At 36.7% G+C, this 72,089-nt stretch overlaps 1 protein-coding gene and 3 long non-coding RNA genes across 7 annotated transcripts; 2 read left to right on the top strand and 2 right to left on the bottom strand.

The window, feature by feature from the left end:
- Nucleotides 1–21,137: 21,137 nt before the first annotated feature.
- On the top strand, nt 21,138–23,851 carry LOC145117543 (Mitochondrial ATP synthase subunit G protein). Of its 2 annotated transcripts, none has more exons than XM_079053835.1 (3): nt 21,138–21,294; nt 23,133–23,332; nt 23,443–23,851. In XM_079053835.1, the coding sequence occupies exons 2-3, from the start codon at nt 23,151–23,153 to the stop codon at nt 23,627–23,629; spliced, it is 369 nt and encodes a 122-aa protein (XP_078909961.1). In that variant the 5' UTR covers nt 21,138–21,294; nt 23,133–23,150; the 3' UTR covers nt 23,630–23,851. The 2 variants fall into 2 exon arrangements, with proteins under 2 accessions (XP_078909961.1, XP_078909962.1); XM_079053836.1 differs by having other exon boundaries at nt 21,140–21,294; nt 23,146–23,332.
- A 15,973-nt stretch (nt 23,852–39,824) lies between these two features.
- On the bottom strand, nt 39,825–40,831 carry LOC145111138 (uncharacterized). The gene is made up of 3 exons (XR_013710182.1): nt 40,596–40,831; nt 40,207–40,305; nt 39,825–40,094 (listed from the first exon to the last, which is right to left on the bottom strand). It is a non-coding gene; the product is annotated as an uncharacterized LOC145111138 (long non-coding RNA).
- A 939-nt stretch (nt 40,832–41,770) lies between these two features.
- LOC145110874 (uncharacterized) lies at nt 41,771–42,350 on the bottom strand. The gene is made up of 2 exons (XR_013710082.1): nt 42,236–42,350; nt 41,771–42,133 (listed from the first exon to the last, which is right to left on the bottom strand). It is a non-coding gene; the product is annotated as an uncharacterized LOC145110874 (long non-coding RNA).
- Nucleotides 42,351–42,527: 177 nt separating this feature from the next.
- On the top strand, nt 42,528–44,828 carry LOC145110873 (uncharacterized). 3 transcript variants are annotated; one of them, XR_013710080.1, is made up of 4 exons: nt 42,528–42,831; nt 42,995–43,082; nt 43,209–43,303; nt 44,468–44,828. It is a non-coding gene; the product is annotated as an uncharacterized LOC145110873 (long non-coding RNA). The 3 variants fall into 3 exon arrangements; XR_013710081.1 differs by having other exon boundaries at nt 42,720–42,831; nt 43,209–44,556; nt 44,624–44,828; XR_013710079.1 differs by having other exon boundaries at nt 42,534–42,831; nt 43,209–44,828.
- Nucleotides 44,829–72,089: the final 27,261 nt, after the last annotated feature.

A 72,089-nucleotide genomic window follows, 5' to 3' on the forward strand; every position in this document is an offset into this window, starting at 1 on the left:
AAGGTTCAATTGGACCGAAACTTGGAATCATGCAAGTTGTATAGTATGATGAATGAGAACTTTCAGCTTGGAAAATTAAGACTAATTCCTTATGTGAATAAAGAAAGGACTAAGGGATCGAGTACACATTCTTGTGCACTGGTCAAGTCCACCACAAAAGATCAAGAAGACTATTCGTCATGATTTACTTAAGTTCAGTAAATATGATTATACTTATAAGTTTAAGTATAAGTCTGTAGCATTGGAGAAGTTTCAATGTGAGACAGAACGAATAAGAAGAATCAAAGTATGGCAGAAAGATAAAAGTTTCTCAAATCTGAAAAGATGGGAGAGTACTTTAGTATCATGTTTATGATCATCTTAATGATTAAGATACCATATCACAATTGGTCCTCTAAAGTCATCTTAGTGCATTCTTATGACTAAGAAGAGGAGTCATGAATTGTTGAAATGGTTAAATCAAAAAGATGAGTCATACTTCGTTCCAAAACAATTCTTAGAGTCATACTCCAAGATTGTAACTTGAGTGACATATCTTAAAGAGGGTTTGTTAACACTAGTCAAATGTAAGAGTAAAAGGTTATCTACTCTTGTACATTTGAAATTGGTTAGTTGTGATGTTTTGGATAAAACAGAGACCAACTTAGGCCAATTGTGTAAAGTGTTAGTCTTGATAAAGAATCCGCACTATCTCTTGAATATTTGACAAGGGAGTCTTATATGTCAAGAGGACAGTAGGAGTCTTAAAGCTCTTGAAAGTTTCAAGACTTAATCAAGGATAAAACCTAAAGTCCTTCACTAGCACACGACTTGAGGTTTATAACCTATCGTGTTGAAATTTTTGTGCCTATTCAAGTTGGCTTTGCATAGGAGTTCTGAGAGTTCTCAATTGGTTGCACAACTACTTGGAAGCAATGGCAGGCACCTGAGCTGCCAAATGGCAAGAATTTAAGATTGCACAAGTTTAATCAATATGAGTTTGGATTTGTCACTAACCTTGTCTTGTGATTATGGCTTTGACAAATTCACATGGATAAGAACACATACACTATTAAATCTAAGTGTCATAAGGTTTCTCTCCGATTCATGAAAATGATGGTGAGGAAACACTTTCACTAAGTAGATTTTAGCTAGATAGCAATTGTGATATTTGCATTCTCAAAGTCGTTAGTGGAGCGTGTGTGGTTTACCGGCACACTAACATGGACTTGTGAGAAGTGGCAAAGGTCTAAACAATTGAGACTATGATTACGACATCCCTTTTCATAGTTCTAAAATTGTTTAGACACACATGTGAGCTATCTAAGAGAGGTGTATGATTTTGATAAAGTTTTATCAAAACAATCTAGTATCAGAAATCTGAACTTTGGTAAGAACGTCAGCTGATTTCTGAGTACATGTCAAAGCTAGTGGGAGCATAAGTGTTATGCTAATAATCATCATGTTAGTGGGAGCATGATAATTATGACAAAGGTTGCAAGTTAGCAATGTTAATTATAGAAAACAAAAGTTTCAATTCGTGAGGTTGCAGGGGTTGAAAAAGTTGTTTTGCTATAATTAAGGGAGAGGAAATTATACTTCATTTCAATTCTAAAAGCTTAGATTGAGATTTTAATCGTATTTAATCAAGGATATATATATGAATTTCATGTTGGAATGGCTCAACATAAGGAAATTCTATATATGGGTCCATTATTTGCGTTCTAAAATTCGATTATGATTACGGCATCCCTTTTCATAATCTGAATTTTGAGAACTTGGCAAATTGAAATGGAAATATTATAGCAAAAGACTGGTTTAGTCTTTATGTGAGACATCATGAATCGTGTCCCATATGCTTCGGATATAGGATCGATTACATGTGCTATATTCATCCTTTTTAAAATTTTCCAAATGCCTGGGGCATTATGAAAGGAAAGGTCTAGAATTGGATATGACTAAAATGATTAAGCAATTGTCGAGGACAATCTAAGGTTTACCAAAGATTGGTTGCTCAAGGACAGTTGGAAGTATAATGTTAATTCTGGAAGGACCATATTGACATAATCTGTAAGGAGGCAACTCTTGTTCAGAAGTGATAGTCAAAATGGAATATGGAAATGTTTTAAAGTTAGAAATTATTCAATCTGTGTAAGATTAGGAAACTTAATGAAAGAAGGATGTTTCCAAGGAGCTGATCTCCTTTGGAATGCTCTGTAATGATTGTTGTCAAGTCTTTCTGACTTCGTGCATAATCATTAAGAGGATCAATGCATATAAGTTTAGAATCTAACAGATTTCAGTAAATGGCATGAATTTGGAATTCTTGCATTTGCAGTAAGGATTTTGGACTGTGAAAAGAGGATCATTGGAGTGATGTTCAATTGATCTATTTTACAAAGTAAAGATCATAGACAAACATAGTATGCATACTTGGTGTATGGCATGACTAGTGTTTAGAAAACATAGTGTAGATGCTTGGAGCATGGGACAACTATTGTTTTAAATTCAAGTATAAAGTTGATAAAACCGAAACAATGAATAATGAGTAATCAGTATGGTGATAAATAAAAGTGTTTATTTATATTCATAGGGTTTGATACCATATTTGATTCATTTATTCTTGTGTTTCACTTTGCATGTTTTGACTTCCAAAATAACTAAGTCGCTCTTCCTGAATGATTAAGTTATTCAAACCATCCACAGTCGGTCATATGTTGGAAGTAGATATGAATCAAGACTGTCATGGGTTGGTTTGTAGAGGTCCAAGTTGGTGGACAAAGTGGTGCTACAACACTCATGAGTGCTCATAAGTTCTGAGTATTGGATTCAACCCGCGTTCATTTGAATCACTTCATGGATTTTATCACGAGTGATCATGAGACGATAATATCTTATATTCTTCAAACCTAGAGATATGAGTTGTTACTATGAGTTGGTTATACATTGATTGCACGAAAACGCATTGGTAACTCGATGTTATAAAACGTGCCTTTGTGTATGATTCAACAAGTAGTAGAACAAGCCATATGAGTCGAAGTTTATCCATTCCTTTTACCTTCGGGATAAAAGCGATATTTGTGGGCCCCTCGATGATTTAAAGATGATACATGTGAGTGCTTGGCCAAGCCAGGACTGATTTGATTTGTTCAATCAGTCAGTCATCATGAATCGGAAATCGGGAAACAACAAATGGACAGAGAGAATGATTGATAATCCATGTCTCAGTCCATATGATATCTAGAATGGAGGAATATATGATCCCTTATCTAATGGACAAGTCATTGACAAAGGTCAGAGTTCATCGACAAGGTCAGAGTTCGACAGAAACTTTTGAGAGCTACGATTGCTGATCGGTTCCTGAAGTCATACGCAATAATAGTTTTAGACTTATCCAAGTGGGAGACTGTTGGATTAATGTCTAAGTCCATAACTATAATTGGTAAGACTTGACCCGACCCGGCATGGTCCATTTGGGTTGCATGGCATCATGCATTTGGATAGACTATAATGAGAGAAATAACACTTAAGGTTGGTTAATATATTATAAGTTCTAATATATTAATAAGGTTATTTAATTAGTATTGATCAAGAATTAATTTGGAATTAATTAAGTGATCAAAAGGAGACTAATTAAATATATGGGTTGATTGTGTAAATCATTCATTCTTATATATGTGGGCTTGTGATCCAAGATTCCTTATGTTGGACTAAGTCCATGGGGTGACCCATGGATACTCCATGGAGGTTAAAATCCATGGAGCATAAGGAATGGGTAAAGTTATGAGTTACATGGTGTAACCCTAATAGCCACCATATAAAAGAATCCCATGGCTCAAGAAATCGTGCACTAATGTGTGAGTGTGAGGGCTAGACGATTTCAAGGAGTGTTCAAGTTTCTCTCAAGTTATTCCAAGTGTATTTGGTGTTGTGTGAACCATTTGAGGTGTCACACTTGGGGCACTAGGCACTCAAGCTTCATGAAGACATTCTACATCAAAGAGGTATGTATTCTATCTTGTTATATTTATTATTTTGTATGCTAGATTAGGATAATACCTTGGATGTTCATAATTGTATGTATAATAGAGAAAACATAGATCCATGGTATTTAGGGTTGCATGTACACTTAGGAGTGTTAGAATGCTCATAACCCAACAGGTCAAACTTCTAGTTTTGGAAGAAAAGCTAAGGGCTTATCTGGTATAGCTATATAGGTGGTGCGTAGCTCAGTATTCTGGCAGTAAGAGCAATAGCAGTTGGGCATTGACTGAGAGGTGAGCCTTCCCACCATACTTATGGGTCGAAGGCACCAATGTTGGCCCACTGATTTGTATATGTAGGATGTATGTGTCTATATGACTATTGCTGGTATGAGTGCATGTTGTATGGATGGAGCAAATCTGGGAGTCATTATAGAATAGGGGTTGATACGGACCCGACAAAACTATGTTCTATTACATGGATTCATTATGGACTATGGGTTCATACGGACCCGACACAGCCATGTGTTGTTATATATATATATATATATATATATATATATATATATATATATATATATATATATATATATATTGTATGTGGTATTTTGAGGAAACTCACTAAGCTATGTGCTTACATTTTATGTTTAGGGTTTTAGGTACTTTCGGTACGAAAGGGAAGGGCCCAACATGATGGCATAGCATCTCCCTCATGTTTCTACACTTATGATATTTTGTACTCTGATGATTTTGAAATTTTGTAACATGGTTGACTTTGAGATATCTGATGTATGAAATTAATGATTTTTAACGAAAAATTTGATCACTATTTTTGAGTCGTTACACCTACATTTCATCTTACCTAAAAATGACTTAAATATGATTAAGCTTTAAGATTAATTTACCTAGGTAAGATCATATAATTATACGATCATACGATTAAAATTGTGATTTTAATAACTTTAATCTGATTGGAAATAACATGCAATGCTAAGTGAATCGGTGAAATTTTGAGGGGTCATTTATGCCAAAAGATCATTATTTTGTAGCAATAGATGTTAACGATTGTAAGCTTATAAGAAATGGTAAAATGAATGTTAGAAATATTTGTTCACTCACTTTTATTAAATATTTTAACCTAAAAAGTATATGTGCTTTCTAGAGTGAAGTTTAAAATTAGGAACTAATGTTTGAATTACAAAATAAAGTTGTAGAGCTCAGTTGCTAAAACACCTTTCATGAGTATCTCTTTGTTTCTATCCATTATATGTATGGTATTTAAGATATGTAGGACATGTTTGGCAAAACTAGCTGGTAGCAGATAGCTTGTAGCGGTTAGCGGGTAGCTTGTTGCTGGTATCATTTTGTTAAACGTTACGTGAAGTAGCATCTGGATTTGGAACATTTTGTTTAAACTAAATGCTAGAAGCTTTTCATGTCAAACTAGGCGTTTTGTCCAAAATTCAACGTTTTGTCAAACACTAGAAGCTCTCAAACGCTCTGTGTCGAACACGTCTGTAGTCATTTTACACATTTTGTAGTAAGCCTAACAACATTCCAGAATCTTTATCTTAATTTTTATTTTATTTTTGTCAAAACATAAAAAACTTGCTTTTATATTTATATACTCTATTAACGAGCATGGTTCTTATGAACAGTACCAAGTATTCAATAGGGTGGTTTTGGGTTTTAAATTCTGCCTATTATCCCTCCGATCGAACTTCATGCACTTTGTACATTAGCCACCAATCTTTTTTAGTTTGTAACATTTAGTCCTTTCACTATTTTGACTTCCCTTTTATCCTAGATTGTTGTTTTCGTTGCATGTCCCCTATTGACCCCACATAACGTCGGCAAATTGATTGGCTTCAGCTACAAATCATTGGCTCACCGTCTTCTTTAAGCAATCACAAGGCCAACGCCTACTCACCTGTGTGCCCTTCTTCAGCAAAACCCATGTTGTAACATTTAAAGCCTTGAAATCTTCTATATCTTCGGCCTACCCCTCGATCTACCATGACTGCGACGGAGTTGGTAACGTCGTCGGTCACCATCTTCAAAGGTCCATCGTCATGCCCATGGAAGGAAAACCTAAAGGAACAACTGTTGTAGCTTTTGGAGTAGGTGGTGAGGCCGTTGACATCCATAACCGGTGAATTATGTAACAATCCAAATCAGGTAAGCCGTTCTAACCCCTTGAAATGAATTAATTTGGAAAAAATGGTCCCTTTTGTACGCTAGGCGTACCTAAGTGTACGCTTAGCGTACTACGGAGGAAGGATCGCGGAGGAATATTGAGTACGCGGGGCGTACATGTAGGTACATTGGGCGTACGCGACAGAGGGCCAAAACCCTAAAACCCAGACCTGAGACCTATTTATTCATCCTTAAGCCACTTAGACCAAACCCTAACCAGCCTCTAGAGTCTCATTTCATCCCTTTACCTTAGTTTTCCTTTGAGAGTGTGATTTTGGAGCATAAAAGTGTGTTGGTGGCCATTTTGGAGCTTATTCAAGAAGAAGAAGTTAGTGAGCAATCTTGGTGTGGCAGTGGGCTTCAATAACCTACATCTAGTCCACCTTGAGGAGCTTTTGTAGGTATAAAGTCTTAATCTTGCCATATTATTCATTAGATTGAGCTAGGATTTGCTATATTGTCCCCTTTTGTGCTCATGAATCACCTCTTGGGAGTTTGAGCAACTCTAGAGCTTAGGAAGAGTAGATCTAAGGTCCCTTAGTTCATTCATACCATAAAAATGCAGTCTTGATGGGTGTTTTGACCTCATGCATGAGTTAAGACCCTTGGAAAGGTCTTAATGGGTTGTAAAGGGTTGTTGGGAGCATATGGAGCATGCAAAGGCATAAAGTTGCCAACTTTATGCCTTAGGACATCTTAATGGACTCATATCTAAAGTTGGACGCTAATTTCCCAAGCATTAAGAGCTTAATGGTCGTTTGTGCATGCCTAACTTGTACGTCGCGCGTAGTAGCATGACACAACGGGTACGGCTTAAAGAGCTAGTACGTTGAGCGTACTGGAGTGGTACGCAAGGCATACGCACTCATATGGGTTTGGACTTGTTTTGGGCTTGAAAGCCTATTGGTCCTTATTCAACGTTGGGCTTGGTTCCCTTTTAGAGTTTTGGGCCGATATTGTCTTTTGGGGCCATAGTTATTTTATTTGGGCCTTATTGGGCCATGTGGCCCATTAATGGATTTGGACATGGATTTTAGGCCCATTAGCAAAGGAAAGACTCTTGGTCCTATAAGAAAGGACTTGGGCTTAGGTAATTGGGTCCTTCAATCAAATTGTGTTTAATCCTAATTTTGGGTTAATGGTATTATTGCTCAGCGCTGGTGGTTTCAGACTCTTAGGCGAGCAGTTTTTGTGTTCAGCAGACTAAGGTGAGTCTCCTCACCATACCAATGGGTCGAAGGCACCAAGGCCGACCCATTATGTGTTATGTGGAGTGCTAGTTGATTACGTGATCTGTGGTATGCTAGTTGTCCTTGTGATACTAGCATGGAAGACCACGGGGTTCCCGTGGCAGTAGACTAAGACCATGTGGGGGTTCCCATGGCATTCGGTGTAAGACCTTAGAGGGTTTCCATGGTATCCTAGTATGTTTGCATGTTTAGCTTATATGACATTTTTGTGGTTAGCTAAGACCATGTGGGGGTTCCCATGGTAGTTAGGGAAGACCATGTGAGGGTTCCCATGGCAGGTAGTTAAGACCTTGTGGGGGTTCCCATGACAGTTGTCGCACCCCCAAACCAGAACGGCGGAAACTGTAGCACCTGGTTCTTGGTATGTATTTTTATTTAAGTATTTTTGCATTTTTGGCCTTGGACTCGGCGAGTTGAAGGACCAACTCGCCGAGTAAAAGCGGGATGAGGCGCGGGATTTAAGTGATGGACTCATCGAGTCGGGTCCCGGACTCGACGAGTAGACTCTGACTGGACAAAAACCCTAATCCGAGGGTTTGCACCCTATTTAAACAATGTTATGTCGGCCACAACGTCCCTTATGCTCCCAGAACACCTCTCATTGAAACCCTAGCCGTTATTGAAGCAATCTAAGCCTTGTTGGTGGATTTTGGTGCTTGTGGTCTTAAGAAGGAAGGAGAAAGGCTTGAGGAAGCAAGTAAAGACCAAGGGAACTCGAGTTTGTGCACCATCTACAGTTCATTGAAGGTAAAAAGTTGTAACCTTGCTCTTTCATTTGTTAGATCCCTTTTTGGGGAGATTTAGGGCTTTTATAAGCCACTTTTGATGGCCAACCATGATTGCAAACATGGTTGGGGGTTAGAGCTTCAGAATCACGTCATTAAAGGAGTCACAAGGCAGTTGGGGACTGCTTTTGCACCCATGAAAGGCCCCATGCATCTTAAGAGCTTGTTTTATGTCTTTTTGAGCTCAAAGTCCCATGCAAGCACCTAAAGTTTGTAACTTTACGTGCTAGATCGATTATAGAAGCTTGGATCTATCTTTTGATCAAAGGTTGTACATCAGAATTCAAGGATTTAGAGTGTGGACATGACTGACTCGGCGGGTCCGTTCTTGGACTCGACGAATCCGAGGCTTTGAGCCTCATATCTGTTGAGAGTCAAAGGAACCCAGTTGAGTGTTAGAAGGGTTGTAATCGGACAGGAAGAGTTACCCAATGTATTGGACGTGATTTTAGACCTGGAGTTCATGGGACTCGACGAGTGCTAGAACAGACTCGGCGAGTCCAAGGCAATCTTCTTAAGGATGAAGATGAACTCGACGAGTTGTTCATCAACTCGGCGAGTCGAGGACAGAACTTGTTCATCAGATGAAGGTGAACTCGACGAGTTGTTCATCAACTCGGCGAGTCGGATGAGTTTCATGCGATGTTCATGTGAGGGAGGAACTCGTCGAGTTGACGGCCCAACTCGACGAGTCGGGTCGTGGATAAGGACGAGTAAAGGGTGAGGGACTCGGCGAGTTGACGGCCCAACTCGGCGAGTCGGGTCAACTTGAAGTTGACTTTGACTAGACTTGGACTGACCCTGTTTAGGGTTGTACTGGTTGTGTGTTGACTTGAAGGTCGTCGTGTAGGGATCGAGGAGTCAAGGGGAGTCGACTTGTGCGCTGAGGATAATTCAAACACTGCACGACATCGAGGTGAGTTGCCTTCCAGTAGGGGTGGGTCTAAGGCCACAATGCCGGCCCACCAAAGAGGAGTATTTGTAAGATGATTGTCTGTGTGATAATTATCTTGGTTTGGTTATGTGCTTTGGTCACGAGTATTATCTGCATGATATGTTACGTGTATAGTAGGGATTAGGATCCCTGGCAGTGGCCCTTAGGGCCGTGGGGTAGGTCAGTACCCGGATATGTCTGACTGTATGATTGTACCTTGCTGTTGTATGCTAGTGGTAGGGGGTGGAATAGTCCCCAGTTACCGGTTGAAAGATACCGATGACAGTTACCGGTTGAAAGATACCGATGATGGTTACTGGTTGAAAGATACCGATGATGGTTACCGGTTGAAAGATACCGATGACGATTACCGGTTGAAAGATACCGATGTTGGTTACCGGTTGAAAGATACCGATGATGATTACCGGTTGAGAGATACCGATGATATTGTATGGTATGTGGTATGATGGGGGAACTCACTAAGCTTTGTGCTTACGGTTTCGGTTTTGGTTTCAGGTACCTCTTCGTCTAAGGGGAAGGAGTCGGCGGCGTAGCATCGCATCACACACACACATATGGTTTCCGCATGGAGTTTTCTGGGATTGTACTCTGATATGTTATTATTCTATGGCTTGGGTTTTCAGACATGATACATTGTTTTATGAGATGATGTATTTTCGCAGTATTTTCTTATGAATGCTTTTATGTGTTGGTTAATTAAAAAGAAATTTTTGGACCTGAAAATTGGGATGTTACAGAAACGTTCGGGGGCGGAGGACTTTAGGTAAGTATCACAACACATGCAATATAGTAATCAAAGTACAAACAACCATTGCATTAATAAGTATAAGTTTTACATAAGTGTTCAAACATTACATATTCAAACACTAAAGTAGGTACAGTAGAAGACAAGAGTCGCGGTACGGTACTAGGTGGTCTTCTCAAAAGCTTCGGGAGTGTACCTGTCTACTGGATTCCTGAGAATACAAGTTATTTGGAAAGAGTAGATCAGCATTTAAGCTGGTGAGTTCATAAGTATTTTAGTTCTGTTAAGTATACCCTATGTTCTTTGGATAAGTTCACTGGTTTCTCCAGGAAATCCTATATTTCCTGAGGTGATTAACTGATAACCTCAATAGTTTCCCTCTGTAATTACTTAGTTTATACTGATTATATATAACCCAATATCGAATGGACAGTCAAATGGGTGTATCTGCCCTAAGCCCACAACCAAACAAGGAACAGGAAGTAAGGCGGAAGTCACACATTTCACTGTCAGTCGGATATTACTTATGTATAACTATGGCGTAGCAACTAAGGAATTATAGAATTAACCACTAAAGGTCCTTTATGTTATACTAGTTTACTGAAAGTAACTGACTAGATTCCCATTTGTAAAAGTGGTTTAATCCCATAAACCGTTCTCTTTGTATTCATGTTTTGTATTTGTATTCTTTTATGAAAACTTGTAACTGAGAGTGTGCCTCGCTCCACCAGCTGTTATTGAAAACTGTATTGAACCATTGTATTTTGTATTCCTTAAACTGGTACTTTGAAGGTGTACTTTCGTTTAGTTGTTTATACACTAACGTATTGTTAATATCTTTTTAATGAGTTATTATAACCATACTATGATGGATGGCCTGAAACAAACGCTTTGTGGGCGTTTAAACTGGTGATAACAATTGTCACTCATAGGCTTATAAACCTGACTGTAGCTAGCAGCCTGAGTGCGGGGTTGTCAATCCCGATATAGATCTACACACACTTGTTTCAATCCCCGGCTGGAGATTCTGGTTATAATGTCAGGACTTTTCCTATGTTGTCTAAAATGAATTAAACAACCTGAACTTAGTGTCTCATAAAAAGCATATAAACGTTACATGTGTATTATTTATGAAAAGCCCAATCATTCTGAAATAATGATTGGCAGTATGTTCTTGAATTAGAATTTCTAACATGTATTTGATAAGTGTAAACCCTAGATTTGTTCTGTATCAAAACCCTGGTTTCTTGTAAAACAGTGTATTCTAGTATACTTGAATCATGAATTATTGTTCTATGTATAAATTATACCTATTATAATTTATATGTACTTTCTAAATGTGTATTTAACCATGTTTGCAAGTAATCCCTTGCTCAGCATGTTACAAAGGTAGTTAAACTGATGAAATAACTATTATATTTATATACATATACAATTTTATATATAAGTAAAATTTAAACGACACTCGGACAAATAACCGGTACTATAAGTCCATATCCAAACAAGGAAAAGGACCCGGAATGAGTTATCAGTCCTAAGCCTTTTAAATCTTAGTTATATATATATATATATATATATATATATATATATATATATATATATACAAACATGAATTTTGGGGAAAAATATAAGATGATAAAAGAGTTTAATGTTTTGAGTATTTTTAATGATTTAATGTTGTTTTATCATGATTTAAAATCATGATTTTATAACACAAAGCTCTTGTGTTATGCTTGTATTCCCCCCCTTAAAATAGTAGAAATTATGAAAATACGGGGGTATGAACTCACTTCGATAAGTGGTGATTCGGGCAGCGTTTCGTTTCTATTGATGATCTTTCTCGAAGAAACCACGAGTTTTTGAGTAAAAATCGGCCTTATGCGGGCAGCACTTCGACTGGAGAGAGGATAACTTCTCGAGAATTCCGGGGCTCTGGGGCTTGCTTCGGGCTTTAGACACGATACCGGGGCCTTGGGGGTTGTTAATATGCTTGAGAGGGTAGAAAGTGTGAAGAAAGGTGAATTTTTGGGTGAAATAAGGGTGGAATCCGAGAGGTCTCGCATGGCTTTTATAGGCCGAGGCCTCGGTCTGAAGGTGAGTCAGCTTAGGCGCGTTTCATCAGCAGCGAGGTCCACGGGGCGAAGTTTCAGACAGCAGGCTCGCAGTGGCAGGCTCGGATTGGACCAAACTTCGGTCCAGTAAGAGAAGAGCACGTGCGAAGGGGGCATCCGAGGGGCGTGCGAGGTGATGTCCGGTGTGTCTCATGCGAGGCTGTCCGAGTGGGATTGGACCGCGGAGTTGGTCGAATCAGGAGGTGCCACGCAAGGCTTCGGTCCAATCAGCAGCTGCCACGTGCGAGGGTGACGTGGCATGCGAAATTGCCCGGTTTTTTCCTATTTTTCTTTATTTTTGTGTCAAAACTTGCGAAAATCATAACTTTCGCATACGAGCTCCGTTTTTGGCGTTCTTTATATGTACGCGTAGGTAAAATCATACTCTACGAATTTTGTTTAGACTTCGTCGGCAAATTTTGAATTTATTTTTAATATTATTATTTTAAACAGACCGGGACGGGAATCCGTTAAAAATTCATAACTTCTTCATCCGACGTCCGTTTTCGTCTGTCTTTTTACCGTTGTGCTACTTTTGACGAGACCTTCGATTCTCGTTTAAGTTGCGTCGGCTAAATATCGATCGATTTATATTTCGAATTTTTAGTTGTCTACTGCTAAACCGAAACTTCGAAAAATCATAACTTCCTCATACGAAGTCAGATTTTGACGTTCTTTTTATGAACATTCTCGGTTTAACATATTCTACAACTTTCATTTAGATTGTTAAGGCTAAAAAGCCTTTTATTGAAAATTCAGTTTTTACACTGAACAGTATTTTGCCGGTTTTGTCGCGGATTTTCGATTGGTCATAACTTCATTGTTATAACTCGGATTTTAGTGTTCTTTATGTTTTTGGAAATCTTGTTACAATCTCTACCACTTGATTCATCCCAATTACGATTATTGATCAATTTATTTTTGACCAAACTTTGACTGGTGTCACAACAGTGGGTTAAGACCACGTGGGGGTTCCAGTGGCACCCGGTGTAAGACCTTGGAGGGTTTCCATGGCATCCTTATATGTTTATATTCATGGCTTATGTAGCCTTATGTCTGATATGGTTTATGTGATTATGTGGATTGTGTGGGGTATGTTATGGGGAACTCACTAAGCGTTAGCTTATAGTTGTTGGTTGTTTCAGGTACTTCAGGATCTAAGGGCAAGAGCCCGACGTGATGGCGCGGCATGCACTCTCTGACGTTTTTGTTGGGGACATTATGATATTATGAATAAAATGTTTGATGTTATGGATTTTGAAAAAAAAATGTGATTGGAATTTTATATTTTATGGAAATGATTTCGATATTTAAAAATGAAAAAAAATATTAGAAATTTGGGCTGTTACAAATTGATTAGGTTATGTTTACGAAGAGGTATCAATTTTTTCCAGTTTTCTTAGTTAGTGAGAATTGGAGTTTTTGCTCACTCCGTTGTGAATTGAGTGAGTTGAGGACAAATCTATCATCTATAGAGAAAATGTATGCTTTAAATTTGTTGTGTAACAACTTTATTGTAGCTGTTGAATTTCGTTCTGTAACAATTTTATCATGTATGCGATCTTTGTAGATTACATTTGTGTAACAACTTAAATTTGTCATGTAATTTTAGTTAGTTGAAAAGAATATGGACAAAAGACTTGCAGATCTTGGGGGAATGACAACTTTTGAAAGATTTTTGGGAGATGATTAACATCCTTCGTGATATCTAATTATCCCATGTCATTTCCAACATGTATACACTTTATTGCATAATATTTATGTATTATATATAAAAGCTAAATAAAGTTGCTATGATTTTCTTATGTAGATATGAAGCAGGCTTAGATTTATGGATGTCATCTGTATGGACTATGCTATATAATAAAAATTAAAAATTATTCCCAACAGGTTTAAATATTTATATCTGATATAAAGATGCTTGGTTAACTAAAAGTGGAAATCACATAACTTTACTAGAATGCAGTGCATTCACAACCTCCATCAAAAATTGGTAAAAACCAGTTTATTTTCAAAGTTCACTATTTTCCAACCTTCAAATTTTATATACTATAGTTGAATTTCTTTCGACGAATTTGAACTCACTTGAGAAGCATATAGTGTGGTGTCAGTGAATGTTGTACGCAAAAAAGTTAATCAATAGTAAACCTGATTCATTTTTGAAAGTGGTAGTGATGAAATTTCTTGGTATTTTTATATTTTTTTGTTAATTTATAATTTATACCATTATTTACTGATTTAGGTTAAAAATCAGCCGATAACTACAAATCAAGAACCACTCTCATCTGTAAGTAATAGCAACCTTATGTATTACTTGTTTTTTTTTATTAATATATAACCGTTTATATAAAAAGAAACCCTATAATAATTTTTTTACTAAGTTACTTTATTTAAACTATCGAGTATAAAGTTGGAAATGTTCTTGAGATTCTTCCTTCATGAAGCTTTGAAGTAATCACTATATTCATGACTCACTGTAATTTAAACCATGAATCCTATATTATTTTGAGTAGTTGTAACACCCAGCCAAATCAGGTATTTCCTTTCTTAAATCAAGTATTAAATTTATTTAAAAAGTAGTCCTTACGTCGGGCGTACGTTGAGCGTAAGTCATTAAAGAATGACGCGAGTGCCTTGAAGTACTCTCAGCATACATGAGGAGTATGCAGGGCGTACTTGGATGATGTGCAAAACCTAAATCTAGGGTTTTGAGACCTATTTAAACACCTTAACCTCCACAAACCCTTTCCATTCTCAACCTCCATCTCTCCAAATAACTCCCTTGAAACCCTAACCCCATATTTATGCCTTGTGAGCCAAAAGTGTGTTTTTGGGTGCTTTTGAAGGAAGAAGAAGTTAATAGTGTTGCTTGGAAGGCTTCAAGAATTGTAGATATGTGATTTGCACCTTTCAAGCATTCTCCAGAAGGTATAAAGTTCTAAACTTGGTGAATGATTTGTTAGATCTTGTTAGTCCTTAGTTTTATGTTCTTTTTGTCCCATATTCTTGACCTAGTCGAGTATGAGTTACTCCAGGCCTAATGAGTAGCATTTTCACGCATTTTTGTATGCCTAGGATCATAAAAATTCAATCTTGATTCTTTCCTTTCACCCCATGCAAGAGAAATGAAGCTTGGGGTTGTGTAATAAGTTAGGATTCTAGTTTTGGGAAACTTCTAGCCATGAAAGATCATAAAGTTGGAAACTTTATGATTTAGGATGATATTTGGGATTAGATCTGAGTTCTGGACATAAGGTCTTAAGGGAATAAGTCCTTAATGGAGAAGTTCGACTTGGATTAAGTACATAGGTCGTATCATAGGAGTACGTAACGCGTACAAAATGGGAGTCTCATAATCTGGGAAGACACTCTTTACATCGTGCGTAGAGATGGAGTATGCAAGGCGTACTCAACCTGATTTGGGGACTTCGACCTTTGACTTTTGACCATTGACCATTAACTTTAACCAAGTTTGACTTTAGGTCATTTTGGGTAATTTGAATAGTAGATTGAGATTGGTTCTCTGTTTATTGTATATGTGACCTGTAGAGACAATATTTGGAGCAGTGATCCGTTCAGCTATCTTTCAGACTGTGAATTGAGTTTTCCCCACTGTATATAGGATGATGTTATTATATGATATATTGGTATATCTGTATGATTACATGTACTTGGTGGTTATGTGTTTATGTTTATCTATTGCATATGTTGATATATTGTGGTTGGATTGAGGCGGTCCTACTTTATGCTGAAGGCCAAGATACACGGGGTGGTCCGAATAAGTTGTAGGCCCTGCGATGCTGTCCAATCAGACCGAAGGCTTGGAGGGCGGTCCAAATAGCCTATAGGCTCTATGAGACGGTCCAGTCAGGCTGAAAGGCTTATATATATATATATATATATATATATATATATATATATATATATATATATATATATATATATATATATATATGCATGATGTTATCTGTTTGGTTGAGTGTAGTACCTTGGGGGAAACTCACTGAGCTTTGGCTTACAATTTGATTTTTTTTGGTTTCAGGTACTTCAGAGGATAGGGGCAAGGCGAAGGCTTGATCGTGCACAACATCCTGGATTTTCATGTGTTTTATGATTTTGAGATGCTATGATTCATGATTATGACTCTTGGAAACTTGTTTTGTAAAACTTATGGATTTTGGAATGGTTTAAAAATTAAAAAGTTTCATTGATTTCCAGGATGTTACAAATTGGTACCAGAGCCCTGGTTTGAGAGAATTGGATGAACATTCGTGTGAATCCAGACTCAATCTAAGGATCTGCAAAGGTTATCAAAATTATTTTTAAAAATAACCAAGGAAGGATGCAATGTGTACGATCAGCCGGAGCAAGAAGTATTCCCCAATTTACCCACACTGTTATTTGTTTGTGATGATTATGATAAAACTGCATGCTAGTTTATAGGCTAGGGGTCTTCAAGAGTTGCATGATAGAATTGTCTGATGTATGATTTTTGATATCCTATGATAATATCTTATTATGTTATATGGAACTGACATTATTATCGTGGTTGCTTAGTGTATGCATCATAGTTGTACATAACTAAGATTTTATAGCCTGAGAATGTTTAATTTAGCCTTACTACCTGTTTGGTTGTCGGCTTAGGGTAGAATCAGGTATTCAAATGTCTATCGAATCTAGTGTTATGTATGATTAGCATACACGAGCAACTGCAGAGTTAATGGAAGCTTCATTAGTGAGTGTGGATTGTAGCAGGCCAGTATGAGGACGGATTAGCCACTCCTGAAAGAGTATGTATAGGATGTATGCATATGAGTAGTTGATGATTCTAGTGGGTTGGAGCTCGTGATGATCCTCTGAGACAAATACAGGTAGGTATGGAAGGTAGTATGGACCCGCACTATTGAAAGCATAAGACTCGTACACGTATCAAGGAAGTCACGAACACTGTGGATGTGAAAATTTGTATAATGTTATAGTATGAATTGTAGTTTTCAGATGTATTTCGGTTTACTTTTTGTATGTTGATCATTAGGGGCTCTGGATCAGGAGCGGGCGGCCCGGCGAGGCCAAGATTGAATGATGATGAGATTCGGGAATTGATCTGCACTGAGGTGAATACGACTGTTCGGAGTGCTATCCCAGAGGTTTTTGGGTCTATTAAGATCGCGATGGTTGAGCTCGTCCATGAATGGTAAGCCACCATGACTGAGGTTGCTGCTGTTGTAGCTACTACAACTGTTGTTGTGGGGGTTCAGGGGAGAGGTTCATTTCAATATCGAGACTTCAACAATACGAAGCCCCCAGAGTTCGAGGGGATCAAGGGACCGATCATCGCCATGAGATGGGCTTTTTACGTGGAGGGTTGCTTCTTTACTTGTTCCTGTCCAGAGGGCTGGAAGGTCAGGTGTACCCTGAACCTTATTCGCCTAGGTACGAAGGACTGGTGAAACTTGGTGACCGGTTCTTATACTCCTGATCATAGGATTGTTGTTACTTGGGGGTAGTTCTCAGAGATGTTTTACACTGAGTATGTTCCCTGGTTGACAGGGAGAGGTTAGCTCAGGAGTATATGTCGTTGATGCAGACAACAGAGTCGGTGATGGAGATCACCAAGATGTTTACTAAGAGAGATCTTTTCTGCCCTGAGTATTCTGCTTCGGAGCAGACCCAGATGTCGCGATACTTGAGCATGCTCAAGACTGGGATCCGGAAGGTTGTGTCTACCCAACGATACCATACCCTCTCAGAGCTTCAAGATGTCATGCGGAGGAGGAATATTGAGATTAAGACCCAGTCGAGGGAGTAGAGGTAGGCCATGGTTCAGTCATAGCCAGCAGCAAAGCAGTTCAAGCACTCTGATTCATGATCTGGAGGTCAGAGAGATCGCAGTTGTGGAAAGTGCAGGAAGGCGCATGAGGGCGCATACCGATCAGCTACTGGGTGCCACAAATGTGGAAAGGAGGTGCATTTCACGAGGGAATGTCGTCAGCAGGCTCTATCTGTGGGTATCAGGATTTGTTATCATTGTGATCAGGTGGACCATGTGAAGGCCCAATGTCCTTTGCTTGCCGCCCGACCCGTGCAGGCACCAACCCCGACTACTTTGAATATTATAGATGGATGATAGAGGAGAGTTGAGGCCCTAAAGGCCAGGGGTTGTGCTTTTCAGCTCATAGCGGAGGAGGCCAGGGCGGCACCTGACGCCGTTACTGGTATGTTCTAATTTATTATCCAGTTAAGATATTTTATTATATGCTTATGATTGTATTTCTGGTAGGTACCTTCTTAGTGAATTCATTGCCTGCTCTTATGCTTTTTGACTAGGGTGTGAGTCGGTCTTTTGTATCTCAGCCCTTCAGTAGGAGTTTCGATATGGAACTCGGAGTTTTGGAGTGTCCATTGTGAGTTTCTATGGCCAACGAGCACGAGGTTTCTACTTTGAGCATTTTCTGATATTGTATCTTAGAGATATTCAAAGTGTCTTACCCAATCAATTTGATTCCCATCCCCATGGGGGACGTGTAAGTGATAGTAGGGATGAATTGGTTGAGAAAATTTGGTGTCATGATTGAGTGTGAGGGACAACGGGTGGTAGTTCGAACCCCAAGTGGGGGAGACCTGATTATTTATGGTGAGGGTATCAGGGTTGGTTCGACCTTTTGTTCAACCGCCAGGGCTCGACAGTATCTTCAGTATGGATGTTCGGGTTATCTCGCTTACATGATTGACACTCGAGTCGAAGGGGGAGTTTCAGTTTCGGATGTGCCTGTAGTCAGAGAGTTTCCAGATGTATTACAAGAGGATTTACCCGGTGTGCCTGCTGCAAGGAAGGTTGAGTTCAGGATTGATTTGGTTCCCGACAAGGCCCCAATTGCTAAGGTGTTATACCGATTGGCACCGCCTTAGATGTAGGAGTTGTCCTCTCAGCTCCAGGAGGTATTAGGCAAGCAGTTTATCCGAATGAGTAGTTCGCCATGGGGAGCATTGGTTTTGTTCATGAAGAAGAAGGATGGTTCACATCGGATGTGCATTGATTACTCGGAGCTGAACAAGTTGACTGTGAAAAACTATTAACCATTCTCACAGATTGATGATCTCTTTGATCAGCTGCAGGGTGCGTCTTGGTTCTCCAAGATTGATTTGAGGTTAGGGTATCATTAGATGAGAGTTAGAGAGGAGTACTTGGAGAAGACAATGTTTCAGACTTGTTATGGTCATTACGAGTTTGTGGTGATGTCGTTTGGGCTCACCAACACATAAGCGACATTTATGGATTTGATGAATCGGGTATGCCAAACAGACCCTACATCCGATATGATCCTACCTGGTTGTCCCTTGCTTGATAGATCATGATGTAGACATTGGGATTAGTAAGGAATCTAAACTATCAGTCACCAGGAATATTAGACTAAGACTTGGTATAAATCATACCTAGTAAACACCAAGTGAATGTATAATTACTTTTAACTTACACATATATATCAAATATTTAATTTGCTTAAATGCGTTATGTGTTTATCTGCGTTCTTAATAATTGTGCTAAATGAGATAATAAATTATACTCGCAGTAAATATTATATGTATTTTATTATACTTATATTGTATCAGATAAAAAAGGTAGAGATGGAGAAAAGAGATAGTATAGTGGAGAAACACCATGCTAGAGATAAAATAGTGGTGATAGACCATAACAGAGATAATAATGAGAGACCATGCACAACTAAGAGCAGTCATTAAGCAGAGTATTGATGACAACCACAAACTCTTCTAAATAGTCTAGTGAAACACTAGTAGACTCACAATCTGTAGGTGTTAATGAATCATACTATCCTGGAGTATGGATTGTGTGTTCATTTGAGTACTCTATCCCCCTCATGGTTGCCTTACTGACATGTATTGCTAAGGAATCTCCAATGCAATGTTGTCTACTCGTTGTTATAGAGATCCTTTAGGATAGGTCCCTTGAGATTATCATTTAGGATCGAAGAGTGAAAATAACAAGAATGGATAATCGGGATTAATCTGTTTGGTGTGTGATATACTTAAAACAATATAATAATAATATTGTGGGTTGAGAACCCTATGTGCTCATCAGGTTTCCCAGCCTGGCTCACTCAGTTTCTTTGTATCACAGGTATCTATACGAAGGTACTAATAGATAATGAAATTATCTGCTAAGAGATTTAAGGAGTTCGTAGGCCGCTAGAATATTAATGTAAGGTCTTTTTATGCTTATGTTTCTATATCAGTTATGACATCCCAAGTTTTAATAATCAATGAAAAACCTTTTCTTCGTAAATACTATTACGGGACCAATTCTGCATTTATAAACAAACTTTGTTTTTAAAATAAACATAAATAAAACAGTCTTTTATGGCCGAGAAAGTTGGGGATGTCACATCCATCGACTCTCAGGTTATCTTCTCCGACGAGTCTTCGGCCAACATGAGTTTTCCAATGATTTCAAACCCATAAATCGAGATCTGATTTATGGACCTTCAACCTCCCAACAAAATTTCAACTGAAAACCTTGAATTCCTACCCTATTTTGTGGGTATCCCTCTGGTAGTGGCGACATCTTGATATATGGTTGTAGGTGGTTTGACGAGACAATCAGTGGTGTATGGAGTAGATGGGGATGACATGAGGTGGTTTTGGTGGTGTGTTCGGTGTTCAAAGATGGTGATGTTTCCGGTGGTTGAAGATGTTCGGAGGGGTTGATTTGCTATGCTGCAAAGGTGGTATATGGTGGCTGGAATGATATGTCAGGAACGTTGGTGAAATTCTCGGCGGAGTGAAGGCTCACCAAATCTACAAAACATGCCGAAAACCGGCTAAACCCACACCTACCGGTAATGATAAGATACGGACAAAAAAACAAGTTTAATGGGTAAATATTAAAAAAAAAAAAACAAAACAGTAACTAAATATGCATAAAACAAAAAATATTTTACTCTTATTAAATTATTAAAGTTAAAAGTTGTTATTATTATCTTAGAACATAATAAAAAGAATATCAATGATCGATAAAAATTAAATCGATATATAGTATATACGATAAAAATAATTTAAATTGCTATTTATCATGTTTTAAAAATATAATTTACATTGCTATTTAGTAATTGTAAAATTGAGCTTAAAATCAGTTTGAGATAATACCCACGACACGACCTTTTTCTCTCCTCTCGCACAAGTCCAAAGCTTCTCTCTCGGAGACGGTAACCGGTGATCGGCTAGAGAAACTAAGGCCTCAGATCGGCTTTGCTCTCACCAGATTCGGATCCGAGGTAATCAATAATTCTTTCGTTCATCGTCTGATTGTTTATCACTTCACTTCTCGCCTTTTCAGGTTTATGTTTTGTTGGGTTTTCCGATTCGATTTGTTTAGATCTGTTGCGGCGACGTCTCATATTTTCATTTTATGTAGTTTTATGATTGTTTGTGTTGTGAACATTGTCCCCCTGTGAATCTGTATTATATTGAATTCACGATTTATGGTTAGTGGCTAGCGTTTTAGGGTTTTGGATTTAGTCAATTTTCACTGTGAGTTTTAAACTCGATGTGTTTTTGATGCTGGATTAACCAGTTGAACACGGTTTTAATGGAATTAGCCATTTTACCCTCTATAAATAGAGAAATGAATAGTTACACAAGTAAATTATACAATCTCCAATCACACTCTATTTTAAGGTCTAGAAGGGGTTGGAGATGAACCACTCTAAATTTATAAAATAGTAAACATCAAACAAATAACTTCTCAACTAATTTCATCTTCAGGTTCATTAGTCATAAAAAAACACATAAAGCCTAAAACATCAAAAAGACACTGAAAGTTTAAGATTGACATAGAAAGTCTAAAACATCAAAAACACACATCAAGTTTGTAACCAAATTCAAACAGCATAAAAGCCACCACATTCTAACTTCTCATCCTCACAATCATCTTCCTCAAACCATTTTAATTCAACATTGTCAATCAAGTTCACTTGGAACACTTTTCCACATGTCATCTTCATTTGCATCACTTGGGTCAACTATCCACTCATCACCAGACAACACATTGTCGACAACCTACAAATCATCTTCTTCTTTTAAATCGACTTCTTCAAGAATTTCTGCTTCAAGTTTTTAGTGTTCAACCGGTTTCTTCTCTTTCTATGGGACTTGATTGAACACATAAGACCCAAAAGCCTTTACTAGACATCCCCAAAAAAAACTCTGTACAAAAAAACAGAATATAAACAGACGACATAAATAAAAATGCAGCAGTAAATGAAATAACAGTGAATGCAGCAGTCTCACAGAAAAAAAACATAATATAAATTGAGTACATAAATATATACAGACAAATTGATACAGTTACAGTTACAGTCTTAAAGAAGAGTCAGTAAATGAACTGAGCATAAATATATATACAGTCAGAATCTAACACAGCAGTGAAGCACAGAACATAAATTGGATATAAATTCAACATAAATTGATCATAAATTGATCATAAATACATACATACAGTTAGTCACACAGAGTGCAGAACATAATAATAAAGAAGATACATCATACAACTTTATTGAATAGTAAAATGATACAGAGGTCAGAGCATATAAAAAACACACATATGAAACTGAAAAAGATCCATAATACACATGTAATACATTTTTGTTGAACAATAGCAAACATACACCACAAATAGTGAAAGAATCCTATAGAAAAAAGAAGAGATTCACAGCTTTGAGAAATAGATACAAAAAAGTGAAACTTTGAGAGTAGCTTAATATTAATTTAAACATTACGGATGAGCAGTTAGTTTCTACAATCAGTCCAAATTAAAAAATATATATATATACAACATCGATTTTTTACTCATCAACCAAACTGGATTCCCCTTTCTTATTTTGACATTCTTTGGTTGGTTAAATCATTAATGGATTCTTGGTAGTGGAAAATGTGTTTTTATTGATTCATAACAATCGTTGAAATCAATTTCCAAATTCACAAAAATACATGGTATATTTGCATTTCTTTATCGTATCTTTCTGTATTTGATCATTAAAGATTGTAATTCATGATGGATGAATCTTTTATTAGTTTATGTTATTGATAATCTCATGGTTGGATATGCTAAAAGGCATAAATTGCAGATAAGATGGCATCAAAACTGAAGCAATTGCAATCAAAGGCAGGTCAAGCTTCACAGTTTTTGTCAAAACATGGAAGTGCTTACTACAAGCAGCTGATGGAGCAGAATAAGCAGTTTGTTCAGGAGCCAGCAACTGTTGAAAAATGCAATGAGTTGTCCAAACAGCTCTTCTACACTCGCCTTGCAAGGTTAACTTCTAAAAATTTCACTTTCATATATCATTTGTTTCACTTTCATATATGTTATAATAATTAATAAACAAGTAAATGAAAGTTGGTTGTTATTTCTATTTCTACAGCCTCCCTAACCGAAACGAGTCATTCTGGAAGGAGGTTGATCATGTGAAGAATCTATGGAAGAACAAACAAGATTTGCATGTGGAACAAGTTGGAGTTGCTGCATTGTTTGGGATTGAATGTTTTGCATGGTTTTGTGCTGGTGAGATTGTTGGAAGGGGTTTCACAATCACTGGTTACCATGTTTGAGTTTTTTTTTTTTTTTTTTTAAAGGGAGAAAAAAAACACACATAAAAAGAAAAACCTCTTTTAAAAACTTGCAAGGCTTTTCTATTTCATGGTTTCGTTCATGGAACTTGTGTAATGTTACTACTACTTCTACTTCTACATTCTTTCTTGGAAATTTTGAAGCTGAGAAAAATCAGTTGTAATTTGGTTGCATTTGCATTAATAATCTGCAATTTAGGATAATGACTTTGTTAGTTTGATTCGAGTGTTTGCAGAAGAATGACTAGAATTGTTTTATCTTGTTTGCAGGGTAATATTGTCTTTATACTCTTTGCATATTGTTTGATAGGAAAAAAATGCGCCTTGAATCCTTTTGGTTTAAATAACATCTAGTATCATTTAGGAATGAGCTTTAGAACTGGACCGGTTCGGAACTGTAACTGGATTTGCTATACTATAGGAACCGGGAGCCAAACCGACGGTGGTGTGCCGGTCCCGGTTCTTTTTTTTTTTTTTTTTTTTTTTTTTAAATAGAACTAGTTATATGTTATAAATGATATACTGACTTTTAGGGCATATAGATGATCCGTCTTCCTAACATGTAAATGATCCAATATTTAACAAAAATATGATTTTGTACATTCTAAAATGATGTATAAAGTACAAACATTAAATTATATGCTGTAAAAAAATCAAGTAATTTCGTTTTCATATGAGTGAGTTATGAGTATTCTAAAAAACAGGACAGATTCCAAAAAAAAAAATGTTGAAACATAAAAATCACAACATTGATATGCTGTCTTCCTAGGATATAACTGATTCAATATTTAACAAATATATATATATATATATATATATATATATATATATATATATATATATATATATATAGAGAGAGAGAGAGAGAGAGTCTAAAATGTAGTACAAACACCAAATTATATGCTAGAAAAAAATTAAGTAATTTTGGTTTCACATAAGTGAAGAGGTTAAACATAAATTTGGTATTCATGTGAGTATGGGACAATATATAAGCATGCAATTCTACTAATTGAAGGAATTAATGGAGAAGTATGCAAATAAGCATGCAATTCTACTAATTGAAGGAACTAATGGAGAGTATGCAAATCTCTGGTCATATGTTGAGGAGATAAGAAGATCAAATCCAAGATCGAAAGTCAAAATGAGTGTTAATTGTATGTCGGATGGAAAGACATATTTTATCAATTTCTACATATGTTTTGAGGGACTAGAGCAAGGAAACATGTCCTTAAGTTGAAAGTCACATAAAACTCAAGGTAAAGAAAAGGAAAATAACATATAAGGAAGATGGTAAGGATGGGGAACAAAACACTGGAACAAAACCAATTGAAGATGCAATAACAGAAGATAAAGGGAAAGAGGGTACATGTAAAAGGAAAAAAATTGAAAGAATTATCAAGAAAAAAATAGCTAAAAGGGTTGAGGGTAAGAATGGAGAAGGAAATAGTGGTAAAAACCCAATGAAAATTGACTAGGATATGACTTTGATTTTATGTTATTATGTACTAGTTATATCTGGATTTATGTTTGGATGTACTTGTTATGTTTGGAATTATGTTTGGATGTTTGATGTTATGTATTACATTTGGTTGTCCAACAAACATTTTAATGTTAATGGTATGTATGATGTTAAGATTTTATGTTAGTAATGGGTGTGCATGGTATTGTGGTGTATGTTACCCATTAGTGTAAGTCTAAGTGGTCCTTACTAAGTTAGTTACCTTATAAGGGAACATGTGGTCCATGTTACCTACAGTTTTAAATTGTCCCATTCCTTTAAGTAGAAGCATGTGCTCAATGACAATAAAAAAACGTCGCTAAACATTTAGTTATCTTTTTTGAAAGAGAACATTTAGTTACCTTAACTGTGAATGGCCATATATATCCAAGTCCGGTTAATGTCTATATATATCAATGTACTTTATTGACAATATAGTAGTGTACTTTATTTTCATTATATAAATGTATAATAATCACCACATATAACAATGTACTTTCCAAAATAAAACATATACTACTATCTTTCAATGTACCAAAAATAAACCCATATAAAAACATAAGTCGATACCAGTAACACAAACCTATTAAAGCTCATAACCAACTGAATGATTCAGATGCCAAAACTGAATGATTAACTCAGGTCTACATTTCTATTAACTTATATATATTGTGATTTATACAAAATTGCATGCGCTTACACATGTATTCAACAACATAAGATTACCATTACAACCATATTTAAATAACAATATAACAACTTCCAAGACATCCCAAATACAACCATCAGAATCACTTTCTAATAATCAAGTGGATTATCACCAACACATAAGAAACATGACCACAACGAGACTGGCCACCAAGACAACCGTATCATGAGTTTTCTTTATCATTATGCTCCAACCTGTGCTGCATATTCCATACCTCCAAACTCGAAATGACAAAGTCTCTTCCCATCTCATCTGCTGCATGATACGATCCACTTATGGAGTCCACTTAAATTTGTTGTGCTGCATATTTCATACCTCCAAACTCGAAATGACAAAATCTTCTCCCCGTAGTCACAGAAAATCAAGTGCAAATCGGTTATGTTTAGGCCATCTCGGGAATTTATGGAGTCCGATGAAGGTGGTTGGGTAGCCGCCATGGATAAAAGTTTCATTTTAGCAGGTAAATACTATGTTCGTACCCCTAGAAAGCACAAAAAAAAAAATCTTTTTCAATACATGTAAAATTGGATTTTTTTGTCCTTATCCGGGTAAATGATAAAATTTTCCTTTAAACATAGATTTTAACAAGAGAAATTGTATATATACACCCCAAAATGCTTATTGTACCTAGGGTTGTTAATCAGGTCAACCCAATCGGGTTTCGGGTTAAACGGGTCGGGTTTTTCATAAAAATAATTTCACCCGGAATCCGACCCTATTAAGGTACGGGTTATCCGGGTTCGGGTTAGTCGGGTTAATCGGGTTATAATGTTAGATAGAAATATTGTGTCATATTTATAATAAGGATTATTTTCATAAGCTTAAATCAGGAAGTGTTCAATCCAAATGACTTTGAATGCTTTCTTCCCCAATATTCCCCAAACTCATTTATTTTTCTTAGGGGTTCCATTCCATTTTTCATATAGATAGAAGTATTTTACTATTATTATATGTTAAATGAGAACAAAAAGACGAAATGGACATAAAAATTCTAGATTTTAATAGAGGAGATAACGATGTGGAAAACAAGACAAGAATTCTCTACAATGACACTGTAGACCAATGGAAAGGATGTAGCGCAGCTTGGTATGGTTTATTTTTTCTTGTTTGTACTATACAAGTAAAAATCATTATGCATTTGATATGAGGCTATGTATATTTTATTTTAGGCCACGTAAACTACTATTGCATATTATTTTACTATGCTACATATTAATTTTCAATTGTATAAAGCAATATTTAGTTCTACAATTCTATTACATCTTATTTTCCTTTTTTTTAGGCCACATAATGTACAAAAATATAAGACGTGAGGTGGAATGAAATACATAAATATTGTAGTATAAAAAAAAATGAACCCTAAACCCGCCCTAACTATAGTCCGGGTTTGTTGGGTTAACCCGAATAACCCGATTACGAATTTTGACCCTATTAAACCCGACTCGAAATGCCTTATTCGGGTTAGGGTCGGGTCGGGTTAATCGGGTTCGGGTTTTTTTTTTTTTTGACACCCCTAATTGTACCCTCCATACATGAGGATTTGAGTGTGTGTAACTCTATGTTTGGTTTTTTTTTTTGGCAAGTGATGTATACCTATAATAACATCTTTTTAATAATCAAATTTCCAACACAACCTCTTTTTACGTTGTTAGCTATTTTTTAAGAAATCATTCCAAAATCCCTTTATATTTGTGAACTCGGCCTTTAATCAACCTAGGGATCATAGGTCATTGTTCGTTATGATTGAAAATTTATCTGTTGATAAGTTTATGTGAAAATAATGGTATGATATTTGTAATTTATTTCTTGATTATTTGTTCTGTTGCAGGGTGTTATCGGCATCAATTAATGATGGTCATAATTTTTTCCTTTCTGAACTTAACAAAAAAGAGTGTTCACGATAACAAATATTCGACTAAATGCTTTCTTTAACATAATAAAAAAATAAAACAAACGTTTCATGAACAAGATTAAAACTCCGATTCAAATTATCAAAATTACAATTAATGATTAGTGGTCCTCTTTGGTTACAAAAGAATCTGGACAAAAAAATCGAGTCATCAGCAACTTCTTCATCGTTGTTCAATCTTGAATCGGTTTTTTTTATCAATGGTTGTGTTATAAGTACCCTTAGCTACATTTACCCCTTTAAAATCAATTAAATCAAATTTTTGACATTTGATTTGACATATTTTTTTTGTTTTTTTTCTTATTTTGTTTTTTTTTTGTTTTTAATTCTTTTTTAATTTATATTATTATTATTATTATTATATTTATTATTATTATTATTATTATTGTTATTATAAATTTCGTACGAAATTTTAACATTCGAACGACATTATAAATTCGAACGTCTATATAAAATCGGTTTTTAAATATTTTTTATATTTTAATATTAATATTATTACTGTTATTATTATTATAAATTTCGAAAAAAAAAATTATAAATCGGACATTATAAATTCGAACGGCTATATAAAATCGGAAACATCTTATAGTGCTCGAGTAAATATTTTCAATCCGCAAAACACAATACTGTACCAATTAATATCCGTAATTAATAAGGACAAATTTTGTTTTTGTTCCGATTTTATATAGTCGTTCGAATTTATAATGCCCGATTTATAAAATATTGTTCGCAATTTATAATAATAATAACAATAATAATATTAATATTAAAATATAAAAAATATTTAAAAACCAATTTTATATAGCCGTTCGAATTTATAATGTCGTCTGAATGTTAAAATTTTGTGCGAAATTTATAACAATAATAATAATAATAATAATAATAATAATAATAATAATAATAAAATATAATAATAATAATAATATCCGGACAAATTTTGTTTTTGTTCCGATTTTATATAGTCGTTCGAATTTATAATGCCCGATTTATAAAATATTGTTCGCAATTTATAATAATAATAACAATAATAATATTAATACTAAAATATAAAAAATATTTAAAAACTAATTTTATATAGCCGTTCGAATTTATAATGTCGTATGAATGTTAAAATTTTGTGCGAAATTTATAACAATAATAATAATAATAATAACAATAACAATAATAATAATAATAATAATAATTAATAATTAAAAACAACAAAAAAAACAAAATAGGAAAAAAAAAAAAACAAAAAAAACAACAAGAAGAAAAAAAAAATCAAAAAAAATCAAATTAGGGGTGGAATTGAAAAAGAATAGGATACTTATAAAAACCCCTTATTATATATTGTGAGTTGCGATAGGATAATGGTTGTAACGATGCATAGTTGATTAGACATAAAATATAAATAATATATATCAATAGTGTTAGTTTACATTAAAAATGACAATTATTGTCAAATTCAAATTGACATCGATGATCTTGAAATGAAGATAAACATTGCCATCACGCCTACAAATCGAAAAGTTCAAGCAATCTAAGGTGTTGTTTGTTTTTCTGAGGCAAAATGTCTGCAGCGGACCACATCTGTAGACCTCTGCTGTAGAAGATGTGGACCAAACGTCTGCAGTCTGAAAAAAAAGACTGTTTGTTTTTTTAACATCTGCGGGCTACTAAAATAAACTGGTTTTTTTAAACTACAAAGTGTTTTTTTAATGTTTTTATGACTTTGTTATAAATAATTAACAAATCTATATCAACTTTTATGTATTATTATATAAAAAATAAAAATAAAAATGATATGAATTAACGTATATATTTGATAAAAGCAACAACTTTGGTTGCAAAGTTATAACTAAACATTATAACTAATATCAAAGAATTTGAGACATAAATGGATGGAAATAAACTTCCATTTTTTCAATTAACTCCATTAAAAACGTAGCATAAATATTTTCTCGAGAAATTGACGATAGTGTATTAAATAATGTTTTACAAAATTTAGCAAAAAAATATAAGAATATATTATGATTTTTTTTTTGTATTTATATAAACAACTTCAACGACTATTATTGTAATAAATCTTTATTTATAAATTTGTCAAAAATATCATGTTTGTATCGTCGAACGTTTTTTTTTTTTTTTAAGTTTTGTAATTTTTTTCAAATTGTTTATCATTAATAAAGTTGGAAAAAATATAAATTAAAAAAAAAACTTAAAAAAATATAGATATATGTGTTTTTTTAGGCTAGAAGATGTCTGAAGATGTTAGAAGACTCTGATCCACATCTGCGCCAAGAAGAGGGCGCGCAGACATTTTTAGGTCTGCAGTCTTCAAAAAAACAAACAGTCTGCGAAGGCTAATGTCTGCGCGTGGTCTGCGCGGCGCAGACAGAAAGAGGCCACACAGATCTGCAGACAATCATTTTCGCCCACACCACTCATGGTCATGCACACCATAGCTTAAGAACCTTCCGACAAACACACCCACACACCGGAAATTAGAAGAAGACAATTCTTTTGTTGGATATTTATTTAGTGACCTTTTATGAGCTTTTTGCGTTTGCCATAGAATGTTTTGAATGTTTTAGATGGGAGAGGACCGGTGATGGAAGAAGCTTGGATCAAAATGGAAGCTAGTGTTCGCAAATATAAAAAGAAACGTGAAAGCAGGTTATTTTCTAGAAAGATAAGATATCATGTTTGAAAACTTAATGACTCAAGGTTACAACTTATTAAAGGTTGTATATAATTTTGGTGAATACTTGTTCAAATTATGTTTTAAAACATGTGGTTTTGATTTTTTTTTTTTTTTTTTTTTGAAACGAGAAATAGACATGTTTTACAATATAATTCGTTATTTATTGTTTGGTATTTTATATTCCAATATTTTGTTAAAGCGAATGAAGAGAAGATACTACCAAAGGTATCAGCAAACAAGAAAACAGTTACTTGCTGCTATAGAGAATCCATGCAAAATTAATATTTGTCAATTTTAACATTTCTCACTTTACATCCATATTAATTACACCAAGTTATCGTCATCATTGTCCTCGTCGCCGCCGTCATCATCATCTTCAACATCGGAATCAGAAAGTGTAAAATGCCGATTAGGATCGATATGTATTCGGATTACTCCTCCTTTCAAAATCAATGCCCTTTTTATTTAAAATTGCAATAGTCTGCAAAAAAAAGACATGGGTTATAGGAAAAAATTTATATATATAATAAAGACAAAAAATGACTCATACCTCATCCTTCAACACTTTTTTACCGGTTTTGCTACCGTATCCAGTTATTATGTTCACAACTTTTATGCCTGAATAATAACAAAACGATAAATTAGCAAAAATCATTAAATATAATAAATTATTAATTTACCTTTGAGATTATAAGCCAACCACAAGTTTATTTTCACGATCATTATTCCTTATCGCTTTTGTTGATCATGAAAGTCGATAGTATAACGGTTGTTTATACCCTTATTTCTGAAAACAAAAATTAATTGTAATAGTATTAAATTAGAAACATTATTCTATATAGTTTAATAGATTTAACTATTAGACTTATTTAAACATGAAGATGGGTCAACCTTGTTTTGTACGGTGTATAACTATCTCTCATGTTTTGTGACTTAGGCTAAGGGATTCGTAACACTCCTAACACATTTGAAAATTAAATTTTTTAGTGTCACATCATTTTGACCATTTAACACCTCATCTTAATATTTGATAGGGAGTGGTAACACTTCTAGCATTCCATTTTTTTATTTTATTTTTCTAATTTAATTAAATTACTTTATTTTAATAAAAAAACATTTTTTGTGTATAAATATTAAACAAATTTTATTTTTTTAAACATCATTTTGACTTATTTAAACATGAAGAAATTTAATTTTCAAAGATGTTAGGAATGTTACCAATCCATTAGCCTAAGTCACAAAACATGAGAGATAGTTATATACTATACAAAGCAAGGTTGACCCATCTTCATGTTTAAATAGGTCTAATAGTTATACACAAAAATATTTTTGAGTGTCACATCATTTTGACCATTTAACACCTCATCTTAACATTTGATAGGGAGTGGTAACACTTCTAGCATTCCATTTTTTTATTTTATTTTTCTAATTTAATTAAATTACTTTATTTTAATAAAAAAAAACATTTTTTGTGTATAAATATTAAACAAATTTTATTTAGAGGGGTTGGATTGAATATTTTGATTCTTATTTTATAAAAGCGTTTTTTTTAAACTACAAGTTGTATAACGAGAGGAAACAAAAATATCTTTTATAAAAATTTAGTATAAAGAATATGTTACAGATCTTTTTAATCCAACTCATTTTAATTATTAAAAAAAGTTAGCTCATGTATTAGCCCATCTTCTTGAATCCCAATCCACTCCCTATATAAATACTACAAAACTCTAATGGATTCCTCGGCCTCCACTCCAAAGAGCGATCATCTCTCTACATCAACCAAACCCTAAATCTCAATTCTAGTGTCCACTGATTTAATCTCATTTTCTCAATGGTTAAGTTGCAGGTTTGGCTGTTGATATGTTTTTAACATTTTTTTTTCATTTGTGGAACCTAAGGTTTGTACAACCGTGACCCGACGAGATGCGACCAATCACAATGCTTCTTTGTTTCTCTCTCTTCTCGCCAAACACCCAACGAGTGACTGTTAGCAACCCCCTTAACGAGTGGTAGGGGGCGGTGTTTGAAGATTGCTAGCGAGCATAGCGAGGCCGGTGGCAAGCTCCACTCCGCTTAGTCTTAGCATTTCTCTTCATTTTGTCTCCTACAAAAAAAAAATTAAAAAAAATAAACACAAACAATTTATTAAATGGTATATTTTGCAACTATTACCTTCTCAGTTAGGTAATCAAATTTTTCAGTATCTTCTCTTTCACATGCCGCTTTAGCCTATATAAAAATTACTAAAATTTAGGGTTGTTCACTATTTAGATAAAATGAATTGTCTAATTAGACTGTTTTGATTGAACTATTTGGTTTGAATATTTTGATTTTTGGATTGTTTTTATTATTTTAGACTTCTCATTTGTTTTGGTTTATAAAATAAGAACCGAATAAAAATTTATTATTTATTTATTTTTAATATATATTTATAGTTATTTATTAATTTAATAATTTATTTTTTCAAATAGATTCAAAAAATTTCATTTAATAAAAAATCTTATCATGAATTTTCTCTAAAAAAAGTATTTATAAAATATTAAACTACAATATACTTTCTTAGTGGTTGTTTATATAAACCACAACTAAAATAATTTGTTTTTGTTTCTTCAATAAAATTGGATATTGTAATTATATGTGGTTTTAAAATGTTTTATTTTTTGAAAACCGAATTATAAAAACCGATCCAACAAAGTTATAATTTGGTTGGATCGGATCGGATTTGAACTTAGTTTGGATAATTTGAATCCATGATTTGAAAAACAAAATCAATTTTTATTTACTTATTAAATCAGATTGAACCTATCCATCCAAACGAACACATAATAAAGGTCAATGTACAAAGAATAAATTACACGGATGGTTCCTATAGTTTAGGTATTTAATGTGTTTAGTTCCTAATTTTTTTTAACTCAATTCATCATTACCATTTAGTTTTGTTGCATTTTTGGTCCCTATTACACTTATTAAAAAAAGATTATTTTGCTCTTATTATTATTTTTCTTATATTTTTTTAATTATTATTAAACGAAACAGTTATTAAATATAAAGTAAATTACACGAATCGTCCTCGTGGAGATGACAAATACACACGCTTCATTTATACGGACATAAAATAACCATTTTGCCCTTATTATTTTCTTTTTGATTTAGTTATTATTTATTGATTTATTTATTATCAAAATTAATTATTATTGTTTTTTAAAAAGCAAATGGACGCTAAACCGTAAGGACATTGATAACTCGTCTCTCCCCCCTTCTTCTTCTTCTTCGGATCCACCATCACCACCCCGAGAGTCCAATACTCCGACGATATCTCCGGCCACTGCAAGACACCTCTGACGCCCTTCCCTTCCCCATATTCCTTCTACCCTCCCTGGAAACCAGGTCACCAGATGAACCCTAAAACATGGACTCTCCCCCTTCTTATTCAATACTCTCACGTCCGTCCTCCATCACCAACTACACCGCCGACCTTGATCAACGATCGACGAATATGCAGATCGACGACTTCCGGTGGATATGTAGAAAGTAGGATAAAGATAATGGGTTGTAGTCTGACTAGTTGTCTCTCTTAGGGATTTCTTGAATCTGATATGAGGAAAAGGAGATCCGGTAGCACAAACAGTGAAGGAGAAGATTAGAGCTGGCAATAATTATTTAAATATTATCATGTATTAATTTTAGTATTAGTTTATATATTGCAATGTGTGTATTATTATTTATGTTTTAAAAAAATGGAATCCTAATTCCTATCTTTTTTCTTGGCACCGACAAAACTAGTCACTCTCCAAAATCACTTAGAAATTACATATATTTAATGTTATTTGAACAATTTCTTTGTATATGTAAATTGAGATTATGCTTTTGTCATACTTTGAGATTTTTTTTACGTCTATAACTAATTTAAGTGGTGTAATCTTTAGTTAATTTATATATTTATTTTAATTTTAAATGGGTCAACCCAAGTTTAACTCATTTATTTAATAGGTTGGGTTGGAAAGTACATAAACAGGTCAACCCGGTGACAACCCATTTATCTGAGAGGTTGGGTTGGGTTGGAAATATCAACTCATTTAAATAAATAGGTTGGGTTGGTTTGGAATCTTCAATCTAATTAACAAATGGGTTGAACCCGAACCCAACCCAAGTCGACTCATTGTCAGCTCTAGAGAAGATGATTAGGTAAGAGGATATCCACCATGAACAGATGAAATGGAAATCAGACATCGATGATTGGTAATCCTCTCAATCCAAGTCATATTTTTTTTGAATCACTTTCAATCAAAATTTGTGGGTCTTTCCCAATCGGAAATCAAGAAAGGTGGGGTAAGATGAGATCGGAAATATTTTCATTACTTAATTAATCATTTAGGTCATTTTTACAAAAAAGAAAATGGACTATAAAAATGTTTTTTATACCTGAATGTCAAGCAATTGAACTTCGTTCCACATCTTCGTTGCACGACTTCTAACAGCATGATAGCTAAAATCTTTGTTATCTACAATCAAAAACTTCTAAGTTCAAAAAAATTCGACATTAAAATAATTTACTGTTATCAAGAATTTTGGAAAAGATAAAAAAAATTATCGTATTTTACATCTTGAAACGGGTTCATAGTTTTTAATTTAGAGAGTATGTCCCACCAACCCTTTTCCTTTTCAAATTCTTCATCAAAATTCAAAGAATCTTCTGAAGTTTTTGGAGCAGAGTGTCACAGACCGAGTTTCTGGAAAATTCCACGTTCGTCTAGAGAACTCCGGAACGATCAAGTATCCTCGAGAAGTCTCCAAAGAGATCAAGAATGCTCTACGAGACCCCGGAAGACGCTAGAAAATTATAGGTGTACGTGGAACATGATGGAACGATCCGGAATAACCAAGAGAGCACTAGAGGAAGCTAGAACGATACGTAAGATCCTAGACCATCGTAGAACCCTCTAGCACATAAAACAGTAGTATAGAACCTTATAGAATTTTGTATGTAAAATAAGATCTTGTAAGAATGATCTAGAATACTCGGGAATGTCCTGAACCTAGAAACTTCCCTTGAGGAGGTGTAAGGTTCCTATAAATAGGGAGAAGGGCTCATTTGCCCAAACCATTGGGAGGTTGCCTTGTAAAGTAGTCGAGTCTATAATAGAAGCTTTCTTTCTTACTTCGTAGCATTCCTTATCGCATATCTTGCTATCCTAGTCGTTAGTACATCGTAAGGAAGTGCTCTACGCCTGACTTAGTCGAAGAAACACTAAGTGGCACACGGTGATTGAGTCATCCCGTGATAAGTGGTATCAGAGCCAGGTTCGTACAAGCAAGAGATCATAGTCATGGAAGGAGGAAGTAGTGAAATAACCAACATTCTCCCTGTCGCTGAAGAGAAAGGAAGGAAGTCCAGGAGGAGGGACCAATCTGTTGACCCTTTGGCAAGCTTTGAAAACAAGCTTACAAAGGTAGAGATTAGTGTTGGTAAGATCCTTGAGTGGAAGGATCCCGTCGATCAGTTCGTTGCAGAGATAAGTGACACGAGCGATGGATTGAAGGAGACCATCGGTCTCATCAAGGAAGAAGTCCTTGGACTTATCAACACCTTGCGGAATGAGTTCCGTGAGAAGGTAGCTACACTGGAAGCCGAAGTAAACTTGTGCAAGGCATCAATCGTCGGAGGAGCCGTTGCGAGTAAGTTGGCGCACATGGAAACACCCAAACCATTGAAGTATGGAGGAAAACGCGACCCTAAAGAACTTGACGAATTCTTTTGGTCGATGGAAAGTTACTTCAATGCTAGTAAAGTAAAGGAAGACAAGACGAAGGTCGATACGGCAGTCCTTTACCTATGTGCAAGTGCAGCTCTATGGTGGAGAAGGAATCATGGAGACATTGAAAAAGGCTTATACACCATAGGCACCTGGGAAGAGTTCAAGAGGCAACTTAAGAGACAATTCTACCCACATACTGCCGTAGACATAACAATGAAGAGACTACGTGGGCTAAAGCATATTGGATCCATCCGGGACTATATAGTCAAGTTCACGAGCTTAATGCTAGAGTTACCCGATATGCAGGAGAAGGAAAAACTTTTCTATTTCATGGATGGACTACAATCTTGGGCCTACAACGAGCTCAATAGGAGAAATGTCAGAGACATCGACGAAGCTATTTCCATAGCAGAAGATCTAATGGAGTTTCGAAGAGAAACCACGGCTAAGAGAAATAGTGGGGGGGATCAATCTACAACTGAACCACAACCAAAAGAAGACATACCCCAACATTCGAATACGAAAGGAAAGGAAATCGAACGAAGATATCGAAAAGAATAACGGAAGGGGATCAAGTGTTACCTTTGTGATGGTCCTCATTTGATCCAAGATTGTCCGAAAAAGAAGACCTTTTATGCAATGGTGTTGCAAGAAGAAGAAGAAGAAAAAAAAAAAACTCACATGAGTTCCACGCGACTTCTGAACTCTATAGCAAAAGACGAGACAAATGAATCGAAAGGGAGTGTAACTAAGGTAGGAAGTCTCATGCTAGTCGAAGCCAAGGTAAATGGAAGAAATACCAAGGCGCTAATAGATTCAGGTGCAACTCACAACTTCCTTTATGAAAACGAAGCAAAGAGATTGGGAATCCACTACATGAAAGAAGAAGTCCAGTTGAAAGTTGTCAATTCTCCATCCAATCCTATCCTAGGAGTTTCACAGAGAATACCCATGAAAATCACGGAATGGGAAGGAAACATTGACCTAGTAGTCGTACCGATGGACGACTATAGCATGGTATTGGGAATGAAATTCCTTGATGGAGTACGTCCATAGTCATTTGAAAGTGATAACACCATGCACATTACTAAAGGTACAATCATTCACATCGTACCAATAGAAAGGAGTAGAACAAGGTCTCGAACGCTATCATCGATGAAGTTTAACAAAGACCTTAGGGAAGTTGGGAAGATACGAGAAAATACCCTAAGTTTGAAGAAGGAAGATAATTTACAAGCGACTAGTGATCGAACCGGGAAGGATATGAAACCAAACAACATAGTTCAAGGTGTCGACACATATCGGTGCAAGATGGAGTCACTGCCAACCTTAAGGATTGCTCCGATATGTCATTAGCCTACGAGAAGACCCACAGCAGGCGAGGAAGTAAGAACGCAAGTGACACATACTAGAAAACTTGACGATGACGTCAAGGGTTTAAGTGGGGGATGGTGTCACGGACCGAGTTTCTGGAAAATTCAACGTACGTCTAGAGAACTCTGGAACGATCAAGTATCCTCGAGAAGTCTCCGGAGAGATCAAGAATACTCTACGAGACCCCGGAAGACGCTAGAAAATTATAGGTGTCCGTGGAACATGATGGAACGATCCGAAATAACCAAGAGAGCACTAGAGGAAGCTAGAACGATACGGAAGATCCTAGACCATCGTAGAACCCTCTAGGACACAAAAGAGTAATATAGAACCTTATAGAATTTTGTATGTAGAATAAGATCTTGTAAGAATGATCTAGAATACTCGAGAATGTCCTGAACCTAGAAACTTTCCTTGATGAGGTGTAAGGTTCCTATAAATAGGGAGAAGGGCTCATTTGCCCAAACCATTGGGAGGTTGCCTTGTAAAGTAGTCGAGTCTATAATAGAAGCTTTCTTTCTTACTTCGTAGCATTCCTTATCGCATCTCTTGCTATCCTAGTCGTTAGTACATCGTAAGGAAGTGTTCCAAGCCTGACTTAATCGAAGAAACACTAAGTGGCACACGGTGATTGAGTCATCCCGTGACAAGAGTCTCCCTTTTTTTGCTTAACGATGTTTTTTATAGCATTACCGAAACTGTTGAAACAAATTAAATAATTTAGATTATTTTAAAAACAAATACACTATTAATTTTTAAAAACTTACGGTTTGTTAGTGATCCCCTTGAAAGTTGATTTGCTTTCCTTTGATTTCATGGGAGAAGACCTTGAACTTGCACTGTCCTCCAAGACTTGTTTTGGGTATTGATTATCTGAAATAGGATTTTTGATTTCCGAATTGTCTGGTATTTCTTTATGATCTTTGCCTGGTTTCCACCATTGGGTGTTGTTGTTCTTCATCTTGACAAGAATCAAGATTGGTTGGAAGTTGGAGATTTTTGGAGGGTTTTATGATTGTCTGGAAGAACAATCAAGAAGTTGTGATCTTGGGGATTTGATCAACTCCTACTTGTGTGAAGTGAAACAGAGACATGTTTATAGAGGGAAGAGAGATGAATCGGGTGGAAGAGAACATGGATTAAGCCTTCATCCGAGTTCAGACATAAAACTTCCAGTTAAACAAGCGTCATCCCTTCATCTTTTATTAATAACTCTGCAGCCCCTCGAATTTATTTTTCACCACTTTAACACTTTCTACCCTACCCTCCATTTTTTAAACTGTACTAAACAACCTAAGTGAATAGAAGACAAAACTGCAAAAATGGTCCCTATGAATTGTATTTTTTCAGGAAATAAACCCAACAATTTTTCTAGTAGATTTGGTTCATGTTGAATTTGGAATGAGTAATAGGTCCTTTTAATTTTATTTTTTTTTGCATTGTCTTTAACATTTTTATCTTTTATTTTAGTACTAATGTGATAATAAATAAAAAGGGGCCAAATACCACCCCTAGGAAGTTGGAAGAAGGCATGGATCCTGAATGGGCCGGATCCTCCGGGTTTGGTATGAGTTGCACCGGCTTTTAACCCATGTATATAGTGTTGAGTGAGTGACATAAATATTTCATAGACTCGTTTCTCCCTTGATTTAGGGTTTTATTCGTTAGAGATATTTCAAAGTGATTTGTTCTTCTTCCTCTATGTTGTGATAAGATTGTTATTTAGTTTATGTTTGTTGAGTGTGAGTGAATATTTTTTTAAAAATGACATAGGATTGGATGATGATTTTGCTGTAAAAATAAATAAATAAATCAAGACACCATTTATGGAAACTTTTGACACCTGATTGCCACCAAACAAGTCCTAAAATGATTGTGGTTGCCAAATGTATATAAAAAATGAGACTGATAAAAAACAAAATTATCACAATTTGATCAATGTACTTTTACCAGACATTCTGCACCAATCTTGACGGATGAATCTTTCATTCATTCATTCTAAAATTCCTCAATTTATTCAACATGGCTTACTACAATCATGTATTTAACAAATATCTAGTTTACTTATAAAGTTACAGTAGTAATTATATTTAATAAATATTGTAAAATCCAAAGGTAATTATCGAAATTGAGTTTACTTACCATAAATATAGTTACTTATATATTTAATATTTTATGTTACCAGACACTCTGGACCTATCTAGCATGCATCATTGATGGCAACATGCTGGAAGCTATAATCCCAATTTACTACACCACATGAAAACAGTATATTCCCAGATGGTGTCCAACATTTTGGTAATGTAATACCTTCAACAGCTTTTGTTCCAACATTAACATGTACAAAGCTGTGAACAGAATAATTACACAAAATCTGAAAATGTTAATAACAAAACATTACCTAAATCCTCACCAAAAACGACATCTAAATTCCTAGTAAAGAAGATTATATTCATGTATCGGGAAAAACACCTAACAAAGCATCTATCATCAAGGCTTTTGTCATTCAGATCTGTTGCTGAAAAAGCCAAATGAATATGATTATATGTAAAAAAAAACCACGAAGATCGCTTATAATCCTGATGATATGCACCTCGTTCTATCAGGATTGAATCAAACATTTATCTTACCTACTTCAGTGGATCTATGTGAACATCTTGAGGAGTATAAGACATAGATGTGATGCTCCATTCCCTTACTATGCACACCTTATTCCTCCCAGACTTATCCTACATGAAACAAAGTCATCGATAAAAAGTTCAATTACTGTTAACATCAAACCAGATTATCACCAAGCTATATCAACCAAATCAGATTATAAGCTTCATTGAGTCCAAAAAAAAAAACTCGTGTGCTTCAAATTCAAGTGCTTTATCGATTCAAAAAAAAAAAAATCATCAGCAAACGAGGTGTACAGAACCGGAAAAAGAAGGTGAGATTCCAAACCAAAAATTAGGAATAAGAATTGAGCTCTATATCGATCCAGGAGGTGTAACCGGATAAAGAAAATGGGACTTACCATGTCGGAGTAGAAGAAGCAGCAGCCGGCGCCAAAGATCGGAAATCTGGAGCGGAGATCGGAGGAGAAGAGTCGCCGGTGTGGGAGATCGGTGAAGGAGCGTGTCTGTGGAATGAGTCTAACGAAGCCAACGAGGGGATTATAAGTATTGCCTTATTGGGGGAGAAAACGGCGGGTATTTTGGTAGTTTGAACTTTAAAAGGTCAAAAGTCGGTCTTTCTTATTTATGAAAAAGCTTTTTTAGCTATTCCAAAAAGGCATTTTAAAAATGTCCAAACGTTCTCTTTTTAATTTATTGATTTTTTGGAAAATCAAAATAAATTAATAAGTTTTTTCAAAAAGCGGTTCCAAATATCCGTTTATGTTAAAATTGACATGAAATAATCCACAAATAGAATAAAAGGGTGTTTGGTAAAACTTATTAAAATTATGCGTAATTCCACACGTTGCGTATATATATATATACTAGCTAAGTTAAAGGCCCGTGCTAAGCACGGCCCACGAAGGACAATTTGGGTATTTCTTTCGTTATTGTCTAAAACTTTGGAAAAAAGTGAACTTATGTTGCTATCATAAATGATAACTAAGTATGTTGCTAATATTGGTAAGAAAATGAAAGTTTATGGCTATTTTGGTAAAGAAAAGAAAGTAATTTGTTATTATGGATATAAAGTAAAGTACATTTCCTATTTTGGTCAAAAGGGTAAAGACGGTTGCTATTTTATGCCATTATTAACCTTTAATACTTATCATCGTTAAATCTAGAAAACCCACCCTCAACTATCACCAATATACAAAATAACCCCTCAAACTCACATTCGTAAAATACAACACATCCTCCTTCATGCTCCGACTAAAAGAATTAAAAAAAGAAATCTTTAATTGATGAAAAAGGAAAATGGTACTATTAGTTAGGATTTTGCAATATGGCTAATTACACAAAATCCATTACATTATCATGCTTTCGGTGGCGGAACGTAATGGGGGCTAGGGGGGCCTTGGCCTCCCCGGTTTTGAGGCTTCTAATACAGCAATACTCCTATATATAGTTTAATTATAAAATTAAACCAATAATCATTAAATTGGCCCCCTGATTTTTAGATCTGTTATTAATTTAGAGTCTAAATAATCAAGCAACCAAACCAAGCAACTAAAATTCCGAAAATCACTGGAAAGATCAAAATTAATCTTGTTTCATTAGGAAAATATATCATAAACTCTATAAAAGAACAAAAAATCTAATCAAATTTACACAAGTTTTTAACACAAGCTTTGTGTTTAAGAAGAAAAAAACCCAGAAAATCTATTCGGGTCATCGGAAAAAAACACCTAATCTCACCGGAAATAACGCAGGCGCCCAACTACGTCTTCACCACCGGTCCCGTCTTCATATTGTTGTCGTCTTTTTCTTGCTCTCTATCTCTCTCTGCTGGTCACCGCACATTTTCCGCATCTGTAAGCTCTGCCTCTCCTCTCTTCCGGTTGCCACCTCGCCGAAAACCGCTCACATTATGTTGTAAGTTTCCAACATGGTTTCTCTAAACAAAAATTTCATTTTGTCAAAATCTAATTTTACTAAATAGTAATCAAGAATCTAAGCCAAGAGAAAGAAGAAAGAACAAAGAGGATCAAATTCATACCAATCAATCAGACCTAAATAAAGTCTTCATATTTGTGGAGGTTCTATCACGATGGAAAGTAAACCATTGTTACGGTAGTATTTGGTGGCGATTATTACGGTAGTATTTGGTGGCGATTATGTTGGTCGGCGGTAACAATGACGGGTCTTCATGGCGGTAGGAGGAAATGGCATAGAGGACGACAACAATAGGGGTGGAGGTTGGAGACGACAAGGGGCAGATTGAGAGACAAAGAGTGACGATTCATTACTATATATGAAAGCCCTTTTATTGTGATGTTTTCTAAAACAAAATTCATGGAGTTCTAAAGCTTCCACGTAACTCACTCCTAAACGTCACATTCTGTCAAAATGTCGACTCAATTCTTCATGATCGTCGCACATAACGTTCCTCTCAACGAAGAATTCACCTCCGATCGACAGAATTTACCATAACGTAGATTCAATCGTTCTCATCTTCCCTTCTCCTTCAACGCTTCATTTTCTGCACTTCGAAAGCTCCACAGATTCTCCATCTACTCCAACCGAACGTCTAGATTCGTCTCCAACAAGCAGTCCGACCAAATCATACGTAAAAAAACCCTAATTCGGCGAATCGTAAGTTCTCAAATCGACTGCAACCGACCGATTTATGCTTCCTTCGCTGATCGATTGATGCGTATTACCATGTGTTCTTATTGAAAATCCTTGGGTTTACATGTAATTTTCATCCTTATTATTTTCCATTTTTCTCTGTTCTGATTCATGAATCTGGGTGTAGATACAAGCAAATGTAAGGAAGCAAAAAATGTACCACAACGGCTATCTCCCAAATGGTTGCGTGTTTTCAGTTTTGGAATCTAATTAGGGTTCGTTCATTTTATTTCTTTTGGCTTGATTTAAGATTGGTGTTTGATATCAATGGAAGCATTGGTATGATTATTACGTGTTTTTTATATTTTAATGAATCTATGGTTTTAATTTGGGGTATGCAGATTCTCTATGTTTTGATGGTTGAACTCGATTTCCTAAAATACAAACAAACCCATCTTCAGACATTCATCACAATGATTAGGTTGCATTGATTCAGGTATGTGTTCTATTTGACCATCTGAAAAGTTTTGTAATGTGGGTGGGTTCTAGGCATGCAATTTGTGATTTCTAATTATGTCATCAGCAATAGCATCTTCTCCCGAATAAGGTAAAATTATTTTTCAAATAAAATTTTTATATTTTTCTTCCAACTACTTCACAGAGTTTCAACTGAAGAGGTCAGTGAATGCTTTATTGTCTTACAAGTTGTTTGAAATTGGATTACAGTTTGGTCGTTTATGACTTATAGCCCTAATTAAGTTTTACTTGAGATGGCTTAAAAGCAACCATGATATAAAATCTTTTTATTATGGAAACCATGTACAATTAACTTTAAGATTGCGGAAAGTCAAAATCTTGTTCCTAAGAACTAGCTAGAGAAACTATTACAACTCAAAACAACCAAAAAGACCATAAAGTCCCTTAAGTTTTACCACTAAAAGGAAAACATCAATCCAAGTTCAAGAGCGGATATTGATGAGTTAAATGCGAATCTAATAGATAAAGAAACTGAATTGCAAGGTATTTGTAAGGAAAGTGAGGAACCAAATTCAAAATTGAACAATCAGTTATATAATCAGGGATATTATTGTGTCCATCACTTCATGCTGCTCGGTTGTGTAATTTCCTAATTGAATCGATGAAGCTCTTGACATCAAGTTTTAAAATTTTGCTTTAAAGCATTAATTGTTGTACTGGTGTAGAACACTGCATTGCACGTATTGTTATAGCAAGATAGCTAATTTCCATCTTTCTCTTTCTTTGTTAATAGTTGATATTTATTTCGTGACACCATATTTCTTCCTGCAAATTTTTCTTAAACTAATTCGAATTTTTACTTTATTGAATGTTTCTCAACAAAATAAAAGCCATGTGGTGTATGTTTATGTCATGCATCGCCTCTTCCTGCTTGATATTTTGGATTGAAATAAGTTCTATAAAAATCATTTCTCAACAAAATAAAAGTCATGTGGTGTATGTTTATGTCAATGGCAGCGGTGTAAAACTATTTTCAAATTTTAAAGCATTTTTATGTCTTTGTTTTGCATTTACATTTCATTCAAGGAAGTGTGGCACATGGATAGTTGAGGATTAGAAAGCAAAAACAAATACCCTATTCTATAGATAGTTCTATTAAGAGGCAACTTGATTTTTCCTACAGATGCATACCCGTGATGGAAATGCAAGAGGACAAAGGGGTTCTCTTTTTTGATTTTGCAAAAACATTGAACTAGAGTATATGATAATATGGTAAGTCAGAACAATGTTTAAAGATCTTTGCTGAGTGTATATAATTGGGCTCAGTGTATGATTGCAGATTGCAGAGAATCAAAGTTGGGTAATTTTCATGTGAAATTATCAAATATTATGTTGATGTAAATCATTAATCATATCGTGATGATTATTTTTTTTTTTTTTTGGTCATATGTTATATATGTGTGTGTGTCGATATAGAATGTTTTTTTTGTGTGTGTGCGTTTTTCAGTTGAAGTGAATAGATGGGAATGACAATTTTGTGTACAGCCAAATTATTCACCCACCAGCTTCGGTTTTGGTTAGATATGATCACAATCTAAATGTAAAGAAGAATGTGTACACGAATGAGCTTATTTAGTTTACTTTTAGTTTGACTTTTTAGATCTGAAAATATGTATAATGACTTGAATTAAAGAGTGTTTAGATGTAGTTTTCTCATTTTATTTAAAGTAAATTACACCGATTGTCTATTGGTTTTTATAAAAGAGAGTAAATGAAAAGGTTTATTTAAAAACTAAATGTTATCTCGTATGTTGCGCAATAATATATAATTATATATTTAAAATATCTAATTAACGAAAATGTACCAATTTTTTTACCAAAAACAAAATAGCATAAATGTTTTTGAAAAAAATACTTTTTGTCCAGTTTCATATATTTACTTGGTATCCAAACTTTTTCTATTAATTTGATCGAAATATTATGATTTTTCTGAAAATAACCATATTATTAAAATAAAAGTTATGGCTTATTAATTTCTAGAATTAATGTATATCATTATTAATAAATCATTTATAAACTTCAGATATCTTTTTTATTATAAACTTCACATGTATTTGTTCTCTACTAATAATAGAAACATACTTAAAATACTTCACCCATAATAATTAATAACAATGTACTTACTTCTCTTCAAAGATTTAGATAATGGCGAAGGAAATACTCATATTACCCTCCAAGGGTTGTGATACAAAGTAAATATGTGAAATTAACGAAAAAAGTCAGGATGCCATGTAAATATGAGAAACTGGACAAAAAGTATATTTTTTTTTTCAAAAACAATTCTGGTATTGTGTTATTTTATGTAGAAAAAATTTAAAACCTTTTCGTTAACTATGCCAAAATATTAAGATTTTTTTTTTGCCCTTTATATTTTTCTTATTAGGAGGTGGTTGTGGGTTGTGGTATATAATGGTGCGAGTTTCTTTGTTACTTATGATAATAGAGAAAGATCTCAACTATCACTGGCAAAATAAAACTTGAAGGTCTTTGGTCTAAATACAAGAATTAGTGATGTGTCTTTGTTTGTGTGTGTACTATTGCATTCATTTTTTTTTGCTCTACCTTCCTACCTTTTTCCTTATCAAGGCATTGTGCAATGAAGTTGTAACATCCCAAAATACGAGCCAAAAAAAATTTCATTTTTGAAACATATACTTAGCAAACATTAGAAATAAAACATTCACTGATCATATCATTTCATAAAAATGTCGCGTGTCCGGAAACCATTTTATAAAAACATAATAATGTCAGAGTACAAATCCCAGAATAACTCATGATGCGGAAATCAATGTGTGTGTATGATGTGCCGCTACCGCGCCAGCTCTTTCCCCTTCGACGAAGAGGTACCTGAAAACAAAACTATAAACTGTAAGCACAAAGCTTAGTGAGTTCCCCCATCATACCACCTACCATACAGTTACATAACATACATATATTGTCCGGCATATCTGGGTGCCCGACCTACCCCTTCGGTCCTCCCGACCGGATACTGTCTAGCATATCTGGGAGCTGGCCTCCCCTTCGGTCCTCTCGACCGGGTTCTGACTAGCATATCTGGGTGCTGGTCTCCCCTTCGGTTCTCTCGACCGGGTACTGTCTAACATATCTGGGAGCTGGCCTCCCCTTCGGTCCTCTCGACCGGGTACTGACTAGCATATCTGGGAGCTGGCCTCCCCTTCGGTCCTCTCGACCGGGTTCTGACTAGCATATCTGGGTGTTGGTCTTCCCTTCGGTCCTCTCGACCGGGTAGTGGGGACTATTTCACCCCCTTACTACTACCACATAACACATTTATCACATAATCTATCTAGCATGGTTGGGCACAACCGCCCCTTCGACCCTATTGGCCGGTAATCTGGGGACTATCTCCCCCTACAGTCACTAGTACATAGCATCATGTCATTTTAGCACATAAACATATCACAGGTAGTAACGACCCTAGATGAATATCACATAGACAATCATCTATCATGCAACTCCTACTGGTGGGCCGGCATTGTGGCCGTAGACCCACCGCTACTGGAAGGTAACTCACCTCAAAGTGTCTGCTAATCTGCGTGGGAACTGACTGACTTCTGCTGCTGCTGCTCCAGAAATCCTCCGGCTATAATTCCCATAAAAACACTCAGTCAAATACTGCTAACCGCCCTCAGGGTAAAATGACCATTTACCCCTAACTAAACCAAGAGTCAAAATCAAAGTCAACTTCCAGTTGACCCGACTCGCCGAGTTGGTTTGCCAACTCGCCGAGTCCCTATCCACTCGATTGACCATAATCTCGTCTCTACTCGTCGAGTTAGGCATTGACTCGACGAGTTCCCTTCTAAACCGATGACCACTAGTCCTTCATCCTACTCGCCGAGTTGTATGAACAACTCGCCGAGTCTGTTCTTGAGGCTCGCCGAGTCAGGGCATTGACTCGCCGAGTTCCTCCATGAGTGAGTCTGGCTTCCGACTCACTGAGTCACCCCCCCCCCCTATGACTCACGACTCCACTCAGCAACACGAAAAGGGGAAAACTCGAGGACTCGCGACTCGACTCGCCGAGTCCGATGAGCGATTCGCCGAGTCAGCCACATGCCACTAATATATACTCGATTTTGCTTGGATCCAGCTCATTCCATACGTAGATCTAGGTTCCTAGGGCTTGATTAACACGTAAAGTTTCCAACTTTACGTGTAAATAAACACCAATGAAGGTTTCAGGGCTCAAAATGCACTAAAAGAGTAGATCTAGGGCTTTCATGCAATATGGCTTCATAAAGGCAGTGGATCCGAGCTCCTAGAGCTCAATCATGCCTAGATCTAAAGGTTGATCGGCTTATCACAGACCCTAGTTCATACCCAAGCTTGGAAATGGCTCAAGAAGGACTTTAATGGAGCTCTAAGGGACTATAAGCATGAGAACAGAGGGAAACTGAGTTATACCTCAAGGAAATCTCTGAAATAACACCAAGATGCCTGGCCTCCTTCCTCTCCTCTTGATCTACTCTCCTTTATCTCTCAAAGTCTTCAAGAAATCACACCAAGCACTTCAATTTCACAAGGAACGATGTTAGAACGATATAGGGGGCTCTGAGGGTGAATGGGGGCGAGCTTGGAGCGCATAAGGTTGGTTTAAATAGGGTGCAAACCCTTGGAATTAGGGTTTCACCAGATAGCGGGGACTCGCCGAGTCGCCAACTTAAACGTGTTCCATGTCCCGGCTCTACTCGGCGAGTCGGGCCTACAACTCGCCGAGTCCAAGGCTAAAAATGCAAAATACTTAGATAAATTTACATACCAGGAACCAGGTGCTACAAATCCCCCCCACTTATTTTAGACTTCGTCCTCGAAGTCTGCTGCTCGGTCCTGAAACAGCTCGGGGTAATGCTCCATCATTTCTTCCACCGGCTCCCAAGTCCACTCTCAACCCTTTCGGTGCTGCCATTGCACCTTCACTAATTCCACCCTCTTGTTCCTCAGATCCTTCGACTTCCGGTCGAGGATTGCGACTGGACGCTCAATGTAATTCAGGCTGTCGTCAACCTGGATATCCTCTAACGGCACCACCGCTGAATCATCCACTAGGCACTTCCGCAGCTGGGAGACATGGAAGGTGTTGTGGATCTGACTGAGCTCGGCTGGCAGATCCAGCCTATATGCCACCTTGCCCACCCGGTCCAGAACCCTGAAGGGTCCAATGTACCTGGGGCCCAATTTGCCCCGTTTCCTGAATCGGATGACACCCTTCCATGGTGACACCTTCAGGAGGACCATATATCCGACCTGGAACTCCAGGTCTGATCGGCGCTTGTCAGCATAACTTTTCTGCCGACTCTGTGCAGTCTGAAGCCTGCTCCGAACCTGTTGGATCCTCTCGGTCGTCTTGAGCACCACTTCGGTGCTCCCCATGACCCTCTGGCCTACCTCACCCCAGCATATCGGGGTCCTGCACCTCCTCCCGTACAACATCTCGAAGGGAGGTCGGTCGATACTCACGTGGTAGCTGTTGTTGTACGAAAACTCAGCTAGAGGAAGATAGGTATCCCAGCTACCACCGAAGTCTAGTACGCACGCCCGCAACATATCCTCCAGAGTCTGGATGGTCCGCTCACTCTGACCATCGGTCTACGGGTGAAAAGCGGTGCTAAAATGTAGACGAGTACCCAGCTCGTCATGGAACTTCTTCCAAAACCTGGAAGTAAACCGTACATCTATGTCTGAAATCACGGAGACTGGCACTCCGTGCCGCGCCACCACCTCTCGGATGTAGATTTTGGCCAACTTCTCTGCCGAGATACTCTCCTGGATCGGTATGAAGTGAGCGCTCTTGGTCAACCGATCCACGATGACCCATATAGAATCCACTCCCCGTGCGGTCCTGGGAAGCTTGGTGATAAAATCCATCGTGATGTCTTCCCATTTCCACAGCGGGATATCCAACGGATGCATCTTGCCGTGTGGCCTCTGGTGCTCGGCCTTGACCTTCCTGCAGGTCAAGCACCGCTCAACATACCATGCTACATCCCGCTTCATGCAGGGCCACCAATAGTCTAGACGAAGTTCTCTATACATCTTCGTTGCCCCGGGATGAATGGAGAATCGGGATTTGTGCGCCTCCTCCATCAGAACCTGACGCACACCCCCGTGATACGGTACCCACACCCTACGGTGTAGTGTCAATAACCCTCGACTATCATAGTCGAAGGAGGAAACCTGTCCCACAATCCGCTCGCTCTTCCGATGTTCCTCCTTCATAGCCTCCTGCTGAGCCTCCCGGATCCGCTCCAAAAGCGGAGTCACCACTGTCATCCTCAGACAGATATCCCTGATCGGTGCCGCCTTGCGGCTAAGCGCATCGGCCACCACGTTGGCCTTTCCCGGATGGTAAAGGATCTCGCAGTCGTAATCCTTTACCACGTCCAACCACCGACGCTGCCTCATGTTCAGATTCGGCTGATCCATGAGGTACCTCAAGCTCTTGTGGTCCGTGTAAATCGTACATCGAACCCCATAGAGGTAATGTCGCCATATCTTGAGGGCGAACACAACAGCCCCCAACTCCAAATCATGCATCGGGTAGTTCGCCTCGTGAGGCTTCAGCTGCCTCGACGCGTAGGCGATGACGTGCCCTCTCTGCATCAATACTGCGCCCAAACCTGAGATGGACGCATCGCAGTACACAACAAAATCCTCCATGCCCTCTGGCAGGGCTAAGATTGGCGCCTCGCACAATCTCTGCCTCAGTGTCTCGAACGCTGCCTGCTGCTCAGGCCCCCAACGAAAGACCACAGCCTTCCTCGTTAGCCTGGTCGGGGGTAATGCTATCTTGGAGAAATCCTGGATGAATCTCCGATAGTAGCCAGCTAATCCCAGGAAACTCCGAATCTCAGATGGAGACTTCGGAACCTCCCATCTCATCACGGCCTCTACCTTGGCCGGACCTACCGAAATCCCGTTCTGGTTGACAAGGTGCCCAAGAAACTGCACCTCGCGCAACCAGAAATCACACTTGGAGAACTTGGTGTACAAGTTCTCCCTCCTCAAGGTCTCTAGAACCTCTCACAGATGCTCCTCATGCTCCTCCTGTGTCTTGGAGTAAACCAAGATATCATCAATAAACACTATCACAGACCGGTCTAACATCGATCTGCACACGCGGTTCATGAGGTCCATGAACGCGGCAGGAGCATTGGTGAGCCCGAAAGGCATCACCACAAACTCATAGTGGCCATAACGCGTCCGAAACTCCGTCTTCTGCACATCCTCCTCCCTAATCCTCATCTGATGATACCGTGAACGCAAATCTATCTTGGAGAACCAAGATGCTCCCTGAAGCTGGTCAAAGAGGTCGTCAATCCTCGGGAGTGGGTAACGGTTCTTCACCGTTACCTTGTTCAGCTCCCTATAGTCTATACACATACGATGCGACCCATCCTTCTTCTTCACAAACAGAATCGGGGCTCCCCAGGGTGAACTGCTCGGTCGAATGAAACCCTTGTCTAACAACTCTTGAAGCTGTGTAGACAACTCCTGCATCTCAGGAGGAGCCAACCGATACAGTGCCTTGGCTATCGGAGCCGCACCAGGGACTAGGTCGATCCTGAACTCCACCTGTCGCTCCGGAGGTATCCCTAGCAACTCCTCGGGGAATACATCCGCGAATTCTCGTACTACGGGCACATCGCCCATCGTCGCCCTACCCGCCTCCCGGGTATCCATAACATACGTGACATAACCTGCGCAACCCTGCTGAAGGTAACGCCTAGCTCTCGCTGCTGAACATAAGGCCGGTCCTCGCTGTGGCCTCTCGCCCTGAATCACCAGCTCTCCCCCACTTGGGGTCCTGATCCGCACCAACTGCTGCGCGCAGTCGATCACTGCCCCATTAGGGCTGAGCCAATCCATGCCTATAATCACCTTGTTCCCACGCAATGGAATGGGAACCAAGTCTAGCAAGTAGCGCTCCTCAAATAACCTCAGCACACAATCTCGGAAGACCTCAGATGCTCGCACTGATCGGTCGTCCGCAATCTCGACCTCTAGAGGGCAATCCAACATACCCGAAGACTCAGAAAACTTCTTGCTAAGCGCAAGAGAAACGAATGATCGGGTAGCGCCCGAATCAAACAGTACCTGTACTGGGATACCGTTCACATGGAACGATCCTAAACAGAGCACATATCAATAACATAAACGTCATAAAAATAAACCAGAGGGAAAGAATCATACCCGTCACTACATCGGGTGCAGCGCGTGCCTCCTCGGTAGTCAGCTGAAATGGCCGACTCCTCACCACTGGAGCCTCTGCCTTGCCCTGCCGGCCATCGGTAATCCGCAGGGTCGCTGGAGCTGGCGCCTTTACTGGCGCTGCTGCTGTCAATTGGGGACAATTGGCCTTCTTGTGGCCCCTCTGGTTGCAGTGGAAACACAGCAACTCTGATGTCTGTAACACAGGTGCAGGGGCGGTACAATCCCTGCTGAAGTGCCCTAACTTGCCGCACTTGTAGCAGCCTGACGATCCCAACTTGCACGCTCCCTCGTGCGTCTTGCCGCATTTCCTGCAGCGGCCCCGTCCCTGTTGGCATTTCGGCCCCGCATCTGGTCCCTTGGGCTTCTTCCCCGAAGCCCCCATAACATGCCCCTCTTCCGCGTTTCTCTTCCGAATGTGCTCCAGGTCTATCTCCCTCTCCCTTGCCCTAGCAACCATAGAGTCCAGGGTAGGGCAAGCTGAAAAACTGACATGCTCCCGAATGTCAGCTCGTAGCATGTCATGATAGCGGGTCCTCCTCATATCCTCATCACCCGCGTACTGGGGCACCAGTAACGCTCTCTCCCGGAACTTGGCGGTGATCTCCGCCACAGTCTCCGTCGTCTGTCTCATATCTACGAACTCCCTGGCCAGCTGCTGAAGCTCGACAGCCGGCGCAAACTCTGCCCTGAACCTGGTCACGAAGTCCGACCAGGTCATAGCCTCGACAGCAGAGGCTCCCAACGAGTCACCAACGGATTCCCACCAATCCCTAGCTCGATCTCTCAAACATCCTGCTGCAAATCTCACCTTCGACCCCTCGGGGCAGAAGCTAGTCAACTGTGCAGACTCAATGTCTGCAATCCATCCCCTGGCAGCTATGGGGTCCTTCGCCCCGTGAAAATCCAGCGCACCACTGCCCCGGAAGTCCTTGAAGGACAGTGTGCGAGATCCTGACTGGCCAGATGCCATGTCGATCCTGAATGCCCTGAGGCGATCCTCCATCAACTTTACTATCCCTTCCTTGATCGACCCGAAGATAATGGGAGTCGAATCAAGGATGCCTCTGGTGATCTCTGACGCGATGAACTCGCGTAGCCTCTCGTCTATTGGCTCGGAACCTGATCCCGAACCCGATCCCTCTCCTGAACTGCCAACTGCTGGCCTCGAGCGTAGTACCACCATTATGCAATACATAACGACAACTGTCGGTGGTACTGATACATCTAAAGGGATCTCGTCTACTGCAAGGTTCCTGGTCTCGCCTCAGTCTCCCTTAATTCAAGTACGGATCCTCTCCTTTCAGTAGTACGGGCCCATCCTAGGCTAATCTCATCCTAGGCTCGCCCTAGGAAGTCGCCAACCCACTCTCCGCCCTCAGCTGCATAAGAAGTCCCTGCTTTCTTCCCCTAACTAGCTTGTGAATACTATTACATATTACTCAGACTAGATAATTCTTCGAATGAGGGATCCTACCCTACAACGGTTGGACTTAAACAAGAGCTGCGAAATAGGGCTAGACCCAACCCTCTGAAATTATTTAGTCCTTGCAATATGTATATTAACATATTCGTTTACTAGTTAGTGAAAGACAACTAGAACTCCTAAAAGCACATAACAAGCAGCATTCGGACATTGAGTACACATAATCAAGTATGTACTACTCTGGCTATCATATCGACTGATCTGTACTAGCATACACTGCTAAGCTCATACTACCATGCATAACCTAAACAGGCTATCCTACTACTGTCTACTCGGTACTAGCATGCAATTCTCATAAAGCTGGAACACATAAAGCAGGCACATAAGGCATCATTCCTAGATCCTTAGTCCTATTCTAGCATGCTGTTCTACTGAAACTGAAACTGATAATCATAACATAAACTTGTATGGGTACTTTGGGGAAAACTTACTTGAGCTCGGCCGGTCGCGCACATCACACACCTCGTTCTTTCTCGAAACCCTTTTACCCAGTCTTTAGAAAATCGTTTCTTTATAAAAATCTTTTAATCCCTCGATTTGAGTCCAGACATCCCCCGAAGGTGTGTCTGAATCCCTCAAACCAGGGCTCTGATACCAACTTGTAACATCCCAAAATACGAGCCAAAAAAATTTTCATTTTTGAAACATATACTTAGCAAACATTAGAAATAAAACATTCACTGATCATATCATTTCATAAAAATGCCGCGTGTCCGGAAACCATTTTATAAAAACATAATAATGTCAGAGTACAAATCCCAGAATAACTCATGATACGGAAATCAATGTGTGTGTATGATGTGCCGCTACCGCGCCAGCTCTTTCCCCTTCGACGAAGAGGTACCTGAAAACAAAACTATAAACTGTAAGCACAAAGCTTAGTGAGTTCCCCCATCATACCACCTACCATACAGTTACATAACATACATATATTGTCCGGCATATCTGGGTGCCCGACCTACCCCTTCGGTCCTCCCGACCAGATACTGTCTAGCATATCTGGGAGCTGGCCTCCCCTTCGGTCCTCTCGACCGGGTTCTGACTAGCATATCTGGGTGTTGGTCTCCCCTTCGGTCCTCTCGACCGGGTACTGTCTAACATATCTGGGAGCTGTCCTCCCCTTCGGTCCTCTCGACCGGGTACTGACTAGCATATCTGGGAGCTGGCCTCCCCTTCGGTCCTCTCGACCGGGTTCTGACTAGCATATCTGGGTGCTGGTCTCCCCTTCGGTCCTCTCGACCGGGTAGTGGGGACTTAGTTTACGTCTGTGTAGGAATTAAGGAAGAAAAAACACCATATGATGAAAACCTTATGAAGAAAATGTTGAAATCACAATTAATTTTAGGAAATGACTTAGTTTACAGATTTGGAGAATATGGGGATAGGATATTCAAATTTTTTAGGAAGGAAATCACGGTAGTTAAAGCAAGATTAAAAAGGTTATAAGTTATCAAAACGACGTAGTTTAAGGGTTCTATACCTAAGCTTGTATGGGCTGTTATATATATTCACTTTTCCCTCTCTCTCTCTCTCTCTCTCTCTATATATATATATATATATATATATATATATATATATATATATATATATTTCTCAAATAAATGGAAGTATAATGTTATCACAAACAACAAACAAAAGTGAGTTGCTTTTTTTACATTTGTTACCTCTTTCTAACAACAAAACTTATAAAACTTATGCAAATTTTGCAGACGACATCACATTGAAGCTATGTATATATAAACATTGAAGATTCAAAACAACATAAAAACATCTTTAATTTTTGGTTATTAGCACATTGTACTTTAGACTATGATAAATAAAATACCTAAATTACCCTCTGTGGGTCGTGCTTAGCACGGGCCTCAAACTTTTCTAATATATATATATATATATATATATATATATACACACACACGCAACGCCAACCTCAACCTCAACCTATGTTCACGATGGGACTTGAACCCTCAACCTCAAGGAGGTAAGACAACACCAGATATCGTTGGGCTAGAAACTCTTTAGTAGGGATATAACTATACAGCTAATTAAATAGTCATGGGTATTTGTTTAAATCAATAACAGAGCCAAAAGTTTGGATAATGAGGCTAAAAATATAGTCAAAATAAAGAACAACTATTTTCACAAAGTTGTTTAATGTATAAAGTTGTGCCTCCTAAATTATAATATAAATAAAAATTAGAGTCGAATACGGCGGGTTTCATTTGTTGAGAATGATTGATTATGAATTTTTTTGAAATGACGGTTTTGCCCTCTGAAATTTCATTTTCTATTTTTTCTCTTTTTCTTTTTTATTTCTGTACTTATAAGAAAAACAAAAATAAAACATTACACCCTCCCCACCCTCTCTTTATTACAAAGAAAAACATCACCACCACCAGTCAAACATCACCGTCGCCACCGCCACCAATCGTCGCTGTCACCACACAACGATCATCAGAGCACCAACATCTCGCCACCACGACGTAGATCTGGATCTGCTGGTTGTCTGGCAAGAAAAAAGAGAGAAACAGGGTGAAAACAGATCTGAAAACTTAGGGTTTCGAAAAACTATAAGGGTGGCGGACTGGCGGTGCTAATGCTTTGCTACGTTGACACCTCACCGAAGAAGAAGAAGAGAGACGAGCGGTGTATCACCAAACCTCCATCGATGAGGTCCAGTTCAACGGTGTGGTCGGTTTTTAGATCTATTTTGTCATCGCCGCCAATAGAAACCCTTACCCTAGCTTCCTGAAAACCTTTGCCATATCTACCTTTTATGTCGAAACACAAGCCTCGAGTTACAATGCCGCTGAAACCCTTTAGATCTACACCGAAATGAAACTAACACCTCCGACGAAGGGCTCAAACCACCTTTTGGTGTCCGTAAAATGAAGAGCTCAGACCACCTATTTATTGGCTAAAAATCAAGGGCTCAGACCTCCGGCGGTGCTCCAGGTGGCATGTAATAAATGGTGGTGGCCGCCTCCGGTCTTCTCACTCCTTCAGATCTACTAGAAACCTCAGTTTCCGAAACCTTCTCTGTTGGAACGCTAAACCTTTGGAAGCCTCAGTCGTTGGTGGTGTGACTGTCTTCTTCGATTTTGTGAAAATTAGAATGAAAGAGATGTGTTTTGTGAAGAGGGGAGAGAGGGTGTAGGGTGGGGTTAGGTGGTTTTTGTTTTAGCTTTTATTTAATTGGTGTAATAAAAAGAAAATGAAAAAAATTAAAAGGGTAAACATGTCCTTATTAAAAAAATCATAGTAAATTGTACTAAACTCGCAACAAAAATCAAACCTTTGGACCACTGGTGCTGGTCCAAACTTTTTTGGACCAAAGTGGTGATTTTCAGCTAACCACAATGACCATTTGTGTAGTTTTGTCTATTTTTAATCAATTAAATGGATAATATAATAATCTAATCTTTAGATAGAACTTTTTGTCAAAATCTCAAAACTTACTATTGAAAACTTAAGTATAAACACCAAATATTATATGTATTATTTATATAAAAATATTATTTTTATATTGTAACACCCTGTTTCGAGTCGTTTCATAATTCGGGTCCGTGACCCAAAGATCAAGTATCATAAGGCTTCGGGCTTTGGGAAAGAGGGGTTTAGACCCATTTGGATGTGGGTAATGTAGATTATGTGATCCAAGAGTTCGGTTTGTGCATCGGAGTCAAATGGTAAAATAGGAAAAGTAGTGTTTCAGACTTCTTTTATGAATTATGGATTTTAGTTCAATGAGTATGAAGTCAAAAGTAAGTATATAGGGTTATAGAGTTCCTTAATTATATTTATGTGGATATAAGGATCGTCGAAATCATAGTTGAAACGAGGAAGTTATGACTGTTTCAAGTTAGGATGATTTTGGGTTAGTCGCGTACGTTGGGCGTACGTGGAGTTCGTTGGCGTACTAGGGCATCCCTAGTACGTTGGACGTACGCGATCAGTGCCCAAACCCTCTTTTCGTGGTTTGAGCTTTATTTAAGCTCATTAACTTCCCCAAACCCATTCCATTCTCAGCCTCCACCTCTCCAACACCCTCTTTTGAACCCTAACCCTAGTTTGAGCCTTGTAAGAAAAAAGAAAGTCTTTTTAAGTGATTTGGATTGTTCTTGGTGCACCTAGGAGAAGAAGAAACTCATTGAAAAAGCGTTGGTTGCATTGGAGCTTGTAGATCCAGACCTTGTTCACCTTGATCTTTCTTCTGGAGGTATAAAGTTTGAATCTTGATGATGAAATTGTCAGATATAGCTAGTTTTGGGTGTTATGAGTTTTAGGTCGCTTTAAGTGCATAAATTTTAGATATTGAAAGTTTGTGACCTTGTTATGGATAAATTTGGAAACTTTATCCATTTAAATATCATATTGATTCAGATCTGAATGTTGGAGACTTGGACTTAATGGATTAAGTTGAAAAAAATGCACTTTTGATCCCTTTGAGACTTAAAGACTAGATCTTGTTTGTTGGGACCATTCTGATGGATAAATTTGGAAACTTTATCCATTATGGAGTCATTAGGAACCATAAAAATGTGACCTTGGTCCTTAGTTTTCCTCCATGAATGGTCTTCGATGTCTTAATGAGTTAAGAAGTTAGGGTTTTTGGATGTTGAAGACTTAACAGCCATCCAAGACCATAAAGTTGGAAACTTTATCGTTAAGGATATCATTTGAGGGTTAGATCTGGATTTTGGACGAAAGAGCTTAAAGGATTCAGCTCTTGATGGATTGGGAGGATGACAACTACATACGCTGGGTGTACCAAAGAGTACGCTGCGCGTACGTGGCCAGCCCTTCGACTTCTGGTCAATGCGTAGTACGCCCCGCGTACGTGTTGAGTATGCCCAACATACTCAACTGAGTTAACCCGATCGACTCGGTTGACATTTGACTTTGACCAGGATTTTAACCAAGTTTGACCTAAGGGCATTTTGGGTAATTTGATTTATAGTTTGAGATTTAGGTTCCTGTTAATTGTATAAGTGACCGGTAGAGATATCTTTTAGAGAAGTGATCGGTACAACTATTCTATCAGACTATGAGGTGAGTTTTCTCACTATATTCATGGGTCGAAGGCACCAATGCCAACCCATTACTTTTTATGCGGAATGCTAGTTGTCTTTATGATGCTTGCATGAAAGACCAAGATCTGGCCCCTGGAAATTGAATGAAACACCAGGATCTGGCCCCTGAAAATTACATGAAAGACCAAGATCTGGCCCCTGGCAATTGTATGAAAGACTAGGATCTGCCCCTGGCACTTGTATATAAGACCGGGATTTAGCCAAAATAATCCTGTCCAATTGCTAGGTTTGAGGGCAACCCAAAAGGACTGTGCTACTATCAATTCAAGTATATACCAATTATAGTTATGTGCTTCCAATAGTCTCCCACTTGGATAAGTCTAATAACTATAATTGTCAGTATAACTTCCAAAGTTATAAGCAAATTGTAGCTACCAAAATCTGTTGTCGAACTCTGACCCAGACAGTTACGTGTCCTAAGATAAGTGATCAAATATTCATTCAATCTACAAGATATCATACGGACAAGAGACATGGATTGAAATCAATGTCACTATCCAAAATTTCGTTTCTCGGTTTCCCCATTTATGACGACTGAATTCAGACTGCTAATTGAATACATCAATTTAGTATGGGCTCAGCCTAGCACTTCAGATGTCGAAATCAAATTATTGAGGGTCCCAAAGATATCGCTTTTATCGTTAGGGAAAAAGGAACGAATAAACTTTGACTTATATGCTTGTACTATTTACCCATCAAATCATGCACAACAATATGTTTTATAACATCAAGTTACTGATGCGTTTACGTATTATCAATGCACAACCGACTTGTAAACAACAACTCATATGTCTCTGTTTCAAGAATATAAGATATTATCGTCTCAGAATCACTCGTGATAAAATCCATGAAGTAATTCTCTAAGCATGGGTTTATACAATACTTAAAATCCCCATTACTAAGTACTCATGAACATCGCAACAAAACTATTGTTATGTCCAAAACTCTTTAGACAATCTACAATCCAGTTCTCGACAATCTTGATTCATTACTTACTTCCAAAAGTACGATCGACTGTGGAATTTTGAATAATCAAATTATTCAGGATGTAAAACATGCAAAGTGAAACACAATAATAACCAAATTAACTATGGTTTCAAAACTATTGAATATAAATAAAACTCTTATTATTTAATCACCATATTAATTAAGTCTTTATTCATTGTATCATGTTTCGAGTAATCAACTAACCATTTGAATTAAACATCAGTCATGCCATGTTATAAACATGCATACTATGTCTCTCTATGGTCCTTCCTTTGTGAACAGATCGACCGGATACTATTTCAATAATGCTCATTTCACAATTCCAAATTTTTGTCTCTACTAAAAAGTTTCAGAATTCCAACCTTACATGCATCAATCTTCTGTGATGTTGAGGCTTCAAACTCACATAGACTTAGCTAACGATATTACAGCATGTTCCATTGGAACTCTGTTAATAAAAAACAATTCCATGAAAATAAAGTCTCGGATTCAAGGTACACTCCTTGAATATCTTTCTTGCATTAAAGTTTTCAACTCATATATAGATTTTAAAAATCAACTCCCACTATGGAGACATTTCCATATTCCCATATGACCATCAATTCCGATCAAGAATCATGTCAATATGGTTCGTCCAAATTAATACTTTCAACCGTCTACAAGCAACCAATCTTTTGGTGTAACCTTAGAATGTTCATGACAATTGCTTAACAACTTTATTCACACAAAGTTCTAGTCCTTTTCCCTCTCATTTCCCAAGTTATTTGGAAAAAAAAAGCAAGTGAATATTATAGCATATGTAACTGATCCTATGTCCGAAGCATATGGGACTAGATTCATAAAGACCTGATACAGATTCAGTCTTTTGCTATAATATTTCCATATATCGATTTTCCTATGTTGAATCATTTCAACATGATATTCATATATGTCCAACACTAAGCTATATTAAACCCTTCAATCTAAATCTTTAGATTCGAAAGGAAGTATGAGTTACCTCTCCCTTAAGTCTAATATAACGAAACAATTCCCAAACTTTGCAGCTTGCAAATTTGCAATCTTTATTTCCTACAAATAGTATTGCTAACTTGCAACACTTAGCATAACAATTATTCTCCTACTAGCTTTGACATGTACCCATAAATCAAATGGACTTTTAGAAATTAATACTCTTGACTTTCTTACTAAAGTGCAGATTTCTGATACATGATGCTTCGACAAGTCTTCAACTAGACTTCTCAAGATTATACACCTTCATTAGATAGCATATGTGTGTGTGATCAAACCCTTTTAGAACTTATAACCATATGCCTTGAAAGTTCAAATAATTCTTTGCCATCTCTCACAATTCGAACTATGAAAAGGGATGACATAATCATATTGCGAATTTGAGAATGCAATTATCACAACGACTAACCGTAATGATACTTATCAAATCTTTAAAGTCTGTTAGCGAAAGTGTTTCCTTATAATCATTCTCATGAATAAGAGCGAAACCTTTTGCCACCTAAATTTTATGGTGTATATGTTCCCATCCATGTGAATCTATATTTTCCAACGTACAAGCATAAGATAAGGTTTAGGACAAAACCAAACTCAAATTTAGTTTTCCTTTCATGGACTGAACTTTGCTTATTCTTAATTTCTTGCCATCTGGTAGCACAAGGGCCTACCATTGCTTCCATGTTGTTAAGCAGCTCACCCATATTGATCAATGTACTTTCACTTACCAACGTGCACTGCCTTTTGCAGTCAAATGAGAACCATAGAACTCATAAGCATTACCAACTCAACCGGAAAGTGCACAGAAACAAGAATATGTCAACTTAACATGATAGGTTATCAACCTTAGATCGTGTGCTAGTGATAACTAAAATGTTTTATTCTCGATTGAATCCTGAAACTCTCAAGATAAATAAGACTCCCACTGACTTCTTGACATATAAGTTTCTCTCTCAAGGAACATTCCTTGACAAGCTAAGACAAATATTCAAAATTCAGTGTGGATTCCCGACAAGAAATACTTCATGGAATCTGTCTTAGTTTATCCTTCGTTTTAACCAAAACATCACAACTTCCAATTCTAAATGTGATATAGTAAGAAAACATTATTACTCAACGTTTCATGAGGTGTTATAAACCTACTCAGTATAAACTAAGTTTCAAGATACGATGTGTAGTACCTAGAGCATGACTCTAAAACTTTATTAGAAACGAAGTATGACTCATCTCTCGATTGAAGTATGACTCATCTCTCTATTGAACTATTTCAACAATATCTGATTCCTATTCTTAGCCATACAATTGCACTAAGATGTTCTTCGAGGATTAATTGTGATATAATTCTACAATCATTAAGATGATCATGAAACACAATACTAAATTACTCTCCTTTCCTTTCAGACTGGAGAAACTTTTATCTTTCTGCCTAATAGATTCTTCTTATTCATTCTTCTACTCTGTGAAGCTTTTCAAAGTATCAGAATTATGCTTAATCTTATAAACACAACCACGCTTACTGAAACATCAGTAAATTATGACGAATAGACTTATCGTCCTTTATGGTGGGTCTAAATAGTCCATATCAACATGTACTAGATCCATTAGTCATTCACTTTGATTCACATAAACATATGATCAATGAATTAGTCATAATCTTCCAATGATCAAGATTATCATATATTACACAGTTCGAATTACGTGACTCCGATATTCTTTCCAATTGAAACTTGGGCGATGAAAATTCTTTATCACTTAGTCAATTATGACATTACCACAAGTGATATAACAAGAATCAAATCCACATTTAACATTGCTAATGATAGAAATGTAACCACCAATTTTCATAAATGCCATTGTAATATAAAGTAAGCCAACTAGATAAACCAAAATTTCATTTTTATTAAAAAAAATAGAACTTGTCCTTACAATGCATAAAATGAAAACTATGTTTCTATACATATCCTAATCAATCTATTAAATTATCATAACTCCTAAGCAGTAGCTTTCAAAATTTGATCCTTGAACCATGTGGCCGAAATCCATCTTTCACGATCAAATTCAACTCACTCTTCTTAAGCTTCCTTCTTTCTCTTAGATCCTACGATAACATTAAAATGTGATCATCACGTCATGTATTAAGAATCTATGAATGGGAACTTGTTAAGATAGTGGAGTTTAGATAATGGATATACCTGAAATAGAGTCACACAGCTTGACCTCACTATCTCTAAGATCTTTCAGGTACTTTGGGCAGCTTCGCAGCCAATGTCCCTTGAATTGGCAATAGAAACATATGGACTTTTTAGTGTTAACACATTGAACTATCTCAGAACTTGCCTTTCTCTTTACAATACGATCAAACTATTTAACCTTGGTCGATCCCTTTCCATAGGGAAGAGAAATCTTTTCTAGACCACCATTGTTACCATTGTCAATGTTCATGGAAACTTTGGAATCAGACCCTTCAAGCATCTTTGCTTCACTTGTGCCTCTTAAACATTTCTGCTTCAGCAACAATCAACATTTGGGTCAGATCAATTAGGGTCACGTTGAGGTTCCTTATATAAAATTTATCGATGAACTGACTATATGACTTAGTAAGCGAAAGTAGAACTAAATCAATGGCTTAACCCCTTGGGAAAATGACACCCAACCTATCCAATTTGTCAATGTACGATTTCATTTTCAGAACATGCGTACACACATAAGTTCCATCTTGATATTTACATGCTAATAGGGCTTAAGTAGTTTCATATCTTTCAACTCGAGGAAAACATGATGTAAGGAGAGTCACTAGATGATGAGGAGGAAGAGTTGGAGAAGCATGAAGTCCAGTTCCACCATTTCCCAAAGAAGAAAAAGCATTTTCACCTTGATCTGATAGCGGAAGATCATCTTCAAAAGGAAGAGGAAAACCATTTCCAAAAGAATAAGGAAGACCATTATTGCCTTGACTTGACATCTATAAAGGGAGAAAAGAGAATTAAAGTTAGTTGATTTTAATTCTTAATTATTAACCCATAAATTTTAAATTAAGATTAGGATTCATATTTTTTATTCAAACTTTGAAGAGGGATGCCGTAATCAAATTCGAATCTATTTTAGGTAGGTAAGACTGTTACCAATTTCAATCTTATGAAACTCCTAGATCTTTTGATATTCATTGAATCTAATCAATGGCATGTTTAATTTCATATTATGCTCTCACCTTTGTGACTGGGATGTCGAGGATCACAAACGATATGTGAATAACCATGCAAATTAGCTTGGCACTCTCTATGTAATTATCATCTCGTTTTAATGTGTCGGTTAGCCACACGCGCTATATTAATCAATGATAATTTTCGAGACACCCATTATCATTCTTTATTAGTCCCCCATTAGTGTGCCGGTTAACCACACAAACTCCAATAACGACTTATAAAGTGTAATGTGCAATTTCATGGATTAACATACATTTCACATTTTTCCTAAAGCAACTAAGAGTGAGATTTTAAATAAAAGGGTTTAGTTACTTTTAATATCATTATACTTTTAATGATAATTAATTTGTACTATCAAACCCGTTCGGCTAACGACCCTCCACCATACAAGAGAGCGGTGGTAAGAATGGATACCCAATGACGATCATTTTACAGGCCGCTTCGTGAATGAGGCGTACTAGCGGTTCGACTGACTTTTCTTATATATATATATATATATATATATATATATATATATACAGAGAGAGAGAGAGAGAGAACTTTTACTTATATACATAGTATAAGGTGTATTTTAGAACATTTTAAAATTCCAAGGATTTAATATTTTAATAAATTAAACTTTTAATTTAATTAAATTTAAACCATTTTATGGATTTATTAATCATCTTTTAATTAATTACTTATTTAAATTAATAATAAAATCCATAAGGATGACTTTAAACTTTTCAAAATACCAAATATTATTTGACATTAATTATTAAGTTCAATTAATATCTAAATTCATTATTTATACACTTAAAAGATTAATCATATTAATCAACAAAACAATTAATCAAGTCAAATACTTATCTCCTAACTACTAGGATTTTAATTTATCATCATAGATACACCAAAATCAGATTTGGAGGACAAATATAGCAAGTAATTATCACATAAAATCTGATTAGGCAGATAAGGCACAAAATCTCGGATCTGACCGAGCTCACGTCGTGGGTTGCGACAATTACGAAAAGAGGTTTCTTTTTATTTTTTGATCGATTCACCAATGTGCAGAAATATGAAAGAACGTCATAGAATCTGATACCATTTTTGGGTTATTAGGGTTACAACTACAATTCTCTAAGCGAAACTACATTTAAACAATTAAATGATTAAGGCACATGCAACATAATAAGGATTTATGTCTTTCACATATAGACAACATACTATGAATTGTCATCATACAAAACTTTCCTATGAGAAACTAATTCATAAGAACAAGAAACTTACATTGAAGATTGTTATTGCAAACAATCTTGAATTCCTTCTTCAAAACTTTTGGCAACAAGCACCAAAAGTGTCGTGCCTCTAATGGTTCACATCCAAGACTAGCAACTAAGGATTATGGAGAGGGGGAGGTGATTTTTCGGACATATCTCTATAGGGTTAGGAGTACCGAATTTGTGAGGCTTATGGTCTGTTTATATAGGTAAGGTAGCTTAGAGCCAATGCTAGGGTTTAAGGAGGAAACCCTAATCCCTTTGCTTGGTGACCAAGCAACTCAAGACCCTCCTGTCCAAGAGCCTTGGACGAAAATTCTAGGCTCTTCCCTAGAAATTTTTTTCCACCTCTCTAAAGGAGGTTCTAGAGCCTTCATTCCTCAACTATCAATAAATAACCAAATAGACCCTGCACTTTTAATTAATCTAATTAATCTCAAAATTAATTCCAATAAATTCCTTATCAATTATTAATTAAATAATATGATTTCTAAATAATATATTATTTTCATAACATATTAATAAATCAATTATTTCAATTTATTATTCAAATAATAAATTAACATCTCTCTCAAAAATCATCATGTCCAATTGCTAGGTTTGAGGGCAACCCAAAAGGACTGTGCTACTATAAATTCAAGTATATACCAATTATAGTTATGGGCTTAGACACCTAATCCAACAACATCTAAGATACACATTCATCATGTTCTCACTCTCTCTAGATGGCTAATCATTTACTGTTGACCTGATATGAACTACACCCACTCATGAAACTTCCACTAACCCTGCAACCACTCGTGCATGCTAATCATACATAACGTTGGATCCCATAGACAGTGGAATAATTGACTCAACCCTAAGCCCTTTATCGGACAAGAATAGGGAATAAAGCTAAATCAAACATTCTCAGGCTATAGAATCTTTGTTATGTACAACTATGGTGCACACACTAAGCAACTACAATAATGATGTCGATTTCATCTAACATATAAGAAGTCCTCCTAGGCTATCAGACATCATACATCAGTCAACTCTATTATGCAATTCCTGAAGATCCCTAGCCTATTACTAGCATGCAGTTCTATCATAATCATCGGTAACAGATAACAATGTAGTAACTTGGGGTATACTTCCTTGCTCCGGATGATCGTACACATCTCGTCCTTATTTAGTTACCTTTGAAAACAATTTCGAGAATCATTTTGAAAACTTTTGCAGATCCGTAGTTTGAGTATGGATTCACACGAATGCTTATCCAATTCACTCAAACCAGGGATCTGATACCAACTTGTAACATCCCAAAAATCAAAGTAAATTTCCATTTTTCCAAAACAACCCCAATACAATAAATGTTTACAAAAACATTGTTTTAAAAGTAACATTCATAAATCAGAGTATCTTAGAATCCAATAACATGAAATCCGAAGGATATGCAAGATCACGCCCTCATCTTTCCACGATCATCTGAAGTAGCTGAAATAATAAACTAAAACTATAAGAACGAAGCTTAGTGAGTTCCCCCAAAGTACCGCCACCCAAACATATAACATATACAATCATGTATGTGTTGGATTAGTGTCTAAGTCCATAACTATTTTGGTATTTACTTGACCCGATTGTGAGCATGGTCCTTTTGGGTTGCCTTCACACTGGTGACTAGACAGGATGACAGTTGAGGAGAGAGGTTGATTAGGGCATAAATATGATTTATTTATTATATTATATGATTAATATAATAATTTGGAATCATATTGTTAATTAGTATTTAATCAGAAATTAATTAGGAATTAATTTCGGGATTAAAGGAATTAATTAAAAGTACAGGGGCTGTTTTGTAATTATTTGATAGTTGAGACTTTGGGCTATTGGATCACTTTTATTAAGGCTTGAACGAAAATCCTAGAAGGATCTAGGAGTTTTCGTCCAAGGGCTTAAGGAAAGGAGTCCATGGACTTGCTTAGGCCCTAAGCTAAGGGATTAGGGTTTCCACCTTGAAACCCTAGCTAGCCTCAAGTATAAATAGCACCCTAAGGCACTAGAATTCGGCCAAGCCTTGGGAAACCCTAAAAGGGACGAATTTTAGGGCAAGATATCCTTCTCTCCTCTCTCCCATATTCATCCTTTCACCTAGTGTGTTTGTGAGCCATTAGAGGTACTACACTTGTGGTGCTTGCTTTCAAGAGCTAAGGAAATTCAAGGAACTAGTTGTTATTACTACATAACAACAAAAGGTATGTATTCTATTCTCCTATGTCAATTTCGAAAATAGTAGATGCATGCTAGGGTTCTTTTGTGTTCATAAAGTTGTATAACTAATAGTGAAAACATAGATCCAACTCTAGGGTTGCATGCATACATAGGATTGTTTGTATAAAACCAATCAGTGGTATCAGAGCCATTGGTTTTTGTTTTCAATTAGCTTTATTCAAATGTATGAACTTGACATATTAGGGTTTATGGCTAATAAACCCTGGAGGCTTGATTTTCGAAATTAGGGTTTCTAAACCCTAGATTTCGAAATTTTTGGTAAGATTTCCTAAACCTTTTTTTTTCTTTGGCCCCAAGATTTCGATTTTAGGGTTGTCTAACCCTAGAATTTCGAAATTGCCTCTTTCCCCATGATTAGATCCTAAATTTCAGGGATTTGGATATTGCCATATCTTGTAATTATCCTTTAAATGTTTAAATTTGGTAATTAAAGATTTTGAATATCCCATCCCATAATTTCGAATTCTAGGGGATTTAAGGGATTAGGTTAAATTAATTGTTTAATTTAAGGGATATCCTTACCAAAGTAAAAGATAATTGTCAAATTAATTAGATAATCATTTCTTTATGTGATAAACTTGATTTATTTGAATTATTTGATAGATTATCTTGCAAGAAATTGAATTAGGTCATATTAAGATAATTACTAATTAATTGGTTAATTATTATTAATAATTTGATCTAGAATGTTCTTGCTTATGTTTTGAAAAGTTTCAAAACTTGCCCTCAAGTTTTGGAATTTAAAAGTTGATTAAAAGTTTAATTTTGAAATGTTAAATTCTAAAACCCTCGTATTTTGAATAAGTTCAAATTACACCCTTATGGTTTTGGAAAGTTAATAAAACCACCTAGTATTTTAAAAGTATAAAATACACCCTATACTATATATGTAACATTAAAAGTCTAATATTATATATATGAGTAAAAGTCAGTCTTACCGTTAGTAGGCCTCATTCACGAAGCTGGTCTATAAGGGGTGTTTAAGGAAATTGCCTATAAAATGGCGATTGAATGGGTATCCACTCTTACCCACCGCACTCTTGACTAGTGGAGGGTCGTTAGCCGAACAGGTAGGATAGGACAGAAACCTTCCATTATAAGTATAATGAAGTACAAAGTAACTAAATGCTTTTACAAATTCCCAAATCTTAGTTACTCTAGGATAAAATGTGAAAGTGATGCTAATCCATGGAATTACACTTTGTGCCCCTGTCAATCGTTGGTGGAGCGCGTGTGGTTAACCGGCACACTAATTTGGGATTGACATTGGCGACAAAGGGTGGCTCGATGTTTTATCATAGATCAATGGAGCGTGTGTGGCTAACCGGCACATTGATTAGGTGATGAAGACATTGAGTGCACCATGTTGGTTCGCATGGTTATTCACAAACTTGTTTGCGATCCTCGGCATCCCAGTCGCAAAATTTGAAGTGCATATCGAGATTTAAACATGCCATTGAAAGGTTCAATGAATCTCAAAAGATCTAGGAGTTTTCAATTCATTTAAAACTTAAATTTCTTTTTCGTTTTTCATGGTGGGAATTGGTAAATCGTCATTTACCTACCTTCAAATATTCTGCAACTAGATTACGACATCCCTCTTCTAGGTTGTAGAGTATTGTGTTGGATCCTAGCCTTGATGTTTCATTTGGGTGTCACATCAAGGATTCTAATCAACTTAACTTGGATTTTCTCCCGTTTTGTAGATGTCAAAGTATGACAACTATGGTCTTCCCAAATCCCTTGGAACAAGCTTTCCAAATGAAGATGATGTTCCACGATACGATCAAGGAAATGAGAGTCATGCTTCACTTCCTCCACCTCCTCCAATTATTCTCCCTAACCCACAAGTTCAAAGGCTTGAAAAGTTCAAGCTCACTCAAGCCCTTATTGGCAAGTAAACACGAAGATGGGAAACCTGTGTGTGCACACATCTTAGAGATGAAGTCACACATTGATAGGTTAAGGATGATGGGTGTCGATATCTCAGAAATGTTGGCTGTTGACTGGGTTCTTCAGTCACTTCCTGAATCATATAGTGAGTTCGTTAGAAAGTACTATATGATGGACCATGACGTGACCCTCATTGATTTGACCTATTTGCTTATAGCTGCTGAATCAGAAATGATTTGGCGTGCTAATCGAGTAAATTTGTCTGGCAAATCAAACTCTCAAACTTCAATGGAAATTGAAAATAGTGACATTGGAAATCCAGAAAAGGTAAATTCTGAGATAGTTCCTTGTGCCATTTCAAAAGAGTCCATCTGCTTCTACTGCCAAGAGAAGGGGCATTGAAGACAAAGCTGCCCTTTTTTTACCTGAGAGATCTAAGAGATGGGAGATTCAAGACGTATGGCTCTACTTCAGGTAAAATCCAATAACTAACTCTATAAGTTCCTATTCTTTGATTTTCAATACATGATGTGATAAGATTACATTTTAATGTTTTGTAGGATCGAAGAAAAGAGAGGAAGCTTAAGGGAAGAAGTAAGCTGAATCTGATCGTGAAGAAATGGATTTCGATCGCATTGCTTGAAGATCGGATTTTTGAGCTACTACTTTAGAGTTAGAATAGATTGCTTAGAAATTGAAATAGCATAGTTTTCATTTGAATTGCATTGTAAGGACAAGTTTTTCCGCAATAGAATGAATTTTGATTTCGTCCTATTTATTTATCCTTGCAATGGCATATGTGAAAATGGATGTTTATGTATTTCTAATTTTAGCAATGTTGAATTGGATGTGATTCTTGATTATGTTATTTGTGAAATGTCGAGGATTTGCCAAATAAAGGAAGATTCTCATCACCCAAGTTTCAATTGGACAGAAACTTGGAATCATACAACTTGGTTGCGTGATGAATGAGAAACTTCATATTTTGGAAATTAGACTAATTCTTTGGCAAAGTGTCAAGAGAAGGACCAGGAGATCGAGTACACTAGGTTGTGCGTTGATCAAGTCCACCACAAGAGTGATAAAGATATTCATCATGATTTACTAAAGGTTAGTAAATATGATTATACTTATAAGATTAAGTATAATTCTGAGTTGATTGAAAGAGTTTAAATCAATAGCAGAACGAATAAGAAGAATCAAGTAGGCAGAAAGATAAAAGTTTCTCTATTCTAAGAAGAAGGGAGAGTACCTTTTATTGTGTTTTATGATAAGTCTTAATGATTAAGAACCATATCTCAATTGATCCTCTAAGTGAGTCTTAGTGCAATTGCATGTCTAAGAAGAGGAATCAAGAATTGTAGAAATGGTTAAATCAAGAAGTCAATCATACTTTGTTTCAATATCAAGTCTTAGAGTCAAGATTCTGACATGAGTGACAAGTCTTAAGTAGGTTTATAACACTCGACAAATGTGGAATTTGGAAAAGTTTTCTTATTCTTGCACATTTGAAATTGGTAAGTTGTGATGTCTTGGATAAGACAAAGACCAACCAGGACCAATTGTGTGAAGTGTTGAACTTGACAAAAGGCTACACTAACTCTTGAATATTTGTTTGTCAAGAAATGGTTCTTGACAAGAGAATCTTATATGTCAAGGAGTCAGTGGGAGTCTTAATGGTCTTGATAAGTTTCAAGAACAAATCAAGAGAAAACCTAGTTGATCATCACTAGCACACGACTTGAGGTTTAAAGCCTATCGTGGATGACATACTCTTTTTCTGTGCCATTCCAATTGAGTTAATTATGCGTGTGAGTTATATGAGTTCTCATTTGAATGCATAAAGACAAAGCACCTCGATCAATGGAAAGTACATTGATATGAAAGGGTGAGTTGCTTGGAAGACATGGTGGGCATTCATGTTACCATGAGGCAAGAAATCAAGATTGAACAAGTTCAGTCCATAATGTTTTGGATTTGTCGCAAACTTTCGTTTTGACAAATTCACATGGATAGGAACACATACATCATAAAATCTAAGTGTCATAAGGTTTTCCTCCTTCATGAAAATGATTGTGAGGAAATGCTTTCACTAAGAGAGATTTTAAGAAGATAGCAATTGTGAAAATTGTATTCTCAAATTCGATTATGATTACGACATCCCTTTTCATAGTTCGAATTGTGAGATTTGGCAATTGATCTGAACATTTGGGACTTAGTAACATAAATTCTGAATTGTTTAGACACACATGTGAGCTATCTAAGGCAAAGGTGTATGAGCTTAAAAAGCTTAGATAAAGGCTTATCAAAGCATTAGGTATTAGAAATATGAACTTAAGGAATTCAATAAGCATTGTTTCTAGAAGTCCAATTGTTTTCTGAATACATGTCAAAGCTAGTGGGAGCATAAGTGTTATGCTGGTAAGAAAATAATCATCATGTTAGTGGGAGCATGATTATTATGGTAAGTATTGCAAGTTAGCAATATTAATTATAGAAAACAAAGATTCACTTTGCAAAGTTGCAAGGGTTGAAAAGTTGTTTTGCTATAATTAAGGGAGAGAATATTATACTTCGTTTCAAAATTCTAAAGCTTAGATCGAGAAATGTTAATAAATTTAGTCAAGGATACATAGTGCATTCTCAAAATTCGATTATGATTACGGCATCCCTCTTCATAGTTCGAATTGCGGGAACATGGCACATAAAATATTATGGCAGAAGGCTGATAAAGTATCACGTCTTTATATGAGACATTATGCATCGTGTCTAATACGCTTCGGGTATGGGACCGATTGCATATGTTATAATATTTGACCATTCTAAATTTTCCAAATGCCTAGGGCATTAAGAGGGAAAAAGGACTAGAATCGGTTTTGACTAAAATAATTAAACAACTATCAAAGGACGGTCTGAGGTTCACTGAGGATTTGTCGCTTGTGAGTAGTTGGAAGTATAGTACTGGATGGACTATATTGACATTATTATGAATAGATAAGATTCTATTAAGAATAAGTTGTCATATAGCAAATATGGAAATGTTTCCATTAATGGAAGTTGGATATTAAGACTCTATGTAGATTAGAAACTTTTATGCAAAAGGATGTTCAAAGGAATGTACTTTGAGTGAGAGACATCACATCTATAAAATTGTTTTGTAACAATTTCTGATAGAGAACTTAGTAATTTCATTAGCCGGGTCTTGGTGACTTTTGTGCTATGACATTACGAAAGAATCATTGCATAAAGTGTTAGAATCTGACATATTCTAAAAGTGGCAAGAATTTGGTATTCTTATACTAATAATAAAAAAAATTGGGGA

The sequence above is a fragment of the Lactuca virosa genome, chromosome 5 (genome assembly GCF_052849685.1).
Source record: "Lactuca virosa cultivar CGN04683 chromosome 5, Lactuca_virosa_CGN04683_v6, whole genome shotgun sequence".
Classification (NCBI taxonomy): domain Eukaryota; kingdom Viridiplantae; phylum Streptophyta; class Magnoliopsida; order Asterales; family Asteraceae; genus Lactuca; species Lactuca virosa.

Bases quoted from the DNA above. Each gene is read 5' to 3' on its own strand.
- LOC145117543 (XM_079053835.1), top strand. From the start codon at position 23,151: ATGGCATCAAAACTGAAGCAATTGCAATCAAAGGCAGGTCAAGCTTCA. The intron at 23,333-23,442 runs GTTAACTTCTAA...CTATTTCTACAG, and splicing joins TTCTACACTCGCCTTGCAAG to CCTCCCTAACCGAAACGAGT.